Source organism: Erythranthe guttata, chromosome 12 (assembly GCF_056151865.1).
Source record: "Erythranthe guttata isolate IM_541 chromosome 12, IM_541, whole genome shotgun sequence".
NCBI lineage: Eukaryota > Viridiplantae > Streptophyta > Magnoliopsida > Lamiales > Phrymaceae > Erythranthe > Erythranthe guttata.
The window spans coordinates 9,561,898-9,633,986 of NC_142544.1; the positions used below are offsets into that span (position 1 = coordinate 9,561,898).

The 72,089-nt window shown below is 38.8% G+C and overlaps 3 long non-coding RNA genes across 3 annotated transcripts; all 3 read right to left on the reverse strand.

Annotated features, from left to right (window-relative positions):
- Nucleotides 1-19,831: 19,831 nt before the first annotated feature.
- On the reverse strand, nt 19,832-23,387 carry LOC105954297 (uncharacterized). Its single transcript, XR_001172506.2, has 2 exons — nt 22,599-23,387; nt 19,832-20,041 (listed from the first exon to the last, which is right to left on the reverse strand). It is a non-coding gene; the product is annotated as an uncharacterized LOC105954297 (long non-coding RNA).
- Nucleotides 23,388-35,393: 12,006 nt separating this feature from the next.
- Nucleotides 35,394-38,537, reverse strand: LOC148766422 (uncharacterized). The gene is made up of 2 exons (XR_016034872.1): nt 38,230-38,537; nt 35,394-35,671 (listed from the first exon to the last, which is right to left on the reverse strand). It is a non-coding gene; the product is annotated as an uncharacterized LOC148766422 (long non-coding RNA).
- A 12,491-nt stretch (nt 38,538-51,028) lies between these two features.
- LOC148766423 (uncharacterized) lies at nt 51,029-54,684 on the reverse strand. The gene is made up of 2 exons (XR_016034936.1): nt 53,865-54,684; nt 51,029-51,306 (listed from the first exon to the last, which is right to left on the reverse strand). It is a non-coding gene; the product is annotated as an uncharacterized LOC148766423 (long non-coding RNA).
- Between the last annotated feature and the right edge of the window lie 17,405 nt (nt 54,685-72,089).

Genomic DNA, 72,089 nt, shown 5'->3' on the forward strand with positions numbered 1-72,089 from the left:
CTAATTTGATTTTATTTTCCTAATTGCAAATCTTTTCTTACTCTTTGATCATTTTTGTTTCCTGGATACCTAATTTTCGATTTGTACCTATAAGATACCAAATCCACTAATTAATATAGAAATATAAATTAATCTGAAAAAAAATACACGTAAACATAAACGTACGTAGAGTTTTATTGCTACACTCCATTGTATCTATTTAATCTAGTGTTTTTGGTGTTGTTTGTTGATGAGTATTAAAGTCCTAGTATTGTAGTTCGTGGTTTTAAGAACGTTGTTGCGAATGCACTTTTGCGCATGTTTTTTTAGATGTACGTTTGTGCATCTCCATTTGAGCTAGTGTGCTTATGAATGTTTGTTGATTTGTATTTATGTCCTAGGATTGTAGTTTGTATTTTCATGATCCTTTTTGCGATCCACTTTTGCGTGAGTACTTTTGTGCATGCTTTTGTACTTTTACTTATGTGCGTATCTCGTCAAGCGAGTGTTTTTGTGCACGTTTCTTGATGCACATTCATGTTCTCGAACTATAGTACGTATTTTCATGATCGCTTTTGGAATCCCATTTTGACCATGTTCGAGTCCGAATTCGGAATTTTGCCATTAGACAGGAATTGTAGCCAGCTGAAATAGCTTTCCAATGCTACCGGAACTAGTTGATTTGGAGTCCGGATGAGAAAGTTATGCTCGACTTCGTGGACACTACCAAATATTTTCGGGCATTCTCTCTTCTAATTTTATTTTATTTTCCTAATTGCAACTCTTTTCTTACTCTTTGATCAATTTTCCTTACCACACACCTAATCTTTGATTTGTACCTATAAGATACCAAATCCACCAATTAATATTGAAATATAAATTAATCCGAAAAAGAATCCATGTAAACGTAAACGTAGAGTTTTATTTCTACACTCCACTGTATCTTTTTGATCTAATGTTTTTTCTGTTGTTTGTTGATGCGTATAAAAGTCCTAGTATTGTAGTTCGTGTTTTTAAGAACGTTGTTGCGAAGGCTCTTTTGCAGATGTTTTTTTACATGTACGTTTGTGCAAATCCATTTGAGCGAGTCTGCTTATGTTTGTTGCTTTCTATTAATGTCCTAGCATTGTAGTTTGTGTTTTCATGATCCTTTTTGCGAATGCACTTTTGCGTGAGTACTTTTGTGCATGCTTTTGTACTTTTACTTATGTGCGTATCTCTTCTAGCGAGTGTTTTTGTGCACGTTTCTTGATGCACATTCATGTTCTCGAAGTATAGTACGTATTTTCATGATCGCTTCTAGAATCCAATTTTGACCATGTTCGAGTCCGAATTTGGAATTTCGCCATTAGACAGGAATTGTAGCTAGCTGAAATAGCTTTCCAATGCCGCCGGAACCAGTTGATTTGGAGTCCGGATGAGTAAGTTATGCTCGACTTCGTGGACACTACCAAAGATGTTCGGGGATTCTCTCTTCTAATTTGATTTTATTTTCCTAATTGCAACTCTTTTCTTACTCTTTGATCATTTTGGCTTCCCGCACACCTAATTTTCGATTTTTAGCTTTAAGATACCAAATTCACCAATTAATATAGAAATATAAATTAATCCGAAAAAAAATCCACGTAAACGTAGAGTTTTATTTCTACACTCCACTGTATCTTTTTTATCTAGTGTTTTTGCTGTTGTTTGTTGATGCGTATTAAAGTCCTAGTATTGTAGTTCGTGTTTTTAAGAACGTTGTTGCAAATGCAATTTTGCGCATGTTTTTTTACATGTACGTTTGTGCATGTCCATTTGAGCGAGTGTGATTATGCATGTTTGTTGATTTGTATTAATTTCCTAGGATTGTAGTTTGTGTTTTCATGATCCTTTTTGCGAATCCACTTTTGCGTGAGTACTTTTGTGCATGCTTTTGTACTTTTACTTATGTGCGTATCTCGTCTAGCGAGTGTTTTTGTGCACGTTTCTTGATGCACATTCATGTTCTCGAACTATAGTACATATTTTTGTTAGAGTAGGTGACCAACAAGCCAACTTGTGGCTGTGGTCTTTCGTATTTATTATGGTAATAAACGAACCTTTATTCGTATTAATGATAAAACACCTTGGCATTCTATATCTTTGTCCCTTTGTCACAAGCATAGATATAGTCCTTACAGTTATTACAAGTACTAGTAATTGATCGTTTGGATCGTGAGATATTTACTTAAGTATCATAACTGTTAAACGTGTTCCTAGTCGAAGGGTTACGCCACCAATGAGGATATCGGCCTTTCCCATTAGAAGACTTGCACTTAGTTTATGTGTACTTCATCTCATCAGTAAACGGTATTGTGATATCGGCATGCATAAGTGGGTGATCGTAAGTTGACGAGTTCACTGAACTCCCTCACCCTAGAAATCTCTAAGTGGTTCCCAATAATCGAGTAGAGATATCTATGGTATAGTTGTACACCATTAGTCGTTATGACCTAGACATCACCGTGACTTCACTAGAGGACCAGCTGTATCGTGACCTGTCTCTAAGTTCCACCGAGGACCATCCCAAGGGCAGTGTTCGTGCAGTCCGAAATCTAGTGGGAGGTCTGTGCATTGTAGTTCTAATAGTTTGTAAACATTCTAAGTCTCTAGCCAGAGCTGACTAAGTGATGATTAGAGGATTCGATTCTCTAAGTCATGCACGTGACAATTACAATACTTAGAACGATCGCACCGTCATTGAACATATAAAGAGGTCTCGATGAACCAATGCCTCTAGTTCAATCGGGACATATGCATCGAAGGGACCGTACTGTACGTTAACTATATCTGAAGGTTCTTGCAGACTCTTCATTTGTATCTAGGGAATCATGACGCGTAGTTGCTAGACGCCAGTCTTGATTCGTTGGGTGATTAAGGTGAAACGAGCTTCATCTTAATCGTAACTCTAAGGGACGAGTTTTGACCACAAAGGGTTGTGTGCCCACGGCTAGCTTACACCTGAACCATCGAGGGTCACACTGCTCGTGCACATGAGATCTTTGAATAAACGGTCAGAGATAAAATAGTTTATCTTTGCATGATGGGAAGTCAATATGATTGGATCCAACATTCGTAATTTGGAATTATGAATGAGAATAAGAAAAGGAAATGAATAGGCGAACGTATTAGTGAACTTTCTAAATCGGGAAGTTTCCATATTTAGAAAGTGCACTGAACTAGGGTTTCCATTTTTGGAAAGTTGGAAATTAAGAGTTGGCACTCGTAATGACGAGGATATTATAATGATTCCGAAATTGTAATCGTTGCAATTTTCCGATCATTGAATTCAGAGAGACGAGCAAGTAAAGGAACTAACGAGCTTAAGCTGTTGGGCCCGGTCCAACTTAAGCCCGTTAGGGTTTTATGCAAGGGACTATAAATACTTGATTTATAGGCCTTGCACATAACACACAAGACCTAATCAAAACCCTAGCCGCTCACCTCTCTCTCTCAGCCTCTCTCCCGCGGCCATCACCGGCGCCGTCGCAGGAACCTCGCCGGAATCGACCGTTCATTGGCCGATTGTTTTGGTAGTTTCTTTCCTTCTCTTTTTCTTCCGTTTTTCTAACTATTACGTGTCTAGTGCCACGTGTTTAGTAGATCAAAGCATACGAGGTGAAATCCGAGAGGAGGAAGATCGAAGATCGAAGAATCGAGGAGTAGCACACGAGCCGAAGCCGCACGCAACCCCACGCGCTGCCCGAAGACCGCGCGTGAGTTACACGCGCCGCCGTGGCCATCTCGCCGCTGCTCCCGCTGCACCGCTGCTGCCCCGGATTGTACGGATTGGTTTCCGTAGCAATCTCGACTTGCTTAGCGCTCCTACCTCACGCTTCAAGAGGTAAACACACGAATCTCATGTTTCGATTCGTTTACGTTTAAACTAAATATTCATGTTTGCTTTCGTATGATTTTATGTGATTATGTGAAATCATATTTTTATTGCGAGCATGTTGTTTGATTTAAAACACGAGCATGCTAGTTGATTTAATTTCGATTAAGTAATTAAGCATGTATGTTGTTTTTAATTTCGCTGGAAGCGCAAAGGTACGCAATTAATTGATTTAATTTATCGGGCATGTGCTTATGTGCTTTAAAGTCGTTTAAATCGCATAAAATTTTTGTTTTCCGCTGCGTACACGTGCCCGAAACCCAACAGTGGTATCAGAGCTCGTTGCGCAATTAATTGCGTTTGTTTTAATATGCTATGAATTTATGCATGATTCGATTTATTAAAGTAGTGATTGTTGTATTATGTAATTGGGAGTTTTCGTAAGTTTAAAATATTTTTGAAATATTGTTTAGAATTTTTCCAGCTTTAAATTTGTTTAAAATTGGAAAATCGGATCTGAAATTATTTTTTAAACGTCGGTTTTTAATTGTTCGGATCGAACCGGTCGAACCGGCCGGTTCGATGGTTGTGTGCGATCTAGTTGACCGAATCCACGTGGATTCGGGTCGGTCAGACCGGTTCTCGGCCCGACTGACCCGACCCACTGATTTGGAAAATTATTTTCAATTAATCCCAATTAGATAATTGGATCGACAATCATCTATTTTAGTAAATAGGTGTTAGATTAATTAATTAATTTAAATTGTTAAATTAATTTCAATTAATAGAAAACATATATAATATTGATTATAGTTCAACTTAATTAGTAGTACCTCAACATTATTTGAATGATTTATGCTAGTTGAGGTTCTATAATTATTTTGAAAAACCCGATAATTAATTAATGTAATTAATTATGAAATTAGGTCGTATGTTCCTCTTAGGACAATATGCGTTTCCATATACCTTTACAGAACATAGATGTAGGAATCACATAGACCAATCCGAACCTTCTGATGAGATAAAAACTTTTTAATAAAACCCCTTATTCTTAATCTAATTAAGAATCATTTCAAGCTATAAAGAAAAACCCAATCTGTTGAGTTATTTCTTTCCTTCTGCCAACGGTTGGATTATGTGTAGCCCTTTACTGCAGTAAGCCGTGTTAGCGGGGAGTGCTATGGTAGAGTAAGTTGTAATTCAATTGACATAGCGATGAAGGTAGCCATAGAAAAGGGTTATGTGGGATTAACGTGGTCGGCTAGATTAACTAGGGACTGCATTAGTTCGGCATAATCAAGTTCTATGAGCATCTTTGATTGGTAGGTTAGACTTGACACACGACAATTTTGATATTCGCGAGATTAACTTAGGTCATTATCAAGTGTGAGGAAAATTAATTTAGGGTCATATTGTGGATATGATTGATTGTGATCTACCTTTGGGCAAATATAATCGGGCTAGATTAACTACGGGTTATACTTGTCTATTGGACCTAAAGCCCATTAAGAAAAATCAGTTTTCTCGTTTGTCTACTAGAGGGAAGTGGAACTCGATAAAATTAGTGGGAGAACAATTAAATCACATAAGTCCAAACATTTAATTGTAACAATCATTTAACGCGAATCTCTAATAATCCTCTTCTCTATATTTCTCAGATAATCATGTCTAAGAATCCCATAATGTCAATCCTCGACAATAAACTCAATGGCCCTAATTACCTAGATTGGTTGCATAGTCTTAAGCTTGTGCTAACCGTTGAGGGGCGTCTCTATGTTTTGAACGAGAGACTTCCCGCCACTATACATGCCACAGCGACTGATGCTGAAAAGGAAACTTATGAAGTTTGGAAGAAAGATGACACTCATGCTAGGTGCTATATGATAGCCGCCATGGAGCCCGCGCTTGCAAGGAAATATGAGTCTCACATGCATGCTTTCGATATAAAGGCTCATCTCGATAGCATGTATAGTGAGAATATTAGGGCATCGAGGTACGCTGCTACAAAGGAGTTGATCACGGCGAGACTGCGCGAAGGGACTTCGGTCCACGAGCACTGTCTCAAAATGATCACTCTCCTTGAAAAGCTAGTGAATCTTGATGTCACCCTCCCGGCCGAGCTCTCGTTGGATTTGATCCTGTTATCTCTCCCTAGTTCATATGAATCGTTCATAGTGAACTTCAACATGAACAAACTAGATCCTCCCTTGGATGAGTTAATGAACATGTTGGTCAGCTTCGAGTCCACCATTAAGAAAGAGAAGTCTGTTCTCATTGCTGCTACTTCTGGAAAGAAGAGTTCTTTCCAAAAGAAGAGAAATGAAAGATTTCCCTTCCCAAACAGCAAGTTCGAAGTGGGTGAAGGTAGTGGGGGTCCCAAAGCAAAGGCTGGCAAGCAAGTTGATGATGCTTGCCATCACTGTGGAAAGAAAGGACATTGGCGCCGCAACTGCAAGGCTTACCTAAAGCAGAAAGGTTCTGAAAAGGGTACGTATTTCATTGACGTAAATTTATCTATGAACTCTTCTTCTTGGGTATTGGATACGGGCTGTGGCTCACATTTGTGCAATGATTTGCAGCTAATGAGAAGAAGTCGAAGTCTTAGAGCGGGTGAGACCTACCTAAGGATGGGGAATGGAGCAAGAGTTGTTGCTGAAGCCATTGGCACAATTTACTTAAATGTTTTGGATTCTAGTTTTCCTATTGTTTTGAACGATTGTTTATTTGTTCCGTCCCTCATTAGAAACCTTATTTCTATTCCTGTATTAGATATTGAAGGTTTTACTTTTGTTTTTGGAAATTCGATTTGCATTGTACAAAAGAATGAGAATTTGATTTGCAAAGGACGACTATTAAACAACTTGTATGAACTAAATCCAAATGAAATACCTATTAATGTTATATCAGCAAAACGTAAGGAGATAGATCAAAACCCCGCACAACTTTGGCACGCTAGATTAGGTCATGTCTTTTAAAGAAAGATGAACGATTTTGTCAGTGAAGGATTGTTCTCTTTGGAGGACGTGAAATCACTACAAACTTGTGAATCTTGCCTTAAAGGGAAAATGACCAAGTCACCCTACAAAGGGAAAATGGAACGAGCCGAGGGTCTTTTGGATTTGATCCATGCAGATGTATGTGGTCCACTAAGTGTTAGTGCGAAGGGTGGATATAACTACTTCGCTACCTTCGAGAAATGCCACCTTTTTGGAAAGGGAGTTTCTATCCGATAGAAAGAGCAGCATGATAGAACTTGAAGTAGTTCAAGAACCACAAAGTGAAGTTCAAGCGCAAGAACAAGTAATCGAACCAATACAACAATCCAGTAATGCACCTCCTGAACCTACGGTACGTAGATCCGAAAGAGTTCGGAAAATGCCGGATAGGTTATTCCTCCTTGAAAATGATGAAGGTCATGTTGATCTTGGACAAGATCCAAGAACATACAATGAGGCCGTATCGGATGCGGACATGGGACATTGGCTAACTGCCATGAAATCCGAGATGGACTCCATGTACTCCAACAAGGTGTGGACCTTGGTAGATCAACCTAAGGGAATTGTTCCCATAGGCTGCAAGTGGATCTATAAGAAGAAAATTGGAGTTGATGGAAAGGTATCGACCTATAAAGCTAGATTGGTAGCGAAAGGATACACTCAAAGGCAAGGTGTTGACTATGAGGAAACCTTTTCGCCAGTCGCGATGCTGAAGTCCATTAGGATTTTGCTGGCCATAGCTGCGTGGTACGTGTTGGGGATCGTGCATGTATACGCAGCGGAATTTAAAATTTTTATATCGAACTAGTTTCGATTACATGCAAAACTAATCATATAGTCAACGTACCTTAACGCTTCCGCCATACATATGGTAATTTTCGATTTAATAGAAAATACGTAAAACCGAAAATCACGAAACATGCTTATTCATCATTTAATGAAATCGAAACATGTAATCACATATTACTCATAATCGTAAATCATAATTCATACAAACATGCTCGAATAAGTTTACGAAAGTTTCGATTCATTTACCTCTTGTAGCGTGCGATTTCGACGAATCGAAATCTCGGAACGAGTCACGTACAAGCTGCTATATACCACTCCTAGGGGCTGCACCTCACGGCTGGACCGAGCTGATCCAGCAAGCAACGAGCGGCGACGAACGGCAGCAGCAGCGGCGGCGCGTGGCAGCGGCAGCGGCGGCGCGTGAGCGGCGGTGCGGCGCGTGCGGTGGTGCACGGATTCGTCGGGGCAGCAGCTCCTCTCCAATTAGGTTTCACCTCGTATTTTCGACCCACTCGAACTATAGCACTAGATATAAACGAGTTAGATAACAACACGAATAAAACGAAGGAGAAAGAGGAGAAAACCGGCGGCGTTTCCGGCGGTGGTCGGCGGTGGCGCGGCGGAGATGCAACGGCCGAGAGGTGTTGAGCGGCTAGGGTTTTTTTTTGTGCTGAAAAATCTGATCTCAAAACTCCTTTTGAGGTCTATTTATACCTAGGGTCTTCAACCCTAGCGGGCTTAAGTCATTGGGCTTGACCCACTGATGCATTAAGCCCATCCCCTTGTCGGCCTCGTTTCTAATAAACGATCGTCCACAAAATTATAACAAAATTATATTTGTGACGAGCTCAAAGTCCTCGTCGATACGAGTGCCTCTTCGAAATTTCCAATTTCCAAAATTGGAAACTTCCACTTCAGTGGACTTGCTAAATCGGGAAACTTCCCAATTTAGAAAGTTCACTAAATTCCGCATGTCTCTCTTTCTCTACGTTTATTCCAATTCGCAATCCACAATTACGAATCTTGGATTCAATCATATCGACATCCAATCGTTCAAAGATTAACACATTAATCTATGCTTGTTGTTATCAAGGATCTATATTACACGAGAAGTGTGACCCTCAATGGTTCAGGTGTATGCTAGCCGTGGGCTCACAACTCTTTGTGATTCGAACAACACATTGTTCTTATACGAACTCCTCCCAAGAGTCCCGATTAGAGTAAAACTCATTTTACCTAATCCCGATCAAATCGGTGCCCAACGAATCAAGATTGGCGTCTAGCAACTACGCATCATGATTCCCTAGATACAAATGAAGTGCCTGCAAGAACCTTATGATATAGTTAGCGTACAGTACGATCCCTTCGTAGCACATGTCCCGATTGAACTAGAGGCATTGGTTCACCGAGACCTCTTATAAAGTTCAATAACCGTGCGAACGTTCTAGGTATTATAAATCCGTTCGTGTGCGACTTAGGGAAACACATTTCCCTAATCACCCCACTATCAACTCTGGCCAGAGATTCCATGGATTATAAACCGTCAGAACACACAGGACATCCATGACTACTCAAGCGCTCGAATCCCCTACTACAATGCACAGACTTCACACTAGATTTCGGATTGCACGAACGTTGGCCCTTGGAGCGGTCCGCGGTGGGACTCAGGGACAGGTCACGATACAATCGGTCCTCTAGTGAAGTCACGGTGATGTCTGGGTCTTAAGGACTAATGGTGTACAACTATATCTTAGAAACCTATTACTCGATGAATGAGAACCACTTATAGATTTCTAGGGCGAGGGAGTTCAGTGAACTCATCCAGTATGAGCACCCACTCAAGTATGCCGATGTCACAACACCGAGGACTGATGAGACGCAGTACACATACACTAAGTGCTAGTCTCAAAAGGGAAAGGCCGGTATCCTCATTATTGGCGTAACCCATCGACTAGGAACAAGGTTTAACAGTTACATTACATTGCTGAGTTATCTCACGATTCTACTAGATCAACTCACAGTAATAGAGTAACTCGTTAGGACTATATCTATGCTGCTTGCATGGGATAACAGATATAGAATGCCAAATAAGATATTTTATTATTACGAACGAAAAACGATTGTTTTATTACAAAGAAAAGACAAAGACCACAACCACAAGTTGGCTTGCCGGTCACCTACTCTAACAATCTCCCACTTGACCTAAAGCCAACTACTCATAAATCTAAGTCCCATCGACTCTCGATGTTTCTCGTGGACTGATCCTGACAATGGCTTGGTGAAGGGATCTGCAATATTGTCCTCCGAGGTGACTCTGTCTAGCTTGACTTCACCTCTCTCTATGATCTCTCGGATCACATGGTATTTTCTCAACACGTGCTTCGACTTCTGATGAGCTCTTGGTTCCTTAGCTTGTGCTACGGCTCCATTGTTATCGCAGTACAGCCGTACTGGATCGCTAGCGTTCGGAAATACACCCAACTCTTGGATGAATTTCCTAATCCATGACCCTTCCTTTGAAGCATCTGATGCTGCAATATATTCAGCCTCGGTGGTGGAATCAGCCGTTGTGCCTTGCTTGGAACTCTTCCAACACACGGCACCTCCGTTGACTTTGAATATATACCCCGAGTTTGACTTCGAGTCATCCACGTCCGATTGAAAACTAGAATCCGTGAAGCCTTCTATTTTCAACTCGGTATCCCCATAGACCAAAAACAAATCTCGAGTTCTTCGCAAGTACTTGAGAATGTCCTTCACAGCCTTCCAATGGGCTGGGCCGGGGTCGGACTGATATCTGCTTGTGACGCTCACAGCATACGCAATATCAGGTCTTGTACACAGCATGCCATACATTATGCTTCCTATAGCGGATGCATAAGGTGTCCTTTTCATCTCCTCGATTTCCATTTGCGTTTGAGGACGCATGGATTTCGAGAGACGAACCCCATGGGACATTGGCAAGAATCCCTTCTTGGATTCTTCCATGCTAAACCGTTTAAGAACGGTGTCTATGTACATGGATTGGGACAAGCCAAGCAATCTCCTCGATCTATCTCTATAGATCCGTATTCCCAATACGTAGGATGCTTCTCCCAAATCCTTCATCGAGAAACGTGTGGATAACCATACTTTAGTCGACTGCAACATCCCTACATCATTCCCAATGAGTAGTATGTCATCAACATAAAGTACAAGAAAAGTCACTGCACTCCCACTAACCTTCTTGTAGACACAAGGTTCCTCCGGGTTTTTCACAAATTCAAACTCTTTGATAGTTGTGTCGAACCTTTTGTTCCAACTACGGGATGCTTGTTTCAATCCATAAATGGATCGCTGGAGTTTGCAAACCTTTTGCTCATCTCCAGAAGATATGAAGCCTTCCGGCTGCGCCATGTAAATTTCTTCCTCAATGTCCCCATTAAGGAAAGCGGTCTTCACATCCATTTGCCATATCTCGTAGTCATACCACGCAGAGATGGCCAGCAAAATCCTAATGGACTTAAGCATAGCAACTGGAGAGAAGGTTTCCTCATAGTCAACTCCTTGCTTTTGAGTATAACCCTTCGCTACCAATCTAGCCTTGTAGGTCGATACCTTTCCATCTACTCCAATTTTCTTCTTATAGATCCACTTGCAGCCTATGGGAACGATTCCCTCGGGTGGATCTACCAAGGTCCATACCTTGTTGGAGTACATAGAGTCCATTTCGGATTTCATGGCATTAAGCCAATGTCCCTTGTCTGTATCCGATACAGCTTCGTTGAAAGTTCTAGGATCACATCCTTGGTCAACTTCATCAACGAGGAATAACCTATCGGGCGCTCTCCGAACTCTTTCGGATCTACGCAGCGACGGTTCAGGAGGTATGTTAGTGGTTTGTTGAATTGGTTCATTATCTGATTGTTGTGCTTGAACTTCAGATTGTGGTTCTCGAACTTCTTCGAGATCAACTACACTGCCCTTTCTATCCGATAGAAATTCCTTCTCAAGGAACACGGCATTTCTCGAGACGAACACCTTTGCCTCGGAAACATAGTAGAATTCGTATCCCATGGAATCCTCGGGATACCCCACAAAATAGCATAGGTCGGATTTTGTATCCAACTTATCTCCCACTAGCCGCTTCACGTAAGCGGGACAACCCCATATCCTAATATGTTTAAACGTGGGTTTCTTGGAGTGCCAAAGTTCATAAGGTGTGGAGTTAACTGCTTTGGTATTAACCCTATTCAGCAAATACACGGCAGTTAGGAGTGCATGACCCCACAGGTATGCCGGTAGCTCGGTGAACCCCATCATAGATCGAACCATGTCTAACAGTGTTCGATTCCGACGTTCGGAAACTCCATTAAGTTGAGGAGTTCCAGGAGGAGTCCATTGAGACAGAATCCCATTCTCTTTAAGATAGTCTATAAACTCAGTACTTAAGTATTCGCCACCACGATCGGATCGTAGTTTCTTAATACGTCTACCGAGTTGGTTTTCTACTTGCTGTCTAAAATCTTTGAACCTTTCAAAAGTTTCAGACTTATACTTCATTAAGTACACGAAACCATACCTAGAATAATCATCGGTAAAGGTAACGAAGTAGTTAAAACCACCCCTAGCACTAACGCTTAGTGGACCACACACGTCTGAATGGATCAAATCCAAAAGACCCTCGGCCCGTTCCATCTTCCCTTTGAAGGGAGTCTTGGTCATTATTCCTTTAAGGCAGGATACACAAGTTTGAAGTGATTTAACGTCCTCCAAGGAGAACATTCCTTCACTAACAAACTTGTTCATCCTTCCCAAGGAAATGTGACCTAGTCGAGCGTGCCAAAGTTGTGCGGGGTTAAGACTTATATCTTTTCGTTTTGCTGATATAACGTTAATAGGTATTTCACTTGGATTCAGTTCATATAAGTTGTTTATAAGTTGTCCCTTACAAATCATATTTTGTTCCTTTTGTATAATGCAAATCGAATTTCCAAAAACAAAAGTAAAACCTTCATTATCCAAAACAGGAATTGAAATAAGGTTTCGAATAAGTGACGGAACAAATAAACAATTGTTCAAAACAATGGAAAAACTAGAATCCAAAACAGAAAGATAAATTGTCCCAATGGCTTCAGCAGCAACCCTTGCTCCGTTGCCCATTCTTAGGTAGGTCTCACCCACATTAAGCTTCCTACTTCTTGTCATGAGCTGCAAATCATTACAAAGATGTGAGCCACAACCAGTATCCAATACCCAAGCAGAAGATTTAACGGACAAGTTAACTTCAACTAAATACGTACCCTTTTCAGAACGTTTCTGATCGAGGTAAGCCTTGCAGTTGCGTCGCCAATGGCCCTTCTTTCCACAATGATGGCAAGCGTCATCAACTTGCTTGGTGACCTTGTCATTCTTTACTCCGCTCGACTCGCCCTTCTCAAATTTCTTGCTCGGGCCGAAACTTCTTTCTTTCCTTTTCTTCTGCAAAGAACCTTTCTTCACAGAAGGAGCAACTAGGAGAACAGATTTCTCCTTCTTGATCGTGGACTCATAACTGACCAACATGTTCAACAACTCATCCAATGGTGGATTGAGCTTGTTCATATTGAAGTTTACTATGAACGATTCATAAGAACTAGGAAGGGACAGTAGGATCAAATCCACCGAGAGCTCGGCCGGGAGGGTGACATCAAGGCTTACCAGCTTCTCAAGGAGAGTGATCATCTTGAGACCGTGCTCGTGGACCGAAGCCCCTTCACGCAGCCTCATGGTGATCAACTCCTTGGTAGCTGAGTACCTCGATGCCCTAGTATTCTCACTGTACATGCTTTCAAGATGGTGCTTGATATCATAAGCATGCACATGAGACTCATACTTCCTCGCGAGCTCTGGCACCATGGATGCTAGCATGTAGCACCTCGCATGGAGGTCGTCCTTCTTCCATGCCTCGAAAGTGGCAGTCTCGTCAGCAGTAGCAGTCGCAGGAAGAGCAGCGGGGGGACGTTCATTGAGCACATAGAGACGCTCCTCAACTTGGAGCACAAGTTTCAGATTGCGAAGCCAATCCAAATAGTTTGGACCGGTGAGTTTGTTTTGGTCGAGGATTGAGGAAAGGGGATGTTTGGACATTGTTGCTGAGAAAATTTTAAGAAGACAATAATTAGAGTTTAGTTCGTAATAATCGTTACAATTAAAATTTTGGACTTTTATATTTTAATTGTTCTCCCACTAATTTTATCGAATTCCACCACCCTCTAGCAGACAATCGAGAAAACTTATTTTTCTTTAATGGGCTTTAGGTCCAATAGCGCTAATGTAACCCGTAGTTAATCTATCCCGATTACATAAGCCTAAAGGTAGAGTACTATCAATCACATCACTATGTGACCCTAAAGATCGATTTACCTCACACTTGATAATGACCTAAGTTAATCTAGCGAATATCAAAATCTTCGTGTGTCAAGTCTAGCCTACCAATATGAGATGTCATAGATCCAACTATATCAAACTAATGCAATCCCTAGTTAATCTAGCCGACCACATTAATCCAACATAATTTTATCTATGACCGTATCTCCATCTAATGTCAATTAAATTACAGCTTATCCCACAATAGCACTCCCCGCTAACACGGCTTACTGCACTATTATGAGAGGCTACACATAATTTAATTGTTGGTAGAAGGAAAGAAAAATTCAACAATTTGGTTTTCCTTTATAGCTTGATAATTATTCTTAATTAAGAATGAGGGACTTTAATTTTTAAATCTTATTAGCTCATCGGAAGTTTTAGGTTATGATCGTTTGTGATTCCTACAACTATGTTCTCTAGGTATGTGGAAAACGCATATTGATCCTAAGAGAGACATACGATCATCATCGTACTTAATCACAATTATTCATCTCATGAATTAATTAATTAATACGATTAATTGCAAATATAATTAACGGACTTCATTCATTCATAGATCATTCAAATAAGAATGGAGTCCATTAATTATTTGCCATCCAATTTGTGTTCCATTAATTAAACTAATTTAACGATTAAATTAAATAATTAATCCAACACTATTCTTTGAATTCAAATTAAATTAATGGATCAATTATCTAATTGGGTTTAATTGATAAATAATTTCAAAAATTAAAAATCAATTAATTTTAATATTAATTCTCAGAAAATCGAATAATTTTTTTTTTTTTTTTTTTTTTTTTTTTTTTTTTTTTTTGTTTGCGCTGACCGGACCGGTTCGGTCAGCTGGGGAAAAACAACAGAAAACCGAGTTTTTTCAAAAATTAAAAATTTTTATATTTTCTGAAATATTCAAAATATTTAATTAATATTAAACACCCAATTTGATAACACCAAAAATTCAACAATTCAACAAATCGAAGCATGCTTTCGAAAACGATAAACACGTTGACAAATAAACGATTAACCTGTGGCTCTGATACCACTGTTGGGGATCGTGCATGTATACGCAGCGGAATTTAAAATTTTTATATCGAACTAGTTTCGATTACATGCAAAACTAATCATATAGTCAACGTACCTTAACGCTTCCGCCATACATATGGTAATTTTCGATTTAATAGAAAATACGTAAAACCGAAAATCACGAAACATGCTTATTCATCATTTAATGAAATCGAAACATGTAATCACATATTACTCATAATCGTAAATCATAATTCATACAAACATGCTCGAATAAGTTTACGAAAGTTTCGATTCATTTACCTCTTGTAGCGTGCGATTTCGACGAATCGAAATCTCGGAACGAGTCACGTACAAGCTGCTATATACCACTCCTAGGGGCTGCACCTCACGGCTGGACCGAGCTGATCCAGCAAGCAACGAGCGGCGACGAACGGCAGCAGCAGCGGCGGCGCGTGGCAGCGGCAGCGGCGGCGCGTGAGCGGCGGTGCGGCGCGTGCGGTGGTGCACGGATTCGTCGGGGCAGCAGCTCCTCTCCAATTAGGTTTCACCTCGTATTTTCGACCCACTCGAACTATAGCACTAGATATAAACGAGTTAGATAACAACACGAATAAAACGAAGGAGAAAGAGGAGAAAACCGGCGGCGTTTCCGGCGGTGGTCGGCGGTGGCGCGGCGGAGATGCAACGGCCGAGAGGTGTTGAGCGGCTAGGGTTTTTTTTTGTGCTGAAAAATCTGATCTCAAAACTCCTTTTGAGGTCTATTTATACCTAGGGTCTTCAACCCTAGCGGGCTTAAGTCATTGGGCTTGACCCACTGATGCATTAAGCCCATCCCCTTGTCGGCCTCGTTTCTAATAAACGATCGTCCACAAAATTATAACAAAATTATATTTGTGACGAGCTCAAAGTCCTCGTCGATACGAGTGCCTCTTCGAAATTTCCAATTTCCAAAATTGGAAACTTCCACTTCAGTGGACTTGCTAAATCGGGAAACTTCCCAATTTAGAAAGTTCACTAAATTCCGCATGTCTCTCTTTCTCTACGTTTATTCCAATTCGCAATCCACAATTACGAATCTTGGATTCAATCATATCGACATCCAATCGTTCAAAGATAAACACATTAATCTATGCTTGTTGTTATCAAGGATCTATATTACACGAGAAGTGTGACCCTCAATGGTTCAGGTGTATGCTAGCCGTGGGCTCACAACTCTTTGTGATTCGAACAACACATTGTTCTTATACGAACTCCTCCCAAGAGTCCCGATTAGAGTAAAACTCATTTTACCTAATCCCGATCAAATCGGTGCCCAACGAATCAAGATTGGCGTCTAGCAACTACGCATCATGATTCCCTAGATACAAATGAAGTGCCTGCAAGAACCTTATGATATAGTTAGCGTACAGTACGATCCCTTCGTAGCACATGTCCCGATTGAACTAGAGGCATTGGTTCACCGAGACCTCTTATAAAGTTCAATAACCGTGCGAACGTTCTAGGTATTATAAATCCGTTCGTGTGCGACTTAGGGAAACACATTTCCCTAATCACCCCACTATCAACTCTGGCCAGAGATTCCATGGATTATAAACCGTCAGAACACACAGGACATCCATGACTACTCAAGCGCTCGAATCCCCTACTACAATGCACAGACTTCACACTAGATTTCGGATTGCACGAACGTTGGCCCTTGGAGCGGTCCGCGGTGGGACTCAGGGACAGGTCACGATACAATCGGTCCTCTAGTGAAGTCACGGTGATGTCTGGGTCTTAAGGACTAATGGTATACAACTATATCTTAGAAACCTATTACTCGATGAATGAGAACCACTTATAGATTTCTAGGGCGAGGGAGTTCAGTGAACTCATCCAGTATGAGCACCCACTCAAGTATGCCGATGTCACAACACCGAGGACTGATGAGACGCAGTACACATACACTAAGTGCTAGTCTCAAAAGGGACAGTCCGGTATCCTCATTATTGGCGTAACCCATCGACTAGGAACAAGGTTTAACAGTTACATTACATTGCTGAGTTATCTCACGATTCTACTAGATCAACTCACAGTAATAGAGTAACTCGTTAGGACTATATCTATGCTGCTTGCATGGGATAACAGATATAGAATGCCAAATAAGATATTTTATTATTACGAACGAAAAACGATTGTTTTATTACAAAGAAAAGAGAAAGACCACAACCACAAGTTGGCTTGCCGGTCACCTACTCTAACAGTACGACTACGAGATATGGCAAATGGATGTGAAGACCGCCTTCCTTAATGGAGATATTGATGAAGAAATTTACATGGCGCAGCCGAAAGGCTTCATATCTTCTGGAAGTGAGCAAAAGGTTTGCAAGCTCCAGCGATCCATTTATGGATTGAAACAAGCATCCCGTAGTTGGAACATTAGGTTCGACTCAACTATCAAAGAGTTTGATTTTGAGAAGAATCCGGAGGAACCTTGTGTATACAAGAAGGTTAGTGGGAGGGCAGTGATATTTTTAGTGCTTTACGTTGATGACATTCTACTCATTGGGAATGACGTAGGAATGTTGCAGCAAACGAAAGCATGGTTGTCCACACGTTTCTCAATGAAGGCTTTGGGAGAAGCATCTTATGTGTTAGGAATACGCATCTATAGAGATAGAGCAAGAAAGATGCTTGGCTTATCCCAAAGCCTGTACATAGACTGCGTTATGAAACGGTTTAGCATGGAAGAATCCAAGAAGGGATTGTTGCCAATATCTCATGGGGTTCGTCTCTCGAAATCTATGTGTTCGCAAACACCTAGTGAAATCGAGGAGATGAAGAGGACGCCTTATGCTTCTGCCATAGGAAGCATAATGTATGGCATGCTATGTACGAGACTCGATATTGCGTATGCTGTGAGTGTCACAAGCAGATATAAGTCTAACCCCGGCCCGGCTCACTGGAAAGCCGTGAAAGATATCCTCAAGTACTTGCGAAGAACTAAGGATATATTTTTGGTCTATGGGGGTGCCAAGTTGAAATTAGAGGTTTTACTGACTCTAGTTTTCAATCGGATGTGGACGACTCAAAGTCGAACTCTGGATTTATATTCACGCTTAACGGTGGTGCCGTGTGTTGGAAGAGTTCCAAGCAAAGCGCGACGGCCGATTCCACTACCGAAGCGGAATACATTGCAGCGTTCGAAGCTGCAAAAGATGGGAATTGGATAAGGATGTTCATCCAAGAGTTGGGTGTCGTTCCTTGTGCTAGTGATCCAGTACCGTTGTACTGTGATAACACTGGAGCCATGGCGCAAGCTAGGGAGACGAGATCTCATCAGAAGTCGAAGCATATTCTGAGAAAGTATCATGTGATCCGAGAGATCATTGATAGAGGTGAAGTTAAAGTAGAATGAGTCACCTCGGAAGAGAACGTTGCAGACCCCTTTACGAAGCCTTTACCGAGATCGGTCCATGAGAAACATCGAGAGTCGATGGGATTGCGATTCGTGGGTAGTTGGCTTTAGGTCAAGTGGGAGATTGTTAGAGTAGGTGACCAACAAGTCAACTTGTGGCTGCGGTCTTTCGTATTTATTATGGTAATAAACGAAGCATAGATATAGTCCTTACAGTTATTACAAGTACTAGTAATTGATCGTTAGGATCGTGAGATATTTACTTAAGTATCATAACTGTTAAACGTGTTCCTAGTCGAAGGGTTACGCCACCAATGAGGATATCGGCCTTTCCCATTAGAAGACTAGCAGTTAGTGTATGTGTACTGCATCTCATCAGTAAACGGTATTGTGATATCGGCATGCATAAGTGGGTGCTCGTAAGTTGACGAGTTCACTGAACTCCCTCACCCTAGAAATCTCTAAGTGGTTCCCAATAATCGAGTAGAGATATCTATGGTATAGTTGTACACCATTAGTCCTTATGACCTAGACATCACCGTGACTTCACTAGAGGACCAGCTGTATCGTGACCTGTCTCTGAGTTCCACCGAGGACCATCCCAAGGGCCAGTGTTCGTGCAGTCGGAAATCTAGTGGGAGGTCTGTGCATTGTAGTCGGGGATCCGATCGCTAGAATAGTCTTGGATGTCCTGTGTGTTCTGATAGTTTGTAATCATTCTAAGTCTCTGGCCAGAGCTGACTAAGTGATGATTAGAGGATTCGATTCTCTAAGTCATGCACGTGACGATTACAATACTTAGAACGATCGCACCGTCATTGATCATATAAAGAGGTCTCGATGAACCAATGCCTCTAGTTCAATCGGGACATATGCATCGTAGGGACCGTACTGTACGTTAACTATATCTGAAGGTTCTTGCAGACACTTCATTTGTATCTAGGGAATCATGACGCGTAGTTGCTAGACGTCAATCTTGATTCGTTGGGTGATTAAGGTGAAACGAGCTTCATCTTAATCGTAACTCTAAGGGACGAGTTTTGACCACAAAGGGTTGTGGGCCCACGGCTATCTTACACCTGAACCATCGAGGGTCACACTGCTCGTGCACATGAGATCTTTGAATAAACGGTCAGAGATAAAATTGTAGCACCTTCAATGATTTAAAAGAAATTCTAGAAAATACGGACTTTATTAAAAACTTTTGGAACAATTTGAACTTTGAGAAAAACCACTTTAAAATTTTAGAACCATTTCCTTTTACTTCAAATCTAACCCACAATCGGAAAATAAGATTTTTCATAGAGAGTGTACCATAACATGAATGGGATTTTGAAAATAATCTCGATGTGGCGGAATAATCCACATAAAACATTATCGGGGTTTAGAAAACACTCGTAAGACAGCGGAAGGAAATAAACTTTATTTAAGATACCCCCGTTTAATAGACTGGGTTCCCAAATCAGAATACAAAATTAAAAATCGATATCTTGGCTAGATATTTTAGAAATCGTTGACGTGATAAAAATCCGGGTTAAACAGTCAAGGCATCAAGGCTAGCGATTCCTCGAACTCCACTCCGCCGGCCTCCTAAAAAGCTTGGAGAACCTGAAAAGATAATTTGCATAAAAGCATGAGCCCAAACACTGGCTCAGTAAGGACATTAGTCTTAGTCTGACGAACTCACGCCTCTCTCATCGTATCACTCATGACCTATGGGAGTCCTAAAGTATTCGTCTATGTCCTTTCCAACTAATTATGTTATGTCTACAAACACGTCACACATATTCAAGCATATAATTACACATATAAGCACATAACATATTTTTCTTGAAATCGAGAGCATTATAACAAAAGTATGGTTTTGTTTCGAAAACTACTTGAAAATCATTCTGGGAATAATTCATGTAAATTAATTCATAATTTACTTGCGAATCCGATTTAGGAAAAAAAGTCCCTTTCTTTTAAAAACATAATTTCTTTTAAAATCTTTTGAAAATCGTTTTTCTTCCAAAATTATTTTTATGCGTAGATGCGTATGACGGGATCCCTATCAAAACCCTAACGTAAGCATCGACAATAGACGTTTTTATACTGAGCCCGGTCTTTGGTGAGAGCTACCCACCCTGCAGTCTATAGTAACTTGTCATTTTGGGATACCGGCCCGCCGTATCCCGTGTCTATTCATCGGAGCAACGTCACTGTTTCGACTCTTCTATACTAGACCATGCAACCATTTAATGACTCGAGAGTGCACGTAATTTAAAGATCTTAATACACCATTCAAATAAACAGTAATAATTTCAAGTACGTCATTCACATAATTTCAAAGGAGTTAAATCACATCACTCGATAATCAAATCATATAAATTGGGAGCAAATTCCGAAACAATAGTAAGCACATATAGATCAAACATTAGTAATAAAGACACATATACTTTTACAGGTTATACACATAGGCACTTATACGTATTTATATACTCATACATATACGTATATACTCTAATTTATAATCTATGGGTTATAAGTTTCCTCAACCCGAGGGGAGTACGCCCATAACATCATAGGTCTAAACTATCGATATACATATATATACTTATATATATATATACATACTTATACCTCATAAGAGTAAAAACATTATTCAAATAATCATCATGAAATTCAATATTTCACATAATTCCTATTCAAGGGACTATAGAAAATCAAATCTCATTAGAAGTACTGGCACATGGAAGGTTTCAAGAACAACGTATCGTTCTAAATATATACTAGTCTTTTTATCTTACATATATCTACTCTAATAATGGTTCTTAGATGTGACATAATAATCTATGTAACTTAATCTATATCTATTACCATGTTAAGTCATGTCTCAAGAGTTTAAACCATGCCCACAAAGGACCCCTTTAATTCTAAATAACTTGTTTTAGGAAAATCTCACAGTTTTGACACTTTAACTTTGAAATTACATTTCTCTTAAACCGAAATTCCAAAAATTCTGAAACTTTAACATGATACTCCTATATCAGTGGAAAAGACTCCTTTAAAACAGTTTTCCAATAAAACCAATAGCCTAAGAGAAATAAGTAAAATAGTACAGTAGTATGGTCACACTTTCAGAAACAGAACCAACCACTTTAAAAATACTCAATAAATCACCCTTTTGTTAAAACACTGCACACCTTTGTCGAAAACTGGTTTTATAAGTTATAAATATATTCCAAGTGGAATGAAGGAAATCCAAGTAAGAAAACATCGATTTTAGAAGCAAATACTCAGCTGACTCAAAGGCTGTGCAGGTTTAGTAAATAGTTCATATCTTAATCATCTGAAATCCGATTGATGATTAAAATATATCAAATTAAAGAGAACAGGAAGATCTAGTTACCCATGAAATTTCGTGATTTTAAGAAAACAGGGCACCTGTGAACCATGCAGTAAACTCCGAGACTGAAAACCTGAAAATTCATTAGTAATCTATATCTACATCTTTGATCAAAACAGATCTGGCAGTTTAGGCACTATAAGTTCAGAAATTCATATCTCCTAATCCGTAGATCCAAACCTGATGAAATTTGGAACCCATGTTCATATCTAAGTCTAGTTTATAGGGTTAAAACAGTTTATGAAGAAACTTACCTATGTAAGAGATATAATCAATTTAATGCAGTAACATAAGCAGAAATTAAGAACAGATCCACTAACTTTAAAAATACCAAATAATTCATCACTTAATCCAAAAATTACCAAATTTCGTAGAATATTAGTTTCGTAAGTACATAATCATCGTCGAGTGAAATCACTTCAATAAGAGTAGTATAAAAAGCTATTTAACACATAATTCGTGGATGACTCCGAAACTGTGCAGATTCAGAAAACGATTCATAACTCACTCAATACAAATCCGATTTATGAATAATTTATATCCACTCGAAGCTAACTGAAAGATCTAGACTACCATAAAATTTCATAATTTTATCTTAGGGATTACCCTGATGAGACATGCAATACTATCAGAAGCTACGAAACTGAAATTCAAGTAGTGTTCATCAAGAACTTTATCTTCTAAAGCCCAAAATTAAACCACATACATATAATTCATTAAAACCCATATAATTTATATTAATTAGGTTGTTATTTCAGTAAAGACAAACGTCCTTACCCAAGAGCAAGAAATCGAAGATGAAGGAGTAAGAAAACCAAAGGCTCGGTGGATTTTCGGCCTACAAATCTTGGGGTTTGGCTTGGGTGTTTTGGGGCTGAGTTTGGAGGATGTGAAGGGGCTGTTTCTTGAAGAAAGAAGATGGAGTTTCTCTTTTCGAGAGGAGAGGAGAGGAGATGAATTGAAGAGAGAAGAGGAAGGGGCTTTGAGAGGAGCTTCTTGAAGTGCAAGAAGAGAATTCTTCTTGGGGGCTTTTGGTCGATGAAGAGGGAGAGGGAGAGGGCCTTCTTTTGGCTGATGTTTGGTGTGAAGAGAATGTGAAGAGGAGGGGTTTATTTATAGGGGAGATGAGGCCCTTATTTGCAATATAAAAGACATTGGGGTTTTATTAGCAATTTGGGAGAAAAATACCTTGGGGGCTCCTTAGCAATATAGAAGAGAAGAGGGGAGTCTTTAATAATTAATACACTTGGGGAAAAATTCACACACACAAAACATACGGTCACATAACTATTAATTATTAGCATTAACCCATATAATTCACATAAATTCCATATGAGGCCAAATAGAAATTAGTTATCATGTCACAACTTATTAAATCTCATATTATCCTAATAGATTAATTATCAACTAAAGCACATCATTAAAATCCATGGAGTAAAGCACATAATTCATTAAATCACATAATTAGAATCAACTACTCAATTAATAATAATGCCTACTTCTAAAAATACTATAATGTATCTAAATCACATAAACACATAGAGAACGTATAAACTGCTACTCGATTCATGAAATGCACGTATATTCGTATTTACTGTATGTTTAATATAATCATATATAAATGCTTATGAAAATGCGGGATGTTACAATCTTCCCCCCTTAAATAAATTTTGTCCTCAAAATTTGAAAAGTTCCCCATAAAAGACGATGAGACCAAGTTACAAAATAACGTTTCTTGAATAGGGGATTAACAATAATTTGGAAAACGTCTTCCTACCTTTTCAAAAGTTCGCCTTGATTCCAAAATATTTTGTAAATAAATAGGAAACATGTTTCTTGTAAAAATTCCGGTAAGAGTTTTAGCACGACTATGATAGCTTTTAGGGAAAATAGTAACCGAGTGGAGTTGAAAATTCTAATTTTCATAAAAACAAAACTCAATTTTGAAAAAAAAATTTCTCTTACCTTCTTTTGAAATGTTTTGAACCCCTCTGGGCCGTATGATATGAATGCATTGTATGATATGCAACACTGATCTTATCTAGTCTTATATGCACATAAGGTTGGCATGAACAAATAGTATCGTAAACCCATAAACACCTAACATGATATGCATGATATACATGATATACTTTAAGCGAATAAATCCATTCATACTACGAACTAAAACAAGTTCTAAACATGTTAGTTGTAAATTTGCAGATAATCACATAGATTTGCACAAACATAAATCAGAAAATAAATTCACTACCAACATCAAAGTTATACATTTCTAGAAAACTCATTTCCTATAAAACAAAAGTTTGCATGCATTTTTTTTTTTTTTTTTTTTGAAAATATGCAAATAAATTTAGTACACTTTGCATGTATTTCGTGAATGCACCATTAATAATGCACATAAGTTTCACACAAGATACATATCATGGCATCGCATATATCTGTTGGTCAGCCAACTTGTGGCTGTGGTCTTTCCTTTTATCTTGTAATAAAACAATCGTTTTTTCGTTCGTAATAATAAAATATCTTATTTGGCATTCTATATCTGTTATCCCATGCAAGAAGCATAGATATAGTCCTAACGAGTTACTCTATTACTGTGAGTTGATCTAGTAGAATCGTGAGATAACTCAGCAATGTAATGTAACTGTTAAACCTTGTTCCTAGTCGATGGGTTACGCCAATAATGAGGATACCGGCCTTTCCCTTTTGAGACTAGCACTTAGTGTATGTGTACTGCGTCTCATCAGTCCTCGGTGTTGCGACATCGGCATACTTGAGTGGGTGCTCATACTGGATGAGTTCACTGAACTCCCTCGCCCTAGAAATCTATAAGTGGTTCTCATTCATCGAGTAATAGGTTTCTAAGATATAGTTGTACACCATTAGTCCTTAAGACCCAGACATCACCGTGACTTTACTAGAGGACCGATTGTATCGTGACCTGTCCCTGAGTCCCACCGCGGACCACTCCAAGGGCCAACGTTCGTGCAATCCGAAATCTAGTGTGAAGTCTGTGCATTGTAGTAGGGGATTCGAGCGCTTGAGTAGTCATGGATGTCCTGTGTGTTCTGACGGTTTATAATCCATGGAATCTCTGGCCAGAGTTGATAGTGGGGTGATTAGGGAAATGTGTTTCCCTAAGTCGCACACGAACGGATTTATAATACCTAGAACGTTCGCACGGTTATTGAACTTTATAAGAGGTCTCGGTGAACCAATGCCTCTAGTTCAATCGGGACATGTGCTACGAAGGGATCGTACTGTACGCTAACTATATCATAAGGTTCTTGCAGGCACTTCATTTGTATCTAGGGAATCATGATGCGTAGTTGCTAGACGCCAATCTTGATTCGTTGGGCACCGATTTGATCGGGGATTAGGTAAAATGAGTTTTACTCTAATCGGGACTCTTGGGAGGAGTTCGTATAAGAACAATGTGTTGTTCGAATCACAAAGAGTTGTGAGCCCACGGCTAGCATACACCTGAACCATTGAGGGTCACACTTCTCGTGTAATATAGATCCTTGATAACAACAAGCATAGATTAATGTGTTAATCTTTGAACGATTGGATGTCGATATGATTGAATCCAAGATTCTTAATTGTGAATTGCGAATTGGAATAAACGTGGAGAAAGAGAGAAATGCGGAATTTAGTGAACTTTCTAAATTGGGAAGTTTCCCGATTTAGCAAGTCCACTGAAGTGGAAGTTTCCAATTTTGGAAATTGGAAATTTCGAAGAGGCACTCGTATCGACGAGGGCTTTGAGCTCGTCACAAATATAATTTTGTTATAATTTTGTGAACGATCGTTTATTAGAAACGAGGCCGACGAGGGAATGGGTTTAATGCATCAGTGGGTCAAGCCCTATGACTTAAGCCCGCTAGGGTTGAAAACCCTAGGTATAAATAGACCTCAAACAAGAGTTTGAGATCAGATTTTCAGCACCAAACCCTAGCCGCTCAAGCCCTAGCCGCTCCCCTCTTCGGCCGTTGCTCCACCGGCGCGCCACCGCCGACCACCGCCGGAAAACCGCCGGTTTTCTTCTCTCGTTTCCTTCGTTTTATTCTTGTTGTTATCTAACTCGTTTACATCTAGTGCTGTAGTTCGAGTGGGTCGAAAATACGAGGTGAAACCTAATTGGAGAGGAGCTGCTGCCCCGACGAATCCACGCACCGCCGCACGCGCCGATACGCCGCTCACGCGCCGCCGCTGCCGCTGCCACGCGCTGCCGCTGCTGCTGCCGTTCACCGCCGTTCGTCGCTTGCGGGAGTAGCTTGGTCCAGCCGTGAGTTGCAGCCCCGAGGATTGGTAATTTGCAGCTTGTACATGTTTGAGTTTTGGATTTCGATTCGTCGAAATCTCACGCTACAAGAGGTAATTAAATCGGAACTTTCGTAATTCGATTCGAACATGTTTGTATGATTTTTAATTTACGAGCATGAGTAATATGTGATTACGTGTTTCGATTTTATTGAATGATGAATAAGCATGTTTCGTGATTTTCGGTTTTACGTATTTTTCAATTAAATCGATAATTACCATATGTATAGCGGAAGCGTTAAGGTACGTTGACTATGTGATTAGTTTATGCATGTAATCGAAATTAGTTCGATCTAAAAATTTTAAATTCCGCTGCGTATACATGCACGATCCCCAACAGTGGTATCAGAGCCACGGGTTAATCGTTTATTTGTCAACGTGTTTATCGTTTTCGAAAGCATGCTTCGATTTGTTGAATTGTTGAATTATTGGTGTTATCTAATTGGGTGTTTTAATATTAATTAAATATTTTGAATATTTCAGAAAATATAAAAAAAAATTATTTTGAAAAATTCGATTTTTGCTGCTGTTTTTCAGCTGACCGAACCGGTCCGGTCTGACCGGTCCGGTCGGCAAAAAAAAAAAAAAAAAAAAATTTAATTTGATTTTCTGAAATTAATATTAAAAATTAATTGATTTTTAATTTTTGAAATTATTTATCAATTAAACCCAAATTAGATAATTGATCCATTAATTTAATTTGAATTCAAAGAATAGTGTTGGATTAATTATTTAATTTAATCGTTAAATTAGTTTAATTAATGGAACACAAATTAGATAGCAAATAATTAATGGACTTCATTCTTATTTGATTGATTTATGAATGAAGGGAGTCCGTTAATTATATTTGCAATTAATCGTATTAATTAATTAATTCATGAGATGAATAATTGTGATTAAGTACGATGATGATCGTATGTCTCTCTTAGGATCAATATGCGTTTCCACATACCTAGAGAACATAGTTGTAGGAATCACAAACGATCATAACCTAAAACTTCCGATGAGCTAATAAAATTTAATAAATAAAATCCCTCATTCTTAATTAAGAATAATTATCAAGCTATAAAGAAAAACCAAATTGTTGAATTTTTCTTTCCTTCTACCAACTATTAAATTATGTGTAGCCCCTCATAATAGTGCAGTAAGCCGTGTTAGCGGGGAGTGCTATTGTGGGATAAGCTGTAATTTAATTGACATTAGATGGAGATACGGTCATAGATAAAATTATGTTAGATTAATGTGGTCGGCTAGATTAACTAGGGATTGCATTAGTTTGATATAGTTGGATCTATGACATCTCATATTGGTAGGCTAGACTTGACACACGGAGATTTTGATATTCGCTAGATTAACTTAGGTCATTATCAAGTGTGAGGTAAATCGATCTTTAGGGTCACATAGTGATGTGATTGATAGTACTCTACCTTTAGGCTTATGTAATCGGGATAGATTAACTACGGGTTACATTAGCGCTATTGGACCTAAAGCCCATTAAAGAAAAATAAGTTTTCTCGATTGTCTGCTAGAGGGTGGTGGAATTCGATAAAATTAGTGGGAGAACAATTAAAACATAAAAGTCCAAAATTTTAATTGTAACGATTATTACGAACCAAACTCTAATTATTGTCTGCTTAAAATTTTCTCATCAACAATGTCCAAACATCCCTTTGCCTCTATCCTCGACCAAAACAAACTCACCGGTCCAAACTATTTGGATTGGTTTCGCAATCTGAAACTTGTGCTCCTAGTAGAGGAGACGCAACTGCAAGGCTTACCTCGATCAGAAACGTTCTGAAAAGAGTACTTATTTAGTTGAAGTTAACTTGTCCGTTAAATCTTCTGCTTGGGTATTGGATACTGGTTGTGGCTCACATCTTTGTAATGATTTGCAGCTCATGACAAGAAGTAGGAAGCTTAATGTGGGTGAGACCTACCTAAGAATGGGCAACGGAGCAAGGGTTGTTGCTGAAGCCATTGGGACAATTTATCTTTCTGTTTTGGATTCTAGTTTTTCCATTGTTTTGAACAATTGTTTATTTGTTCCGTCACTTATTCGAAACCTTATTTCTATTCCTGTTTTGGATAATGAAGGTTTTACTTTTGTTTTTGGAAATTCGATTTGCATTATACAAAAGGAACAAAATATGATTTGTAAGGGACAACTTATAAACAACTTATATGAACTGAATCCAAGTGAAATACCTATTAACGTTATATCAGCAAAACGAAAAGATATAAGTCTTAACCCCGCACAACTTTGGCACGCTCGACTAGGTCACATTTCCTTGAGAAGGATGAACAAGTTTGTTAGTGAAGGAATGTTCTCCTTGGAGGACGTTAAATCACTTCAAACTTGTGTATCCTGCCTTAAAGGAAAAATGACCAAGACTCCCTTCAAAGGGAAGATGGAACGGGCCGAGGGTCTTTTGGATTTGATCCATTCAGACGTGTGTGGTCCACTAAGCGTTAGTGCTAGGGGTGGTTTTAACTACTTCGTTACCTTTACCGATGATTATTCTAGGTATGGTTTCGTGTACTTAATGAAGTATAAGTCTGAAACTTTTGAAAGGTTCAAAGATTTTAGACACCAAGTAGAAAAGCAACTCGGTAGACGTATTAAGAAACTACGATCCGATCGTGGTGGCGAATACTTAAGTACTGAGTTTATAGACTATCTTAAAGAGAATGGGATTCTGTCTCAATGGACTCCTCCTGGAACTCCTCAACTTAATGGAGTTTCCGAACGTCGGAATCGAACACTGTTAGACATGGTTCGATCTATGATGGGGTTCACCGAGCTACCGGCATACCTGTGGGGTCATGCACTCCTAACTGCCGTGTATTTGCTGAATAGGGTTAATACCAAAGCAGTTAACTCCACACCTTATGAACTTTGGCACTCCAAGAAACCCACGTTTAAACATATTTGGATATGGGGTTGTCCCGCTTACGTGAATCGGCTAGTGGGAGATAAGTTGGATGGAAAATCCAACCTATGCTATTTTGTGGGGTATCCCGAGGATTCCATGGGATACGAATTCTACTATGTTTCCGAGGCAAAGGTGTTCGTCTCGAGAAATGCCGTGTTCCTTGAGAAGGAATTTCTATCGGATAGAAAGGGCAGTGTAGTTGATCTCGAAGAAGTTCGAGAACCACAATCTGAAGTTCAAGCACAACAATCAGATAATGAACCAATTCAACAAACCACTAATATACCTCCTGAACCGTCGCTACGTAGATCCGAAAGAGTTCGGAGAGCGCCCGATAGGTTATTCCTCGTTGATGAAGTTGACCAAGGATGTGATCCTAGAACTTTCAACGAAGCTGTATCGGATACAGACAAGGGACATTGGCTAAATGCCATGAAATCCGAAATGGACTCTATGTACTCCAACAAGGTATGGACCTTGGTAGATCCACCCGAGGGAATCGTTCCCATAGGCTGCAAGTGGATCTATAAGAAGAAAATTGGAGTAGATGGAAAGGTATCGACCTACAAGGCTAGATTGGTAGCGAAGGGTTATACTCAAAAGCAAGGAGTTGACTATGAGGAAACCTTCTCTCCAGTTGCTATGCTTAAGTCCATTAGGATTTTGCTGGCCATTTCTGCGTGGTATGACTACGAGATATGGCAAATGGATGTGAAGACCGCTTTCCTTAATGGGGACATTGAGGAAGAAATTTACATGGCGCAGCCGGAAGGCTTCATATCTTCTGGAGATGAGCAAAAGGTTTGCAAACTCCAGCGATCCATTTATGGATTGAAACAAGCATCCCGTAGTTGGAACAAAAGGTTCGACACAACTATCAAAGAGTTTGAATTTGTGAAAAACCCGGAGGAACCTTGTGTCTACAAGAAGGTTAGTGGGAGTGCAGTGACTTTCCTTGTACTTTATGTTGATGACATACTACTCATTGGGAATGATGTAGGGATGTTGCAGTCAACTAAAGTATGGTTATCCACACGTTTCTCGATGAAGGATTTGGGAGAAGCATCCTACGTATTGGGAATACGGATCTATAGAGATAGATCGAGGAGATTGCTTGGCTTGTCCCAATCCATGTACATAGACACCGTTCTTAAACGGTTTAGCATGGAAGAATCCAGGAAGGGATTCTTGCCAATGTCCCATGGGGTTCGTCTCTCGAAATCCATGCGTCCACAAACGCAAATGGAAATCGAGGAGATGAAAAGGACACCTTATGCATCCGCTATAGGAAGCATAATGTATGGCATGCTATGTACACGACCTGATATTGCGTATGCTGTGAGCGTCACAAGAAGATATCAGTCCGACCCCGGCCCAGCCCATTGGAAGGCTGTGAAGGACATTCTCAAGTACTTGCGAAGAACTCGAGATTTGTTTTTGGTCTATGGGGATACCGAGTTGAAATTAGAAGGCTTCACGGATTCTAGTTTTCAATCGGACGTGGATGACTCAAAGTCAAACTCGGGGTATATATTCAAAGTCAACGGAGGTGCCGTGTGTTGGAAGAGTTCCAAACAAGGCACGACCGCTGATTCCACCACCGAGGCTGAATATATTGCATCATCAGATGCTTCAAAGGAAGGGTCATGGATTAGGAAATTCATCCAAGAGTTGGGTGTATTTCCGAACGCTAGCGATCCAGTATGGCTGTACTGCGATAACAACGGACCCGTAGCGCAAGCTAAGGAACCAAGAGCTCATCAGAAGTCGAAGCACGTGTTGAGAAAAATACCATGTGATCCGAGAGATCATAGAGAGAGGTGAAGTCAAGCTAGACAGAGTCACCTCGGAGGACAATATTGCAGATCCCTTCACCAAGCCATTGTCAGGATCAGTCCACGAGAAACATCGAGAGTCGATGGGACTTAGATTTATGTGTAGTTGGCTTTAGGTCAAGTGGGAGATTGTTGGAGTAGGTGACCAACAAGCCAACTTGTGGCTGTGGTCTTTCCTTTTATCTTGTATTAAAACAATCGTTTTTTCGTTCGTAATAATAAAATATCTTATTTGGCATTCTATATCTGTTATCCCATGCAAGCAGCATAGATATAGTCCTAACGAGTTACTCTATTACTGTGAGTTGATCTAGTAGAATCGTGAGATAACTCAGCAATGTAATGTAACTGTTAAACCTTGTTCCTAGTCGATGGGTTACGCCAATAATGAGGATACCGGCCTTTCCCTTTTGAGACTAGCACTTAGTGTATGTGTACTGCGTCTCATCAGTCCTCGGTGTTGCGACATCGGCATACTTGAGTGGGTGCTCATACTGGATGAGTTCACTGAACTCCCTCGCCCTAGAAATCTATAAGTGGTTCTCATTCATCGAGTAATAGGTTTCTAAGATATAGTTGTACACCATTAGTCCTTAAGACCCAGACATCACCGTGACTTTACTAGAGGACCGATTGTATCGTGACCTGTCCCTGAGTCCCACCGCGGACCACTCCAAGGGACAACGTTCGTGCAATCCGAAATCTAGTGTGAAGTCTGTGCATTGTAGTAGGGGATTCGAGCGCTTGAGTAGTCATGGATGTCCTGTGTGTTCTGACGGTTTATAATCCATGGAATCTCTGGCCAGAGTTGATAGTGGGGTGATTAGGGAAATGTGTTTCCCTAAGTCGCACACGAACGGATTTATAATACCTAGAACGTTCGCACGGTTATTGAACTTTATAAGAGGTCTCGGTGAACCAATGCCTCTAGTTCAATCGGGACATGTGCTACGAAGGGATCGTACTGTACGCTAACTATATCATAAGGTTCTTGCAGGCACTTCATTTGTAATTAGGGAATCATGATGCGTAGTTGCTAGACGCCAATCTTGATTTGTTGGGCACCGATTTGATCGGGGATTAGGTAAAATGAGTTTTACTCTAATCGGGACTCTTGGGAGGAGTTCGTATAAGAACAATGTGTTTTTCGAATCACAAAGAGTTGTGAGCCCACGGCTAGCATACACCTGAACCATTGAGGGTCACACTTCTCGTGTAATATAGATCCTTGATAACAACAAGCATAGATTAATGTGTTAATCTTTGAACGATTGGATGTCGATATGATTGAATCCAAGATTCGTAATTGTGAATTGCAAATTGGAATAAACGTGGAGAAAGAGAGAAATGCGGTATTAAGTGAACTTTCTAAATTTGGAAGTTTCCCGATTTAGCAAGTCCACTGAAGTGGAAGTTTCCAATTTTGGAAATTGGAAATTTCGAAGAGGCACTCGTATCGACGAGGGCTTTGAGCTCGTCACAAATATAATTTTGTTATAATTTTGTGAACGATCGTTTATTAGAAACGAGGCCGACGAGGGAATGGGTTTAATGCATCAGTGGGTCAAGCCCTATGACTTAAGCCCGCTAGGGTTGAAAACCCTAGGTATAAATAGACCTCAAACAAGAGTTTGAGATCAGATTTTCAGCACCAAACCCTAGCCGCTCAAGCCCTAGCCGCTCCCCTCTTCGGCCGTTGCTCCACCGGCGCGCCACCGCCGACCACCGCCGGAAAACCGCCGGTTTTCTTCTCTCGTTTCCTTCGTTTTATTCTTGTTGTTATCTAACTTGTTAACATCTAGTGCTGTAGTTCGAGTGGGTCGAAAATACGAGGTGAAACCTAATTGGAGAGGAGCTGCTGCCCCGATGAATCCACGCACCGCCGCACGCGCCGATACGCTGCTCACGCGCCGCCGCTGCCGCTGCCACGCGCTGCCGCTGCTGCTGCCGTTCACCGCCGTTCGTCGCTTGCTGGATTAGCTTGGTCCAGCCGTGAGTTGCAGCCCCGAGGATTGGTAATTTGCAGCTTGTACGTGTTTGAGTTTTGGATTTCGATTCGTCGAAATCTCACGCTACAAGAGGTAATTAAATCGGAACTTTCGTAATTCGATTCGAACATGTTTGTATGATTTTTAATTTACGAGCATGAGTAATATGTGATTACGTGTTTCGATTTTATTGAATGATGAATAAGCATGTTTCGTGATTTTCGGTTTTACGTATTTTTCAATTAAATCGATAATTACCATATGTATGGCGGAAGCGTTAAGGTACGTTGATTATGTGATTAGTTTATGCATGTAATCGAAATTAGTTCGATCTCAAATTTTTAAATTCCGCTGCGTATACATGCACGATCCCCAACAATATCCACATAGATTCTACCAAAAATGTTAGATGTAAACTATACTCTAAAATGCGCACACATGATTCATATAGTAAGAATTTAACTTTCAAACTTTGAACCAAAAACTCTTTTCTAGAATACGGCTTTCAAAAAGATCAATTGTGTTCTAAATTTCAAACCATGCATATCTTATTGAAACAAAAACTTTTTCAAACCCTTTGCTTGAAAGAAACATCAAAATTCAGAATCTTTCTAAATCCAAATATTATTCAGCACTCATCTGTTTTAAGAAAACCAAACTTTCGAAAATCATCCTTTGAAAATAATTTCTACAATCAACATATCTATAGGGTCAACCGGAGTGATTAACATGCGAGTAAATAAGTTCATCATGATGCACGCAATAAATAACTTAAGCATGGGACATGTGACTCAAATATATCACATAATGCATGAAACCCACTACCAATGAACACATTATCGTAAAATCCAATTTCAATTCACAACTCCGAGATAAAGTCAGGTAATTATATAATCCTACCGTTAACTTCGAATATTTAAATTTCGAAAACCAAAGTATAATAATTTACTAAGAAACTTTAACTATACACATAGTACACCTAGTTCACATTATTTCACATAATCAAAATAGCAATTATCGAGATCTAGGGGCAATTAGCTCAATTAGATTCTATATGGTCTAAGCAAATATTCTCGAATCAAAATTATCAATGAAATGCAGCCATAGGAATCTTCAAAATACTTCAGTCACACATATGCAATTATTAAGAAGATCGAATATCAAAGTGCAATAGTATACACATATGCATACAAGTATACTAGATAGTATGAGATTAATTAAATTGATCCACACACGTAGAAAAATCATAATTCATATATATCAATTTAAATTGCACACAAATACTTAATTTGTAACAAGAGTCGATCATACTTTTTCACATACATGTCACATAATATTAATAGCACACTTAGTCAATTATTTCAGCAAATCGATCATATAATAATCGAACACATAGATTAATCAAGAAATGGACATATGACAAGAACTTAGTGAGAAATCTACATCATATCACGTAATTCTTTACCGTTGAAATTCACGAAGTTGTATAGTGATCTTAAAATAATTTGAATTAAACATCATCGAGGGACAGCATTCTTAATTCTTATATTGTTTAAGTAAACCAGGATTAATGTGATCTAACCTTATATATTTCAATACAAGTAGACTACCACAAAATTAGACTCTACCAATTGGGCGCATAAGTAAGAATGTGGTGCAATATCCACGATTTATCACTTAACATATGAGGTACACATAAATGATTCATCTACACATATGTAAAATCGATTAACACAAAAGGAGAACCTAAATTAAAATTCACCAATCAAACACTTCCGACATTCTTAACAATTTATGATATTCTTTAATATGATGCGTCATATAATAGCAAAATTCAATAATTTTATATGCAAACGAAGATTTCCAGACACACCGAAGGTTTTAACACACAAATCTCAAATAATAATAGCACAACATGTGTTAGGTATTCAAGAAGGTTAAAACACTTAACCACTCATAATCGCCTAAAACCAGTTCTAGATCGGTGACATAAAATATCAAAATATTGAGGTACTTATACCAAAATAATCATCACAAAATCCAGTATCAAAACCGCATAAACTATCTTCTCTTTATCATTACATAGGCGCAATTAGGAAATTACGAATCTTAATAGGATCAAGTCTTAGATACTAACAATGAGTATAGTGACAAGATCACATAGGATTGTAAGTTCTCCAATTCGAATTAGTCAAAACCAAATATGAATCATACCTCATGACTTAGGCCGGGAATTGGAGGAGGAATCACATGTGTCTTGAGCCATAACGAGGAACCCAGTGTATTAAACACTGCTCTGATACCATGTTGTAGCACCCTCAATGATTTAAAAGAAATTCTAGAAAATACGGACTTTATTAAAAACTTTTGGAACAATTTGAACTTTGAGAAAAACCACTTTAAAATTTTAGAACCATTTCCTTTTACTTCAAATCTAACCCACAATCGGAAAATAAGATTTTTCATAGAGAGTGTACCATAACATGAATGGGATTTTGAAAATAATCTCGATGTGGCGGAATAATCCACATAAAACATTATCGGGGTTTAGAAAACACTCGTAAGACAGCGGAAGGAAATAAACTTTATTTAAGATACCCCCGTTTAATAGACTGGGTTCCCAAATCAGAGTACAAAATTAAAAATCGATATCTTGGCTAGATATTTTAGAAATCGTTGACGTGATAAAAATCCGGGTTAAACAGTCAAGGCATCAAGGCTAGCGATTCCTCGAACTCCACGCCGCCGGCCTCCTAAAAAGCTTGGAGAACCTGAAAAGATAATTTGCATAAAAGCATGAGCCCATACACTGGCTCAGTAAGGACATTAGTCTTAGTCTGACGAACTCACGCCTCTCTCATCGTATCACTCATGACCTATGGGAGTCCTAAAGTATTCGTCTATGTCCTTTCCAACTAATTATGTTATCTCTACAAACACGTCACACATATTCAAGCATATAATTACACATATAAGCACATAACATATTTTTCTTGAAATCGAGAGCATTATAACAAAAGTATGGTTTTGTTTCGAAAACTACTTGAAAATCATTCTGGGAATAATTCATGTAAATTAATTCATAATTTACTTGCGAATCCGATTTAGGCAAAAAGTCCCTTTCTTTTAAAAACATAATTTCTTTTAATATCTTTTGAAAATCGTTTTTCTTCCAAAATTATTTTTATGCGTAGATGCGTATGACGGGATCCCTATCAAAATCCTAACGTAAGCATCGACAATAGACGTTTTTATACTGAGCCCGGTCTTTGGTGAGAGCTACCCACCCTGCAGTCTATAGTAACTTGTCATTTTGGGATACCGGCCCGCCGTATCCCGTGTCTATTCATCGGAGCAACGTCACTGTTTCGACTCTTCTATACTAGACCATGCAACCATTTAATGACTCGAGGAGTGCACGTAATTTAAAGATCTTAATACACCATTCAAATAAACAGTAATAATTTCAAGTACGTCATTCACATAATTTCAAAGGAGTTAAATCACATCACTCGATAATCAAATCATATAAATTGGGAGCAAATTCCGAAACAATAGTAAGCACATATAGATCAAACATTAGTAATAAAGACACATATACTTTTACAGGTATATACACATAGGCACTTATACGTATTTATATACTCATACATATACGTATATACTCTAATTTATAATCTATGGGTTATAAGTTTCCTCAACCCGAGGGGAGTACGCCCATAACATCATAGGTCTAAACTATCGATATACATATATATACTTATATATATATATACATACTTATACCTCATAAGAGTAAAAACATTATTCAAATAATCATCATGAAATTCAATATTTCACATAATTCCTATTCAAGGGACTATAGAAAATCAAATCTCATTAGAAGTACTGGCACATGGAAGGTTTCAAGAACAACGTATCGTTCTAAATATATACTAGTCTTTTTATCTTACATATATCTACTCTAATAATGGTTCTTAGATGTGACATAATAATCTATGTAACTTAATCTATATCTATTACCATGTTAAGTCATGTCTCAAGAGTTTAAACCATGCCCACAAAGGACCCCTTTAATTCTAAATAACTTGTTTTAGGAAAATCTCACAGTTTTGACACTTTAACTTTGAAATTACATTTCTCTTAAACCGAAATTCCAAAAATTCTGAAACTTTAACATGATACTCCTATATCAGTGGAAAAGACTCCTTTAAAACAGTTTTCCAAGAAAACCAATAGCCTAAGAGAAATAAGTAAAATAGTATAGTAGTATGGTCACACTTTCAGAAACAGAACCAACCACTTTAAAAATACTCAATAAATCACCCTTTTGTTAAAACACTGCACACCTTTGTCGAAAACTGGTTTTATAAGTTATAAATATATTCCAAGTGGAATGAAGGAAATCCAAGTAAGAAAACATCGATTTTAGAAGCAAATACTCAGCTGACTCAAAGGCTGTGCAGGTTTAGTAAATAGTTCATATCTTAATCATCTGAAATCCGATTGATGATTAAAATATATCAAATTAAAGAGAACAGGAAGATCTAGTTACCCATGAAATTTCGTGATTTTAAGAAAACAGGGCACCTGTGAACCATGCAGTAAACTCCGAGACTGAAAACCTGAAAATTCATTAGTAATCTATATCTACATCTTTGATCAAAACAGATCTGGCAGTTTAGGCACTATAAGTTCAGAAATTCATATCTCCTAATCCGTAGATCCAAACCTGATGAAATTTGGAACCCATGTTCATATCTAAGTCTAGTTTATAGGGTTAAAACAGTTTATGAAGAAACTCACCTATGTAAGAGATATAATCAATTTAATGCAGTAACATAAGCAGAAATTAAGAACAGATCCACTAACTTTAAAAATACCAAATAATTCATCACTTAATCCAAAAATTACCAAATTTCGTAGAATATTAGTTTCGTAAGTACATAATCATCGTCGAGTGAAATCACTTCAATAAGAGTAGTATAAAAAGCTATTTAACACATAATTCGTGGATGACTCCGAAACTGTGCAGATTCAGAAAACGATTCATAACTCACTCAATACAAATCCGATTTATGAATAATTTATATCCACTCGAAGCTAACTGAAAGATCTAGACTACCATAAAATTTCATAATTTTATCTTAGGGATTACCCTGATGAGACATGCAATACTATCAGAAGCTACGAAACTGAAATTCAAGTAGTGTTCATCAAGAACTTTATCTTCTAAAGCCCAAAATTAAACCACATACATATAATTCATTAAAACCCATATAATTTATATTAATTAGGTTGTTATTTCAGTAAAGACAAACGTCCTTACCCAAGAGCAAGAAATCGAAGATGAAGGAGTAAGAAAACCAAAGGCTCGGTGGATTTTCGGCCTACAAATCTTGGGGTTTGGCTTGGGTGTTTTGGGGCTGAGTTTGGAGGATGTGAAGGGGCTGTTTCTTGAAGAAAGAAGATGGAGTTTCTCTTTTCGAGAGGAGAGGAGAGGAGATGAATTGAAGAGAGAAGAGGAAGGGGCTTTGAGAGGAGCTTCTTGAAGTGCAAGAAGAGAATTCTTCTTGGGGGCTTTTGGTCGATGAAGAGGGAGAGGGAGAGGGCCTTCTTTTGGCTGATGTTTGGTGTGAAGAGAATGTGAAGAGGAGGGGTTTATTTATAGGGGAGATGAGGCCCTTATTTGCAATATAAAAGACATTGGGGTTTTATTAGCAATTTGGGAGAAAAATACCTTGGGGGCTCCTTAGCAATATAGAAGAGAAGAGGGGAGTCTTTAATAATTAATACACTTGGGGAAAAATTCACACACACAAAACATACGGTCACATAACTATTAATTATTAGCATTAACCCATATAATTCACATAAATTCCATATGAGGCCAAATAGAAATTAGTTATCATGTCACAACTTATTAAATCTCATATTATCCTAATAGATTAATTATCAACTAAAGCACATCATTAAAATCCATGGAGTAAAGCACATAATTCATTAAATCACATAATTAGAATCAACTACTCAATTAATAATAATGCCTACTTCTAAAAATACTATAATGTATCTAAATCACATAAACACATAGAGAACGTATAAACTGCTACTCGATTCATGAAATGCACGTATATTCGTATTTACTGTATGTTTAATATAATCATATATAAATGCTTATGAAAATGCGGGATGTTACAATCTTCCCCCCTTAAATAAATTTTGTCCTCAAAATTTGAAAAGTTCCCCATAAAAGACGATGAGACCAAGTTACAAAATAACGTTTCTTGAATAGGGGATTAACAATAATTTGGAAAACGTCTTCCTACCTTTTCAAAAGTTCGCCTTGATTCCAAAATATTTTGTAAATAAATAGGAAACATGTTTCTTGTAAAAATTCCGGTAAGAGTTTTAGCACGACTATGATAGCTTTTAGGGAAAATAGTAACCGAGTGGAGTTGAAAATTCTAATTTTCATAAAAACAAAACTCAATTTTGAAAAAAAAATTTCTCTTACCTTCTTTTGAAATGTTTTGAACCCCTCTGGGCCGTATGATATGAATGCATTGTATGATATGCAACACTGATCTTATCTAGTCTTATATGCACATAAGGTTGGCATGAACAAATAGTATCGTAAACCCATAAACACCTAACATGATATGCATGATATACATGATATACTTTAAGCGAATAAATCCATTCATACTACGAACTAAAACAAGTTCTAAACATGTTAGTTGTAAATTTGCAGATAATCACATAGATTTGCACAAACATAAATCAGAAAATAAATTCACTACCAACATCAAAGTTATACATTTCTAGAAAACTCATTTCCTATAAAACAAAAGTTTGCATGCATTTTTTTTTTTTTTTTTTTTGAAAATATGCAAATAAATTTAGTACACTTTGCATGTATTTCGTGAATGCACCATTAATAATGCACATAAGTTTCACACAAGATACATATCATGGCATCGCATATATCTGTTGGTCAGCCAACTTGTGGCTGTGGTCTTTCCTTTTATCTTGTAATAAAACAATCGTTTTTTCGTTCGTAATAATAAAATATCTTATTTGGCATTCTATATCTGTTATCCCATGCAAGAAGCATAGATATAGTCCTAACGAGTTACTCTATTACTGTGAGTTGATCTAGTAGAATCGTGAGATAACTCAGCAATGTAATGTAACTGTTAAACCTTGTTCCTAGTCGATGGGTTACGCCAATAATGAGGATACCGGCCTTTCCCTTTTGAGACTAGCACTTAGTGTATGTGTACTGCGTCTCATCAGTCCTCGGTGTTGCGACATCGGCATACTTGAGTGGGTGCTCATACTGGATGAGTTCACTGAACTCCCTCGCCCTAGAAATCTATAAGTGGTTCTCATTCATCGAGTAATAGGTTTCTAAGATATAGTTGTACACCATTAGTCCTTAAGACCCAGACATCACCGTGACTTTACTAGAGGACCGATTGTATCGTGACCTGTCCCTGAGTCCCACCGCGGACCACTCCAAGGGCCAACGTTCGTGCAATCCGAAATCTAGTGTGAAGTCTGTGCATTGTAGTAGGGGATTCGAGCGCTTGAGTAGTCATGGATGTCCTGTGTGTTCTGACGGTTTATAATCCATGGAATCTCTGGCCAGAGTTGATAGTGGGGTGATTAGGGAAATGTGTTTCCCTAAGTCGCACACGAACGGATTTATAATACCTAGAACGTTCGCACGGTTATTGAACTTTATAAGAGGTCTCGGTGAACCAATGCCTCTAGTTCAATCGGGACATGTGCTACGAAGGGATCGTACTGTACGCTAACTATATCATAAGGTTCTTGCAGGCACTTCATTTGTATCTAGGGAATCATGATGCGTAGTTGCTAGACGCCAATCTTGATTCGTTGGGCACCGATTTGATCGCGGATTAGGTAAAATTAGTTTTACTCTAATCGGGACTCTTGGGAGGAGTTCGTATAAGAACAATGTGTTGTTCGAATCACAAAGAGTTGTGAGCCCACGGCTAGCATACACCTGAACCATTGAGGGTCACACTTCTCGTGTAATATAGATCCTTGATAACAACAAGCATAGATTAATGTGTTAATCTTTGAACGATTGGATGTCGATATGATTGAATCCAAGATTCTTAATTGTGAATTGCGAATTGGAATAAACGTGGAGAAAGAGAGAAATGCGGAATTTAGTGAACTTTCTAAATTGGGAAGTTTCCCGATTTAGCAAGTCCACTGAAGTGGAAGTTTCCAATTTTGGAAATTGGAAATTTCGAAGAGGCACTCGTATCGACGAGGGCTTTGAGCTCGTCACAAATATAATTTTGTTATAATTTTGTGAACGATCGTTTATTAGAAACGAGGCCGACGAGGGAATGGGTTTAATGCATCAGTGGGTCAAGCCCTATGACTTAAGCCCGCTAGGGTTGAAAACCCTAGGTATAAATAGACCTCAAACAAGAGTTTGAGATCAGATTTTCAGCACCAAACCCTAGCCGCTCAAGCCCTAGCCGCTCCCCTCTTCGGCCGTTGCTCCACCGGCGCGCCACCGCCGACCACCGCCGGAAAACCGCCGGTTTTCTTCTCTCGTTTCCTTCGTTTTATTCTTGTTGTTATCTAACTCGGTTACATCTAGTGCTGTAGTTCGAGTGGGTCGAAAATACGAGGTGAAACCTAATTGGAGAGGAGCTGCTGCCCCGACGAATCCACGCACCGCCGCACGCGCCGATACGCCGCTCACGCGCCGCCGCTGCCGCTGCCACGCGCTGCCGCTGCTGCTGCCGTTCACCGCCGTTCGTCGCTTGCGGGAGTAGCTTGGTCCAGCCGTGAGTTGCAGCCCCGAGGATTGGTAATTTGCAGCTTGTACGTGTTTGAGTTTTGGATTTCGATTCGTCGAAATCTCACGCTACAAGAGGTAATTAAATCGGAACTTTCGTAATTCGATTCGAACATGTTTGTATGATTTTTAATTTACGAGCATGAGTAATATGTGATTACGTGTTTCGATTTTATTGAATGATGAATAAGCATGTTTCGTGATTTTCGGTTTTACGTATTTTTCAATTAAATCGATAATTACCATATGTATGGCGGAAGCGTTAAGGTACGTTGACTATGTGATTAGTTTATGCATGTAATCGAAATTAGTTCGATCTAAAAATTTTAAATTCCGCTGCGTATACATGCACGATCCCCAACAGTGGTATCAGAGCCACGGGTTAATCGTTTATTTGTCAACGTGTTTATCGTTTTCGAAAGCATGCTTCGATTTGTTGAATTGTTGAATTATTGGTGTTATCTAATTGGGTGTTTTAATATTAATTAAATATTTTGAATATTTCAGAAAATATAAAAAAAAAATTATTTTGAAAAATTCGATTTTTGCTGCTGTTTTTCAGCTGACCGAACCGTTCCGGTCTGACCGGTCCGGTCAGCACAAAAAAAAAAAAAAAAAAAATATTTAATTTGATTTTCTGAAATTAATATTAAAAATTAATTGATTTTTAATTTTTGAAATTATTTATCAATTAAACCCAAATTAGATAATTGATCCATTAATTTAATTTGAATTCAAAGAATAGTGTTGGATTAATTATTTAATTTAATCGTTAAATTAGTTTAATTAATGGAACACAAATTAGATAGCAAATAATTAATGGACTTCATTCTTATTTGATTGATTTATGAATGAAGGGAGTCCGTTAATTATATTGGCAATTAATCGTATTAATTAATTAATTCATGAGATGAATAATTGTGATTAAGTACGATGATGATCGTATGTCTCTCTTAGGATCAATATGCGTTTCCACATACCTAGAGAACATAGTTGTAGGAATCACAAACGATCATAACCTAAAACTTCCGATGAGCTAATAAAATTTAATAAATAAAATCCCTCATTCTTAATTAAGAATAATTATCAAGCTATAAAGAAAAACCAAATTGTTGAATTTTTCTTTCCTTCTACCAACTATTAAATTATGTGTAGCCCCTCATAATAGTGCAGTAAGCCGTGTTAGCGGGGAGTGCTATTGTGGGATAAGCTGTAATTTAATTGACATTAGATGGAGATACGGTCATAGATAAAATTATGTTAGATTAATGTGGTCGGCTAGATTAACTAGGGATTGCATTAGTTTGATATAGTTGGATCTATGACATCTCATATTGGTAGGCTAGACTTGACACACGGAGATTTTGATATTCGCTAGATTAACTTAGGTCATTATCAAGTGTGAGGTAAATCGATCTTTAGGGTCACATAGTGATGTGATTGATAGTACTCTACCTTTAGGCTTATGTAATCGGGATAGATTAACTACGGGTTACATTAGCGCTATTGGACCTAAAGCCCATTAAAGAAAAATAAGTTTTCTCGATTGTTTGCTAGAGGGTGGTGGAATTCGATAAAATTAGTGGGAGAACAATTAAAACATAAAAGTCCAAAATTTTAATTGTAACGATTATTACGAACCAAACTCTAATTATTGTCTGCTTAAAATTTTCTCATCAACAATGTCCAAACATCCCTTTGCCTCTATCCTCGACCAAAACAAACTCACCGGTCCAAACTATTTGGATTGGTTTCGCAATCTGAAACTTGTGCTCCTAGTAGAGGAGACGCAACTGCAAGGCTTACCTCGATCAGAAACGTTCTGAAAAGAGTACTTATTTAGTTGAAGTTAACTTGTCCGTTAAATCTTCTGCTTGGGTATTGGATACTGGTTGTGGCTCACATCTTTGTAATGATTTGCAGCTCATGACAAGAAGTAGGAAGCTTAATGTGGGTGAGACCTACCTAAGAATGGGCAACGGAGCAAGGGTTGCTGCTGAAGCCATTGGGACAATTTATCTTTCTGTTTTGGATTCTAGTTTTTCCATTGTTTTGAACAATTGTTTATTTGTTCCGTCACTTATTCGAAACCTTATTTCTATTCCTGTTTTGGATAATGAAGGTTTTACTTTTGTTTTTGGAAATTCGATTTGCATTATACAAAAGGAACAAAATATGATTTGTAAGGGACAACTTATAAACAACTTATATGAACTGAATCCAAGTGAAATACCTATTAACGTTATATCAGCAAAACGAAAAGATATAAGTCTTAACCCCGCACAACTTTGGCACGCTCGACTAGGTCACATTTCCTTGAGAAGGATGAACAAGTTTGTTAGTGAAGGAATGTTCTCCTTGGAGGACGTTAAATCACTTCAAACTTGTGTATCCTGCCTTAAAGGAAAAATGACCAAGACTCCCTTCAAAGGGAAGATGGAACGGGCCGAGGGTCTTTTGGATTTGATCCATTCAGACGTGTGTGGTCCACTAAGCGTTAGTGCTAGGGGTGGTTTTAACTACTTCGTTACCTTTACCGATGATTATTCTAGGTATGGTTTCGTGTACTTAATGAAGTATAAGTCTGAAACTTTTGAAAGGTTCAAAGATTTTAGACACCAAGTAGAAAACCAACTCGGTAGACGTATTAAGAAACTACGATCCGATCGTGGTGGCGAATACTTAAGTACTGAGTTTATAGACTATCTTAAAGAGAATGGGATTCTGTCTCAATGGACTCCTCCTGGAACTCCTCAACTTAATGGAGTTTCCGAACGTCGGAATCGAACACTGTTAGACATGGTTCGATCTATGATGGGGTTCACCGAGCTACCGGCATACCTGTGGGGTCATGCACTCCTAACTGCCGTGTATTTGCTGAATAGGGTTAATACCAAAGCAGTTAACTCCACACCTTATGAACTTTGGCACTCCAAGAAACCCACGTTTAAACATATTAGGATATGGGGTTGTCCCGCTTACGTGAAGCGGCTAGTGGGAGATAAGTTGGATGGAAAATCCAACCTATGCTATTTTGTGGGGTATCCCGAGGATTCCATGGGATACGAATTCTACTATGTTTCCGAGGCAAAGGTGTTCGTCTCGAGAAATGCCGTGTTCCTTGAGAAGGAATTTCTATCGGATAGAAAGGGCAGTGTAGTTGATCTCGAAGAAGATCGAGAACCACAATCTGAAGTTCAAGCACAACAATCAGATAATGAACCAATTCAACAAACCACTAATATACCTCCTGAACCGTCGCTACGTAGATCCGAAAGAGTTCGGAGAGCGCCCGATAGGTTATTCCTCGTTGATGAAGTTGACCAAGGATGTGATCCTAGAACTTTCAACGAAGCTGTATCGGATACAGACAAGGGACATTGGCTAAATGCCATGAAATCCGAAATGGACTCTATGTACTCCAACAAGGTATGGACCTTGGTAGATCCACCCGAGGGAATCGTTCCCATAGGCTGCAAGTGGATCTATAAGAAGAAAATTGGAGTAGATGGAAAGGTATCGACCTACAAGGCTAGATTGGTAGCGAAGGGTTATACTCAAAAGCAAGGAGTTGACTATGAGGAAACCTTCTCTCCAGTTGCTATGCTTAAGTCCATTAGGATTTTGCTGGCCATTTCTGCGTGGTATGACTACGAGATATGGCAAATGGATGTGAAGACCGCTTTCCTTAATGGGGACATTGAGGAAGAAATTTACATGGCGCAGCCGGAAGGCTTCATATCTTCTGGAGATGAGCAAAAGGTTTGCAAACTCCAGCGATCCATTTATGGATTGAAACAAGCATCCCGTAGTTGGAACAAAAGGTTCGACACAACTATCAAAGAGTTTGAATTTGTGAAAAACCCGGAGGAACCTTGTGTCTACAAGAAGGTTAGTGGGAGTGCAGTGACTTTCCTTGTACTTTATGTTGATGACATACTACTCATTGGGAATGATGTAGGGATGTTGCAGTCAACTAAAGTATGGTTATCCACACGTTTCTCGATGAAGGATTTGGGAGAAGCATCCTACGTATTGGGAATACGGATCTATAGAGATAGATCGAGGAGATTGCTTGGCTTGTCCCAATCCATGTACATAGACACCGTTCTTAAACGGTTTAGCATGGAAGAATCCAGGAAGGGATTCTTGCCAATGTCCCATGGGGTTCGTCTCTCGAAATCCATGCGTCCACAAACGCAAATGGAAATCGAGGAGATGAAAAGGACACCTTATGCATCCGCTATAGGAAGCATAATGTATGGCATGCTATGTACACGACTTGATATTGCGTATGCTGTGAGCGTCACAAGAAGATATCAGTCCGACCCCGGCCCAGCCCATTGGAAGGCTGTGAAGGACATTCTCAAGTACTTGCGAAGAACTCGAGATTTGTTTTTGGTCTATGGGGATACCGAGTTGAAATTAGAAGGCTTCACGGATTCTAGTTTTCAATCGGACGTGGATGACTCAAAGTCAAACTCGGGGTATATATTCAAAGTCAACGGAGGTGCCGTGTGTTGGAAGAGTTCCAAACAAGGCACGACCGCTGATTCCACCACCGAGGCTGAATATATTGCATCATCAGATGCTTCAAAGGAATGGTCATGGATTAGGAAATTCATCCAAGAGTTGGGTGTATTTCCGAACGCTAGCGATCCAGTATGGTTGTACTGCGATAACAACGGACCCGTAGCGCAAGCTAAGGAACCAAGAGCTCATCAGAAGTCGAAGTACGTGTTGAGAAAAATACCATGTGATCCGAGAGATCATAGAGAGAGGTGAAGTCAAGCTAGACAGAGTCACCTCGGAGGACAATATTGCAGATCCCTTCACCAAGCCATTGTCAGGATCAGTCCACGAGAAACATCGAGAGTCGATGGGACTTAGATTTATGTGTAGTTGGCTTTAGGTCAAGTGGGAGATTGTTGGAGTAGGTGACCAACAAGCCAACTTGTGGCTGTGGTCTTTCCTTTTATCTTGTATTAAAACAATCGTTTTTTCGTTCGTAATAATAAAATATCTTATTTGGCATTCTATATCTGTTATCCCATGCAAGCAGCATAGATATAGTCCTAACGAGTTACTCTATTACTGTGAGTTGATCTAGTAGAATCGTGAGATAACTCAGCAATGTAATGTAACTGTTAAACCTTGTTCCTAGTCGATGGGTTACGCCAATAATGAGGATACCGGCCTTTCCCTTTTGAGACTAGCACTTAGTGTATGTGTACTGCGTCTCATCAGTCCTCGGTGTTGCGACATCGGCATACTTGAGTGGGTGCTCATACTGGATGAGTTCACTGAACTCCCTCGCCCTAGAAATCTATAAGTGGTTCTCATTCATCGAGTAATAGGTTTCTAAGATATAGTTGTACACCATTAGTCCTTAAGACCCAGACATCACCGTGACTTTACTAGAGGACCGATTGTATCGTGACCTGTCCCTGAGTCCCACCGCGGACCACTCCAAGGGACAACGTTCGTGCAATCCGAAATCTAGTGTGAAGTCTGTGCATTGTAGTAGGGGATTCGAGCGCTTGAGTAGTCATGGATGTCCTGTGTGTTCTGACGGTTTATAATCCATGGAATCTCTGGCCAGAGTTGATAGTGGGGTGATTAGGGAAATGTGTTTCCCTAAGTCGCACACGAACGGATTTATAATACCTAGAACGTTCGCACGGTTATTGAACTTTATAAGAGGTCTCGGTGAACCAATGCCTCTAGTTCAATCGGGACATGTGCTACGAAGGGATCGTACTGTACGCTAACTATATCATAAGGTTCTTGCAGGCACTTCATTTGTAATTAGGGAATCATGATGCGTAGTTGCTAGACGCCAATCTTGATTCGTTGGGCACCGATTTGATCGGGGATTAGGTAAAATGAGTTTTACTCTAATCGGGACTCTTGGGAGGAGTTCGTATAAGAACAATGTGTTTTTCGAATCACAAAGAGTTGTGAGCCCACGGCTAGCATACACCTGAACCATTGAGGGTCACACTTCTCGTGTAATATAGATCCTTGATAACAACAAGCATAGATTAATGTGTTAATCTTTGAACGATTGGATGTCGATATGATTGAATCCAAGATTCGTAATTGTGAATTGCAAATTGGAATAAACGTGGAGAAAGAGAGAAATGCGGTATTTAGTGAACTTTCTAAATTGGGAAGTTTCCCGATTTAGCAAGTCCACTGAAGTGGAAGTTTCCAATTTTGGAAATTGGAAATTTCGAAGAGGCACTCGTATCGACGAGGGCTTTGAGCTCGTCACAAATATAATTTTGTTATAATTTTGTGAACGATCGTTTATTAGAAACGAGGCCGACGAGGGAATGGGTTTAATGCATCAGTGGGTCAAGCCCTATGACTTAAGCCCGCTAGGGTTGAAAACCCTAGGTATAAATAGACCTCAAACAAGAGTTTGAGATCAGATTTTCAGCACCAAACCCTAGCCGCTCAAGCCCTAGCCGCTCCCCTCTTCGGCCGTTGCTCCACCGGCGCGCCACCGCCGACCACCGCCGGAAAACCGCCGGTTTTCTTCTCTCGTTTCCTTCGTTTTATTCTTGTTGTTATCTAACTCGTTTACATCTAGTGCTGTAGTTCGAGTGGGTCGAAAATACGAGGTGAAACCTAATTGGAGAGGAGCTGCTGCCCCGATGAATCCACGCACCGCCGCACGCGCCGATACGCTGCTCACGCGCCGCCGCTGCCGCTGCCACGCGCTGCCGCTGCTGCTGCCGTTCACCGCCGTTCGTCGCTTGCTGGATTAGCTTGGTCCAGCCGTGAGTTGCAGCCCCGAGGATTGGTAATTTGCAGCTTGTACGTGTTTGAGTTTTGGATTTCGATTCGTCGAAATCTCACGCTACAAGAGGTAATTAAATCGGAACTTTCGTAATTCGATTCGAACATGTTTGTATGATTTTTAATTTACGAGCATGAGTAATATGTGATTACGTGTTTCGATTTTATTGAATGATGAATAAGCATGTTTCGTGATTTTCGGTTTTACGTATTTTTCAATTAAATCGATAATTACCATATGTATGGCGGAAGCGTTAAGGTACGTTGATTATGTGATTAGTTTATGCATGTAATCGAAATTAGTTCGATCTCAAATTTTTAAATTCCGCTGCGTATACATGCACGATCCCCAACAATATCCACATAGATTCTACCAAAAATGTTAGATGTAAACTATACTCTAAAATGCGCACACATGATTCATATAGTAAGAATTTAACTTTCAAACTTTGAACCAAAAACTCTTTTCTAGAATACGGCTTTCAAAAAGATCAATTGTGTTCTAAATTTCAAACCATGCATATCTTATTGAAACAAAAACTTTTTCAAACCCTTTGCTTGAAAGAAACATCAAAATTCAGAATCTTTCTAAATCCAAATATTATTCAGCACTCATCTGTTTTAAGAAAACCAAACTTTCGAAAATCATCCTTTGAAAATAATTTCTACAATCAACATATCTATAGGGTCAACCGGAGTGATTAACATGCGAGTAAATAAGTTCATCATGATGCACGCAATAAATAACTTAAGCATGGGACATGTGACTCAAATATATCACATAATGCATGAAACCCACTACCAATGAACACATTATCGTAAAATCCAATTTCAATTCACAACTCCGAGATAAAGTCAGGTAATTATATAATCCTACCGTTAACTTCGAATATTTAAATTTCGAAAACCAAAGTATAATAATTTACTAAGAAACTTTAACTATACACATAGTACATCTAGTTCACATTATTTCACATAATCAAAATAGCAATTATCGAGATCTAGGGGCAATTAGCTCAATTAGATTCTATATGGTCTAAGCAAATATTCTCGAATCAAAATTATCAATGAAATGCAGCCATAGGAATCTTCAAAATACTTCAGTCACACATATGCAATTATTAAGAAGATCGAATATCAAAGTGCAATAGTATACACATATGCATACAAGTATACTAGATAGTATGAGATTAATTAAATTGATCCACACACGTAGAAAAATCATAATTCATATATATCAATTTAAATTGCACACAAATACTTAATTTGTAACAAGAGTCGATCATACTTTTTCACATACATGTCACATAATATTAATAGCACACTTAGTCAATTATTTCAGCAAATCGATCATATAATAATCGAACACATAGATTAATCAAGAAATGGACATATGACAAGAACTTAGTGAGAAATCTACATCATATCACGTAATTCTTTACCGTTGAAATTCACGAAGTTGTATAGTGATCTTAAAATAATTTGAATTAAACATCATCGAGGGACAGCATTCTTAATTCTTATATTGTTTAAGTAAACCAGGATTAATGTGATCTAACCTTATATATTTCAATACAAGTAGACTACCACAAAATTAGACTCTACCAATTGGGCGCATAAGTAAGAATGTGGTGCAATATCCACGATTTATCACTTAACATATGAGGTACACATAAATGATTCATCTACACATATGTAAAATCGATTAACACAAAAGGAGAACCTAAATTAAAATTCACCAATCAAACACTTCCGACATTCTTAACAATTTATGATATTCTTTAATATGATGCGTCATATAATAGCAAAATTCAATAATTTTATATGCAAACGAAGATTTCCAGACACACCGAAGGTTTTAACACACAAATCTCAAATAATAATAGCACAACATGTGTTAGGTATTCAAGAAGGTTAAAACACTTAACCACTCATAATCGCCTAAAACCAGTTCTAGATCGGTGACATAAAATATCAAAATATTGAGGTACTTATACCAAAATAATCATCACAAAATCCAGTATCAAAACCGCATAAACTATCTTCTCTTTATCATTACATAGGCGCAATTAGGAAATTACGAATCTTAATAGGATCAAGTCTTAGATACTAACAATGAGTATAGTGACAAGATCACATAGGATTGTAAGTTCTCCAATTCGAATTAGTCAAAACCAAATATGAATCATACCTCATGACTTAGGCCGGGAATCGGAGGAGGAATCACATGTGTCTTGAGCCATAACGAGGAACCCAGTGTATTAAACACTGCTCTGATACCATGTTGTAGCACCCTCAATGATTTAAAAGAAATTCTAGAAAATACGGACTTTATTAAAAACTTTTGGAACAATTTGAACTTTGAGAAAAACCACTTTAAAATTTTAGAACCATTTCCTTTTACTTCAAATCTAACCCACAATCGGAAAATAAGATTTTTCATAAAGAGTGTACCATAACATGAATGGGATTTTGAAAATAATCTCGATGTGGCGGAATAATCCACATAAAACATTATCGGGGTTTAGAAAACACTCGTAAGACAGCGGAAGGAAATAAACTTTATTTAAGATACCCCCGTTTAATAGACTGGGTTCCCAAATCAGAGTACAAAATTAAAAATCGATATCTTGGCTAGATATTTTAGAAATCGTTGACGTGATAAAAATCCGGGTTAAACAGTCAAGGCATCAAGGCTAGCGATTCCTCGAACTCCACGCCGCCGGCCTCCTAAAAAGCTTGGAGAACCTGAAAAGATAATTTGCATAAAAGCATGAGCCCATACACTGGCTCAGTAAGGACATTAGTCTTAGTCTGACGAACTCACGCCTCTCTCATCGTATCACTCATGACCTATGGGAGTCCTAAAGTATTCGTCTATGTCCTTTCCAACTAATTATGTTATCTCTACAAACACGTCACACATATTCAAGCATATAATTACACATATAAGCACATAACATATTTTTCTTGAAATCGAGAGCATTATAACAAAAGTATGGTTTTGTTTCGAAAACTACTTGAAAATCATTCTGGGAATAATTCATGTAAATTAATTCATAATTTACTTGCGAATCCGATTTAGGCAAAAAGTCCCTTTCTTTTAAAAACATAATTTCTTTTAATATCTTTTGAAAATCGTTTTTCTTCCAAAATTATTTTTATGCGTAGATGCGTATGACGGGATCCCTATCAAAATCCTAACGTAAGCATCGACAATAGACGTTTTTATACTGAGCCCGGTCTTTGGTGAGAGCTACCCACCCTGCAGTCTATAGTAACTTGTCATTTTGGGATACCGGCCCGCCGTATCCCGTGTCTATTCATCGGAGCAACGTCACTGTTTCGACTCTTCTATACTAGACCATGCAACCATTTAATGACTCGAGGAGTGCACGTAATTTAAAGATCTTAATACACCATTCAAATAAACAGTAATAATTTCAAGTACGTCATTCACATAATTTCAAAGGAGTTAAATCACATCACTCGATAATCAAATCATATAAATTGGGAGCAAATTCCGAAACAATAGTAAGCACATATAGATCAAACATTAGTAATAAAGACACATATACTTTTACAGGTATATACACATAGGCACTTATACGTATTTATATACTCATACATATACGTATATACTCTAATTTATAATCTATGGGTTATAAGTTTCCTCAACCCGAGGGGAGTACGCCCATAACATCATAGGTCTAAACTATCGATATACATATATATACTTATATATATATATACATACTTATACCTCATAAGAGTAAAAACATTATTCAAATAATCATCATGAAATTCAATATTTCACATAATTCCTATTCAAGGGACTATAGAAAATCAAATCTCATTAGAAGTACTGGCACATGGAAGGTTTCAAGAACAACGTATCGTTCTAAATATATACTAGTCTTTTTATCTTACATATATCTACTCTAATAATGGTTCTTAGATGTGACATAATAATCTATGTAACTTAATCTATATCTATTACCATGTTAAGTCATGTCTCAAGAGTTTAAACCATGCCCACAAAGGACCCCTTTAATTCTAAATAACTTGTTTTAGGAAAATCTCACAGTTTTGACACTTTAACTTTGAAATTACATTTCTCTTAAACCGAAATTCCAAAAATTCTGAAACTTTAACATGATACTCCTATATCAGTGGAAAAGACTCCTTTAAAACAGTTTTCCAAGAAAACCAATAGCCTAAGAGAAATAAGTAAAATAGTATAGTAGTATGGTCACACTTTCAGAAACAGAACCAACCACTTTAAAAATACTCAATAAATCACCCTTTTGTTAAAACACTGCACACCTTTGTCGAAAACTGGTTTTATAAGTTATAAATATATTCCAAGTGGAATGAAGGAAATCCAAGTAAGAAAACATCGATTTTAGAAGCAAATACTCAGCTGACTCAAAGGCTGTGCAGGTTTAGTAAATAGTTCATATCTTAATCATCTGAAATCCGATTGATGATTAAAATATATCAAATTAAAGAGAACAGGAAGATCTAGTTACCCATGAAATTTCGTGATTTTAAGAAAACAGGGCACCTGTGAACCATGCAGTAAACTCCGAGACTGAAAACCTGAAAATTCATTAGTAATCTATATCTACATCTTTGATCAAAACAGATCTGGCAGTTTAGGCACTATAAGTTCAGAAATTCATATCTCCTAATCCGTAGATCCAAACCTGATGAAATTTGGAACCCATGTTCATATCTAAGTCTAGTTTATAGGGTTAAAACAGTTTATGAAGAAACTCACCTATGTAAGAGATATAATCAATTTAATGCAGTAACATAAGCAGAAATTAAGAACAGATCCACTAACTTTAAAAATACCAAATAATTCATCACTTAATCCAAAAATTACCAAATTTCGTAGAATATTAGTTTCGTAAGTACATAATCATCGTCGAGTGAAATCACTTCAATAAGAGTAGTATAAAAAGCTATTTAACACATAATTCGTGGATGACTCTGAAACTGTGCAGATTCAGAAAACGATTCATAACTCACTCAATACAAATCCGATTTATGAATAATTTATATCCACTCGAAGCTAACTGAAAGATCTAGACTACCATAAAATTTCATAATTTTATCTTAGGGATTACCCTGATGAGACATGCAATACTATCAGAAGCTACGAAACTGAAATTCAAGTAGTGTTCATCAAGAACTTTATCTTCTAAAGCCCAAAATTAAACCACATACATATAATTCATTAAAACCCATATAATTTATATTAATTAGGTTGTTATTTCAGTAAAGACAAACGTCCTTACCCAAGAGCAAGAAATCGAAGATGAAGGAGTAAGAAAACCAAAGGCTCGGTGGATTTTCGGCCTACAAATCTTGGGGTTTGGCTTGGGTGTTTTGGGGCTGAGTTTGGAGGATGTGAAGGGGCTGTTTCTTGAAGAAAGAAGATGGAGTTTCTCTTTTCGAGAGGAGAGGAGAGGAGATGAATTGAAGAGAGAAGAGGAAGGGGCTTTGAGAGGAGCTTCTTGAAGTGCAAGAAGAGAATTCTTCTTGGGGGCTTTTGGTCGATGAAGAGGGAGAGGGAGAGGGCCTTCTTTTGGCTGATGTTTGGTGTGAAGAGAATGTGAAGAGGAGGGGTTTATTTATAGGGGAGATGAGGCCCTTATTTGCAATATAAAAGACATTGGGGTTTTATTAGCAATTTGGGAGAAAAATACCTTGGGGGCTCCTTAGCAATATAGAAGAGAAGAGGGGAGTCTTTAATAATTAATACACTTGGGGAAAAATTCACACACACAAAACATACGGTCACATAACTATTAATTATTAGCATTAACCCATATAATTCACATAAATTCCATATGAGGCCAAATAGAAATTAGTTATCATGTCACAACTTATTAAATCTCATATTATCCTAATAGATTAATTATCAACTAAAGCACATCATTAAAATCCATGGAGTAAAGCACATAATTCATTAAATCACATAATTAGAATCAACTACTCAATTAATAATAATGCCTACTTCTAAAAATACTATAATGTATCTAAATCACATAAACACATAGAAAACGTATAAACTGCTACTCGATTCATGAAATGCACGTATATTCGTATTTACTATATGTTTAATATAATCATATATAAATGCTTATGAAAATGCGGGATGTTACAAAAATAGTTTATCTTTGCATGATTGGAAGTCAATATGATTGGATCCAACATTCGTAATTTGGAATTATGAATGAGAATAAGAAAAGGAAACGAATAGGCGAACGTATTAGTGAACTTTCTAAATCGGGAAGTTTCCAAAATTAGAAAGTGCACTGAACTAGGGTTTCCACTTTTGGAAAGTTGGAAATTAAGAGTTGGCACTCGTAATGACGAGGATATTATAATGATTCCGAAATTGTAATCGTTGCAATTTTCCGATCATTGAATTGAGAGAGACGAGCAAGTAAAGGAACTAACGAGCTTAAGCTGTTGGGTCCGGTCCAATTTATGCCCGTTAGGGTTTTATGCAAGGGACTATAAATACTTGATTTATAGGCCTTGCACATAACACACAAGACCTAATCAAAACCCTAGCCGCTCACCTCTCTCTCTCAGCCTCTCTCCCGCGGCCATCACCGGCGCCGTCGCAGGAACCTCGCCGGAATCGGCCGTTCATTGGCCGATTGTTTTGGTAGTTTCTTTCCTTCTCTTTTTCTTCCGTTTTTCTAACTATTACGTGTCTAGTGCCACGTGTTTAGTAGATCAAAGCATACGAGGTGAAATCCGAGAGGAGGAAGATCGAAGATCGAAGAATCGAGGAGTAGCACACGAGCCGAAGCCGCACGCAACCCCACGCGCTGCCCGAAGACCGCGCGTGAGTTACACGCGCCGCCGTGGCCATCTCGCCGCTGCTCCCGCTGCACCGCTGCTGCCCCGGATTGTACGGATTGGTTTCCGTAGCAATCTCGACTTGCTTAGCGCTCCTACCTCACGCTTCAAGAGGTAAACACACGAATCTCATGTTTCGATTCGTTTACATTTAAACTAAATATTCATGTTTGCTTTCGTATGATTTTATGTGATTATGTGAAATCATATTTTTATTGCGAGCATGTTATTTGATTTAAAACACGAGCATGCTAGTTGATTTAATTTCGATTAAGTAATTAAGCATGTATGTTGTTTTTAATTTCGCTGGAAGCGCAAAGGTACGCAATTAATTGATTTAATTTATCGGGCATGTGCTTATGTGCTTTAAAGTCATTTAAATCGCATAAAATTTTTGTTTTCCGCTGCGTACACGTGCCCGAAACCCAACAGTGCTATCAGAGCTCGTTGCGCAATTAATTGCGTTTGTTTTAATATGCTATGAATTTATGCATGATTCGATTTATTAAAGTAGTGATTATTGTATTATGTAATTGGGAGTTTTTGTAAGTTTAAAATATTTTTGAAATATTGTTTAGAATTTTTCCATCTTTAAATTTGTTTAAAATTGGAAAATCGGATCTGAAATTATTTTTTAAACGTCGGTTTTTAATTGTTCGGATCGAACCGGTCGAACCGGCCGGTTCGATGGTTGTGTGCGATCTAGTTGACCGAATGCACGTGGATTCGGGTCGGTCAGACCGGTTCTCGGCCCGACTGACCCGGCCCACTGATTTGGGTCAGCTGGACCGGGCAGAACCGGACCGCTTCGGTCCGAACCGGTTCACTGAAAATAAAAAAAAAATTTTTTTTTCAGATTTCTAAAATTAAACTTAAAACAAATTGATTTTAATTTTTGGAAAATTATTTTCAATTAATCCCAATTAGATAATTGGATCGACAATCATCTATTTTAGTAAATAAGTGTTAGATTAATTAATTAATTTAAATTGTTAAATTGATTTCAATTAATAGAACACATATATAATATTGATTATAGTTCAACTTAATCAGTAGTACCTCAACATTATTTGAATGATTTATGCTAGTTGAGGTTCTATAATTATTTTGAAAAACCCGATAATTAATTAATGTAATTAATTATGAAATTAGGTCGTATGTTCCTCTTAGGACAATATGCGTTTCCATATACCTTTAGAGAACATAGATGTAGGAATCACATAGACCAATCCGAACCTTCTGATGAGATAAAAACTTTTTAATAAAACCCCTCATTCTTAATATAATTAAGAATCATTTCAAGCTATAAAGAAAAACCCAATCTGTTGAGTTATTTATTTCCTTCTGCCAACGGTTGGATTATGTGTAGCCATTTACTGTAGTGTAGTAAGCCGTGTTGGCGGGGAGTGCTATGGTAGAGTAAGTTGTAATTCAATTGACATAGCGATGAAGGTAGCTATAGAAAAGGGTTATGTTGGATTAACGTGGTCGGCTAGATTAACTAGGGACTGCATTAGTTTGGCATAATCAAGTTCTATGACCATCTTTGATTGGTAGGTTAGACTTGACACACGACGATTTTGATATTCACGAGATTAACTTAGGTCATTATCAAGTGTGAGGAAAATTAATTTAGGGTCATATTGTGGATATGATTGATTGTGATCTACCTTTGGGCAAATATGATCGGGCTAGATTAACTACGGGTTATATTTGTCTATTGGACCTAAAGCCCATTAAGAAAAATCAGTTTTCTCGTTTGTCTACTAGAGGGAAGTGGAACTCGATAAAATTAGTGGGAGAACAATTAAATCACATAAGTCCAAAAATTTAATTGTAACAATCATTTAACGCGAATCTCTAATAATCCTCTTCTCTATATGTCTCAGATAATCATGTCTAAGAATCCCATAATGTCAATCCTCGACAATAAACTCAATGGCCCGAATTACCTAGATTGGTTGCGTAGTCTTAAGCTTGTGCTAACCATTGAGGGGCGTCTCTATGTTTTGAACGAGAGACTTCCCGCCACTATACCTGCCACAGCGACTGATGCTGAAAAGGAAACTTATGAAGTTTGGAAGAAACATGACACCCATGCTAGGTGCTATATGATGGCCGCAATAGAGCCCGCGCTTGCGAGGAAATATGAGTCTCACATGCATGCTTTCGATATAAAGGCTCATCTCGATAGCATGTATAGTGAGAATATTAGGGCATCGAGGTACGCTGCTACAAAGGAGTTGATCACGGCGAGACTGCGCGAAGGGACTTCGGTCCACGAGCACTGTCTCAAAATGGTCACTCTCCTTAAAAAGCTAGTGAATCTTGATGTCACCCTCCCGGCCGAGCTCTCGTTGGATTTGATCCTGTTATCTCTCCCTAGTTCCTATGAATCGTTCATAGTGAACTTCAACATGAACAAACTAGATCCTCCCTTGGATGAGTTAATGAACATGTTGGTCAGCTTCGAGTCCACCATTAAGAAAGAGAAGTGTGTTCTCATTGCTGCTACTTCTGGAAAGAAGAGTTCTTTCCAAAAGAAGAGAAAGGAAAGAGTTCCCTTCCCAAACAACAAGTTCGAAGTGGGTGAAGGTAGTGGGGGTCCCAAAGCAAAGGTTGGCAAGCAAGTTGATGATGCTTGACATCACTGTGGAAAGAAAGGACATTGGCGCCGCAACTGCAAGGCTTACCTAAAGCAGGAAGGTTCTGAAACGGGTACGTATTTCATTGACGTAAATTTATCTGTCAACTCTTCTTCTTGGGTATTGGATACGGGCTGTGGCTCACATTTGTGCAATGATTTGCAGCTAATGAGAAGAAGTCGAAGGCTTAGAGCGGGTGAGACCTACCTAAGGATAGGGAATGGAGCAAGAGTTGTTGCTGAAGCCATTGGCACAATTTACTTAAATGTTTTGGATTCTAGTTTTCCTATTGTTTTGAACGATTGTTTATTTGTTCCGTCACTCATTAGAAACCTTATTTCTATATTCCTGTATTAGATATTCAAGGTTTTACTTTTGCTTTTGGAAATTCGATTTGCATTATACAAAAGAATGAGAATTTGATTTGCAAAGGACGACTATTAAACAACTTGTATGAACTGAATCCAAATGAAATACCTAGTAATGTTATATCAGCAAAACGTAAGGAGATAGATCAAAACCCCGCACAACTTTGGATACGCTAGATTAGGTCATGTGTTTTTAAGAAGGATGAACGATTTTGTCAGTGAAGGATTGTTCTCTTTGGAGGACGTGAAATCACTACAAACTTGTGAATCTTGCCTTAAAGGGAAAATGACCAAGTCACCCTACAAAGGGAAAATGGAACGAGCCGAGGGTCTTTTGGATTTGATCCATACAGACGTATGTGGTCCACTAAGTGTTAGTGCGAAGGGTGGATATAACTAACACACGAAGTGGAAAAAGAACTCGGACGAAGTATCAAGAAGCTGCGATCCGATCGTGGTGGAGAATACTTGAGCATCGAGTTCATTGACTATCTAAAAGAGAATGGGATACAATCCCAATGGACTCCACCGGGAACTCCTCAACTTAATGGAGTCTCCGAACGTCGGAATCGAACTTTATTAGATATGGTTCGATCAATGATGGGGTTCACGAACTTACCGGCATACTTATGGGGTAATGCACTTCGTACTGCAGCGTATTTGCTGAATAGAGTTAACACCAAAGCACTTAAATCCACACCTTATGAACTTTGGCATTCCCGGAAACCCAACTACAAACATATTAGGATATGGGGTTGTCCCGCTTATGTGAAGCGATTAGTGGGAGATAAGTTGGATGGTAAATCCGACTTGTGCTATTTTGTGGGGTATCCCGAAGACTCGATGGGATACGAGTTCTACTATGTCAAAGAAGCAAAGACGTTTGTTTCGAGAAATGCCACCTTTTTGGAAAGGGAGTTTCTATCCGATAGAAAGGGCAGCATGATAGAACTTGAAGTAGTTCAAGAACCACAAAGTGAAGTTCAAGCGCAAGAACAAGTAATCCAACCAATACAACAATCCACTAATGAACCTCCTGAACCTTCGGTACGTAGATCTGAAAGAGTTCGGAAAATGCCGGATAGGTTATTCCTCCTCGAAAATGATGAAGGTCATGTTGATCTTGGACAAGATCCAATAACATACAATGAGGCCGTATCGGATGCGGACATGGGACATTGGCTAACTGCCATGAAATCCGAAATGGACTCCATGTACTCCAACAAGGTGTGGACCTTGGTAGATCCACCTAAGGGAATTGTTCCCATGAGGAAACCTTTTCGCCAGTCGCGATGCTGAAGTCCATTAGGATTTTGCTGGCCATAGCTGCGTGGTACGACTACGAGATATGGCAAATGGATGTGAAGACCGCCTTCCTTAATGGAGATATTGAGGAAGAAATTTACATGGCGCAGCCGGAAGGCTTCATATCTTCTGGAAGTGAGCAAAAGGTTTGCAAGCTCCAGCGATCCATTTATGGATTGAAACAAGCATCCCGTAGTTGGAACATTAGGTTCGACTCAACTATCAAAGAGTTTGATTTTGAGAAGAATCCGGAGGAACCTTGTGTATACAAGAAGGTTAGTGGGAGGGCAGTGATATTTTTAGTGCTTTACGTTGATGACATTCTACTCATAGGGAATGACGTAGGAATGTTGCAGCAAACGAAAGCATGGTTGTCCACACGTTTCTCAATGAAGGATTTGGGAGAAGCATCTTAAGTGTTAGGAATACGCATCTATAGAGATAGAGCAAGAAAGATGCTTGGCTTCTCCCAAAGCCTGTACATAGACACCGTTATGAAACGGTTTAGCATGGAAGAATCCAAGAAGGGATTCTTGCCAATGTCCCATGGGGTTCCTCTCTCGGAATCTATGTGTTCGCAAACACCTAGTGAAATCGAGGAGATGAAAAGGATGCCTTATGCTTCTACCATAGGAAGCATAATGTATGGCATGCTATGTACGAGACCCGATATTGCGTATGCTGTGAGTGTCACAAGCAGATATCAGTCTAACCCCGGCCCGGCTCACTGGAAAGCCGTGAAAGATATCCTCAAGTACTTGGGAAGAACTAAGGATATATTTTTGGTCTATGGGGGTGCCGAGTTGAAATTAGAGGGTTTTACTGACTCTAGTTTTCAATCGGATGTGGACGACTCAAAGTCGAACTCTGGATTTATATTCACGCTTAACGGTGGTGCCGTGTGTTGGAAGAGTTCCAAGCAAAGCACGACGGCCGATTCCACTACCGAAGCGGAATACATTGCAGCGTTCGAAGATGCAAAAGATGGGACTTGGATAAGGATGTTCATCCAAGAGTTGGGTGTCGTTCCTTGTGCTAGTGATCCAGTACCGTTGTACTGTGATAACACCGGAGCCATGGCGCAAGCTAGGGAGCCGGGATCTCATCATAAGTCGAAGCATATTCTGAGAAAGTATCATGTGATCCGAGAGATCATTGATTGAGGTGAAGTTAAAGTAGAATGAGTCACCTCGGAAGAGAACGTTGCAGACCCCTTTACGAAGCCTTTACCGAGATCGGTGCATGAGAAACATCGAGAGTCGATGGGATTGCGATTCATGGGTAGTTGGCTTTAGGTCAAGTGGGAGATTGTTAGAGTAGGTGACCAACAAGCCAACTTGTGGTTGTGGTCTTTCGTATTTATTATGGTAATAAACGAAGCATAGATATAGTCCTTACAGTTATTACAAGTACTAGTAATTGATCGTTAGGATCGTGAGATATTTACTTAAGTATCATAACTGTTAAACGTGTTCCTAGTCGAAGGGTTACGCCACCAATGAGGATATCGGCCTTTCCCATTAGAAGACTAGCACTTAGTGTATGTGTACTGCATCTCATCAGTAAACGGTATTGTGATATCGGCATGCATAAGTGGGTGCTCGTAAGTTGACGAGTTCACTGAACTCCCTCACCCTAGAAATCTCTAAGTGGTTCCCAATAATCGAGTAGAGATATCTATGGTATAGTTGTACACCATTAGTCCTTATGACCTAGACATCAGCGTGACTTCACTAGAGGACCAGCTGTATCGTGACCTGTCTCTGAGTTCCACCGAGGACCATCCTAAGGGCCAGTGTTCGTGCAGTCCGAAATCTAGTGGGAGGTCTGTGCATTGTAGTTGGGGATTCGATCGCTAGAATAGTCTTGGATGTCCTGTGTGTTCTGATAGTTTGTAATCATTCTAAGTCTCTGGCCAGAGCTGACTAAGTGATGATTAGAGGATTCGATTCTCTAAGTCATGCACGTGACGATTACAATACTTAGAACGATCGCACCGTCATTGAACATATAAAGAGGTCTCTATGAACCAATGCCTCTAGTTCAATCGGGACATATGCAGATACAGTGGAGTGTAGAATTAAAACTCTACGTTTACGTTTACATGGATTTTTTTTCGGATTAATTTATATTTCTATGTTAATTGGTGGATTTGGTATCATATAGGTACAAATCGAAAATTAGGTGTCTAGGAAGTAAAAATGATCAAAGAGTAAGAAAAGAGTAGCAATTAGGAAAATAAAATCAAATTAGAAGAGAGAATCCCCGAACATCTTTGGCAGTGTCCACGAAGTAGAGCATAACTTTCTCATCCAAACTCCAAATCAATTGGTTCCAGAAGCATTGGAGAGCTATTTCAGATGGCTACAATTCCTGTATAATGGCAAAATTCCAAATTCAGACTCGAACATGGTCAAAATTGGATTTCAAAAGCGATCAAGAAAATACGTACTCGAGTTCGAGAACATGAATGTCAATCAAGAAACGTGCACAAAAACACTCGCTAGACGAGATACGCACATAAGTAAAAGTACAAAAGCATGCACAAAAGTACTCACGCAAAAGTTCATTCGCAAAAAGAATCATGAAAACACAAACTACAATCCTAGGACATTAATACAAATCAACAAACATGCATAAGCACACTTGCTCAAATGGACATGCACAAACGTACATTTAAAAAAACATGCGCAAAAGTGCATTCGCAACAACGTTCTTAAAAACAAAAACTACAATACTAGGACATTAATATGCATCAACAAACAACAGCAAACACACTAGATAAAAAAGATACAGTGGAGTGTAGAAATAAAACTATACGTTTACGTTTACGTTAACATGGATTTTTTTTCGGATTAATTTATATTTCTATATTAATTGGTGGATATTGTATCTTACAGGTACAAATAGAAAATTAGGTGTCCAGGAAGCAAAGAAGATCAAAGAGTAAGAAAAGAGTTGCAATTAGGAAAATAAAGTCAAATTAGAAGAGAGAATCTCCGAACATCTTTGGTAGTGTCGACGAAGTCGAGCATAACTTTCTCATCCGAACTCCAAATCAACTGGTCCGGCGGCATAGGAAAGCTATTTCAGCTAGCTACAATTCCTGTCTAATGGTAAAATTCCAAATTCGGACTCGAACATGGTCAAAATTGGATTCCAAAAGCGATCATGAAAATACGAACTATAGTTCTAGGATATGAATGCGCATCAAGAAACGTGCACAAAAACACTCGCTAGAAGAGATACGCATATAAGTAAAAGTATAAAGAGGTCTCTATGAACCAATGCCTCTAGTTCAATCGGGACATATGCAGATACAGTGGAGTGTAAAATTAAAACTCTACGTTTACGTTTACATGGATTTTTTTTCGGATTAATTTATATTTCTTTATTAATTGGTGGATTTGGTATCTTATAGGTAAAAATCGAAAATTAGGTGTGCAGGAAGCAAAAATGATCAAAGAGTAAGAAAAGAGTTGCAATTAGGAAAATAAAATCAAATTAGAAGAGAGAATCCCCGAACATCTTTGGTAGTTTCGACGAAGTCGAGCATAAATTTCTCATCCGAACCCCAAATCAACTGGTTCCGGCGGCATTGGAAAGCTGTTTCAGCTGGCTACAAGTTCTGTCTAATGGCAAAATTCCAAATTCGGACTCGAACATGGTCAAAATTGGATTCCAAAAGCGATCATGAAAATTGTTGGGTTTCAGGCACGTGTACGCAGCGGAAAACAAAAATTTTATGCGATTTAAACGACTTTAAAGCACATAAGCACATGCCCGATAAATTAAATCAATGAATTGCGTACCTTTGCGCTTCCAGCGAAATTAAAAACAACATACATGCTTAATTACTTAATCGAAATTAAATCAACTAGCATGCTCGTGTTTTAAATCAAATAACATGCTCGCAATAAAAATATGATTTCTCATAATCACATAAAATCATACGAAAGCAAACATGAATATTTAGTTTAAACGCAAACGAATCGAAACATGAGATTCGTGTGTTTACCTCTTGAAGCGTGAGGTAGGAGCGCTAAGCAAGTCGAGATTGCTACGGAAACCAATCCGTACAATCCGGGGCAGCAGCGGCGAGACAGCCACGGCGGCGCGTGTAACTCACGCGCGGTCTTCGGGCGGCGCTTGGGGTTGCGTGCGGCTTCGACTCGTGTGCTACTCCTCGATTCTTCGATCTTCGATCTTCCTCCTCTCGGATTTCACCGCGTATACTTTGATCTACTAAAAACGTGGCACTAGACACGTAATAGTTAGAAAAACGGAAGAAAAAGAGAAGGAAAGAAATTACCAAAACAATCGGCCAATGAACGGCCGATTCCGGTGAGGTTCCGGCGACGGCGCCGGTGATGGCCGCAGGAGAGAGGCCGAGAGAGAGAGGTGAGCGGCTAGGGTTTTGATTAGGTCTTGTGTGTTATGTGCAAGGCCTATAAATCAAGTATTTATAGTCCCTTGCATAAAACCCTAACGGGATTAAGTTGGACCGGGCCCAACAGCTTAAGCTCGTTAGTTCCTTTACTTGCTCGTCTCTCTCAATTCAATGATCGGAAAATTGCAACGATTACAATTTCGGAATCATTATAATATCCTCGTCATTACGAGTGCCAACTCGTAATTTCCAACTTTCCAAAAGTGGAAACCCTAGTTCAGTGCACTTTCTAAATTTGGAAACTTCCCGATTTAGAAAGTTCACTAATACGTTCGCCTATTCGTTTCCTTTTCTTATTCTCATTCATAATTCCAAATTACGAATGTTGGATCCAATCATATTGACTTCCAATCATGCAAAGATAAACTATTTTATCTCTGACCGTTTATTCAAAGATCTCATGTGCACGAGCAGTGTGACCCTCGATGGTTCAGGTGTAAGCTAGTCGTGGGCCCACAACCCTTTGTGGTCAAAACTCGTCCCTTAGAGTTACGATTAAGATGAAGCTCGTTTCACCTTAATCACCTAACGAATCAAGATTGGAGTCTAGCAACTACGCGTCATGATTCCCTAGATACAAATGAAGTGTCTGCAAGAACCTTCAGATATAGTTAACGTACAGTACGGTCCCTTCGATGCATATGTCCCGATTGAACTAGAGGCATTGGTTCATCGAGACCTCTTTATATGTTCAATGACGGTGCGATCGTTCTAAGTATTGTAATCGTCACGTGCATGACTTAGAGAATCGAATCCTCTAATCATCACTTAGTCAGCTCTGGCTAGAGACTTAGAATGATAACAAACTATCAGAACACACAGGACATCCAAGACTATTCTAGCGATCGGATCCCCGACTACAATGCACAGACCTCCCACTAGATTTCCGACTGTACGAACACTGGCCCTTGGGATGGTCCTCGGTGGAACTCAGAGACAGGTCACGATACAGCTGGTCCTCTAGTGAAGTCACGGTGATGTCTAGGTCCCATAGATATCTCTACTCGATTATTGGGAACCACTTAGAGATTTCTAGGGTGAGGGAGTTCAGTGAACTCGTCAACTTACGAGCACCCACTTATGCATGCCGATATCACAATACCGTTTACTGATGAGATGCAGTACACATACACTAAGTGCTAGTCTTCTAATGGGAAAGGCCGATATCCTCATTGGTGGCGTAACCCTTCGACTAGGAACACGTTTAACAGTTATGATACTTAAGTAAATATCTCACGATCCTAACGATCAATTACTAGTACTTGTAATAACTGTAAGGACTATATCTATGCTTGTGACAAAGGGACAAAGATATAGAATGCCAAGGTGTTTTATCATTAATACGAATAAAGGTTCGTTTATTACCATAATAAATACGAAAGACCACAGCCACAAGTTGTCTTGTTGGTCACCCACTCTAACAATATCCCACTTGATCTAAAGCCAACTACCCATGAATCGCAATCCCATCGACTCTCGATGTTTCTCATGGACCGATCTCGGTAAAGGCTTCGTAAAGGGGTCTGCAACGTTCTCTTCCGAGGTGACTCATTCTACTTTAACTTCACCTCTATCAATGATCTCTCGGATCACATGATACTTTCTCAGAATATGCTTCGACTTTTGATGAGATCTCGGCTCCCTAGCTTGCGCCAAGGCTCCGGTGTTATCACAGTACAACGGTTTTGGATCACTAGCACAAGGAATGACACCCAACTCTGGGATGAACATCCTTATCCAAGTCCCATCTTTTGCAGCTTCGAACGCTGCAATGTATTCCGCTTCAATAGTGGAATCGTCCGTCGTGCTTTGCTTGGAACTCTTCTAACACACGGCACCACCGTTAAGCGTGAATATAAATCCAGAGTTCGACTTTGAGTCGTCCACATCCGATTGAAAACTAGAGTCAGTAAAACCCTCTAATTTCAACTCGGCACCCCCATAGACCAAAAATATATCCTTAGTTCTACGCAAGTACTTGAGGATATCTTTCACGGCTTTCCAGTGAGTCGGGCCGGGGTTAGACTAATATCTGCTTGTGACACTCACAACATACGCAATATCGGGTCTCGTACATAGCATGCCATACATTATGCTTCCTATGGCAGAAGCATAAGGCGTCCTTTTCATCTCCTCGATTTCACTAGGTGTTTGCGAACACATAGATTTCGAGAGACGAACCCCATGGGACATTGGCAAGAATCCCTTCTTGGATTCTTCCATGCTAAACCGTTTCATAACGGTGTCTATGTACAGGCTTTGGGATAAGCCAAGCATATTTCTTGCTCTATCTCTATAGATGCGTATTCCTAACACATCAGATGCTTCTCCCAAATCCTTCATTGAGAAACGTGTGGACAACCATGCTTTCGTTTGCTGCAACATTCCTACGTCATTCCCAATGAGTAGAATGTCATCAACGTAAAGCACTAAAAATATCACTGCCCTCCCACTAACCTTCTTGTATACACAAGGTTCCTCCGGATTCTTCTCAAAATCAAACTCTTTGATAGTTGAGTCGAACCTAATGTTCCAACTACGGGATGCTTGTTTCAATCCATAAATGGATCGCTGGAGCTTGCAAACCTTTTGCTCACTTCCAGAAGATATGAAGCCTTCCGGCTGCGCCATGTAAATTTCTTCCTCAATATCTCCATTAAGGAAGGCGGTCTTCACATCCATTTGCCATATCTCGTAGTCGTACCACGCAGCTATGGCTAGCAAAATCCTAATGGACTTCAACATCGCGACTGGCGAAAAGGTTTCCTCATAGTCAACACCTTGCCTTTGAGTGTATCATTTCGCTACCAATCTAGCTTTATAGGTCGATACCTTTCCATCAACTCCAATTTTCTTCTTATAGAACCACTTGCAGCCTATGGGAACAATTCCCTTAGGTGGATCTACCAAGGTCCACACCTTGTTGGAGTACATGGAGTCCATTTCGGATTTCATGGCAGTTAGCCAATGTCCCATGTCCGCATCCGATACGGCCTCATTGTATGTTCTTGGATCTTGTCCAAGATCAATATGACCTTCATCATTTTCGAGGAGGAATAACCTATCCGGCATTTTCCGAACTCTTTCGGATCTACGTACCGTAGGTTCAGGAGGTGAATTAGTGGATTGTTGTATTGGTTCGATTACTTGTTCTTGCGCTTGAACTTCACTTTGTGGTTCTTGAACTACTTCAAGTTCTATCATGCTGCCCTTTCTATCGGATAGAAACTCCCTTTCCAAAAAGGTGGCATTTCTCGAAACAAATGTCTTTGCTTCTTTGACATAGTAGAACTCGTATCCCATCGAGTCTTCGGGATACCCCACAAAATAGCACAAGTCGGATTTACTATCCAACTTATCTCCCACTAATCGCTTCACATAAGCGGGACAACCCCATATCCTAATATGTTTGTAGTTGGGTTTCTGGGAATGCCAAATTTCATAAGGTGTGGATTTAACTGCTTTGGTGTTAACTCTATTCAGCAAATACGCGGCAGTACGAAGTGCATGACCCTATAAGTATGCCGGTAAGTTCGTGAACCCCATCATGGATTGAACCATATCTAATAAAGTTCGATTCCGACGTTCGGAGACTCAATTAAGTTGAGGATTTCCCGGTGGAGTCCATTGGGATTGTATCCCATTCTCTTTTAGATAGTCAATGAACTCGATGCTCAAGTATTCTCCACCACGATCGGATCGCAGCTTCTTGATACTTCGTCCGAGTTGCTTTTCCACTTCGTGTCTAAAATATTTGAACCTTTCAAATGTTTCAGACTTGTACTTCATCAAGTACACATACCCATACCTAGAATAATCGTCGGTAAAGGTAGCGAAGTAGTTATATCCACCCTTCGCACTAACACTTAGTGGACCACATACGTCTGTATGGATCAAATCCAAAAGACCCTCGGCTCGTTCCATTTTCCCTTTGTAGGGTGACTTGGTCATTTTCCCTTTAAGGCAAGATTCACAAGTTTGTAGTGATTTCACGTCCTCCAAAGAGAACAATCCTTCACCGACAAAATCGTTCATCCTTCTTAAAAAGACATGACCTAATCTAGCGTGGCAAAGTTGTGCGGGGTTTTGATCTATCTCCTTACGTTTTGCTGATATAACATTAATAGGTATTTCATTTGGATTTAGTTCATACAAGTTGTTTAATAGTCGTCCTTTGCAAATCAAATTCTCATTCTTTTGTATAATGCAAATCGAATTTCCAAAAACAAAAGTAAAACCTTCAATATCTAATACATGAATAGAAATAAGGTTTCTAATGAGGGACGGAACAAGTAAACAATCGTTCAAAACAATAGGAAAACTAGAATCCAAAACATTTAAGTAAATTGTGCCAATGGCTTCAGCAGCAACTCTTGCTCCATTCCCCATCCTTAGGTAGGTCTCACCCGCTCTAAGCCTTCGACTTCTTGTCATTAGGTGCAAATCATTGCACAAATGTGAGCCACAGCCCGTATCCAATACCCAAGAAGAAGAGTTGACAAATAAATTTACGTCAATGAAATACGTACCCTTTTCAGAACCTTTCTGCTTTAGGTAAGCCTTGCAGTTGCGGCGCCAATGTCCTTTCTTTCCACAGTGATGGCAAGCATCATCAACTTGCTTGCCAACCTTTGCTTTGGGACCCCAACTACCTTCACCCACTTCGAACTTGCTGTTTGGGAAGGGAACTCTTTCCTTTCTCTTCTTTTGGAAAGAACTCTTCTTTCCAGAAGTAGCAGCAATGAGAACAGACTTCTCTTTCTTAATGGTGGACTCGAAGCTGACCAACATGTTCATTAACTCATCCAAGGGAGGATCTAGTTTGTTCATGTTGAAGTTCACTATGAACGATTCATAGGAACTAGGGAGAGATAACAAGATCAAATCCAACGAGAGCTCGGCCGGGAGGGTGACATCAAGATTCACTAGCTTTTCAAGGAGAGTGATCATTTTGAGACAGTGCTCGTGGACCAAAGTCCCTTCGCGCAGTCTCGCCGTGATCAACTCCTTTGTAGTAGCGTACCTCGATGCCCTAATATTCTCACTATACATGCTATCGAGATGAGCCTTTATATCGAAAGCATGCATGTGAGACTCATATTTCCTCGCAAGCGCGGGCTCCATGGCGGCTATCATATAGCACCTAGCATGTGTCATCTTTCTTCCAAACTTCATAAGTTTCCTTTTCAGCATCAGTCACTGTGGCAGGTATAGTGGCGGGAAGTCTCTTGTTCAAAACATAGAGACGCCCCTCAACAGTTAGCACAAGCTTAAGACTACGCAACCAATCTAGGTAATTAGGGCCATTGAGTTTATTGTCGAGGATTGACATTATGGGATTCTTAGACATGATTATCTGAGACATATAGAGAAGAGGATTATTAGAGATTCGCGTTAAATGATTGTTACAATTAAATGTTTGGACTTATGTGATTTAATTGCTCTCCCACTAATTTTATCGAGTTCCACTTCCCTCCAGTAGACAAACGAGAAAACTGATTTTTCTTAATGGGCTTTAGGTCCAATAGACAAATATAACCCGTAGTTAATCTAGCCCGATTATATTTGCCCAAAGGTAGATCACAATCAATCATATCCACAATATGACCCTAAATTAATTTTCCTCACACTTGATAATGACCTAAGTTAATCTCGCGAATATCAAAATCGTCGTGTGTCAAGTCTAACCTACCAATCAAAGATGCTCATAGAACTTGATTATGCCAAACTAATGCAGTCCCTAGTTAATCTAGCCGACCACGTTAATCCAACATAACCCTTTTCTATGGCTACCTTCATCGCTATGTCAATTGAATTACATCTTACTCTACCATAGCACTCCCCGCTAACACGGCTTACTGCACTACAATAAAGGGCTACACATAATCCAACTGTTGGCAGAAGGAAAGAAATAACTCAACAGATTGGGTTTTTCTTTATAGCTTGAAATAATTCTTAATTAGATTAAGAATGAGGGGTTTTATTAAAAAGTTTTTATCTCATCAGAAGGTTCGGATTGGTCTATGTGAGTCCTACATCTATGTTCTCTAAAGGTATATGGAAACGCATATTGTCCTAAGAGAAACATACGACCTAATTTCATAATTAATTACATTAATTAATTATCGGGTTTTTAAAAATAATTATAGAACCTCCACTAGCATAAATCATTAAAATAATGTTGAGGTACTACTAATTAAGTTGAACTATAATCAATATTATATATGTGTTCTATTAATTGAAATCAATTTAACAATTTAAATTAATTAATTAATCTAACACCTATTTACTAAAATAGATGATTGTCGATCCAATTATCTAATTGGGATTAATTGAAAATAATTTTCCAAAAATTAAAATCAATTTGTTTTAAGTTTAATTTTAGAAATCTGAAAAAAAAAATTTATTTTTATTTTTATTTTCAGTTAATGTCCTAGTACTGTAGTTTGTGTTTTTAAGAACGTTGTTGTGTGTTAAGTGTATATTTATACACTTAATTGTACCTTTGAATTGGAGCTTTTGGTGTGTTGTAATGATAATTGGTGCTTAAAATGGTTATTATTTGTATTTTAGGTACAATGTGAAGAATTGGAAACTTTTGGGGTCAAAACTGCAAATTCGGAGAAAAAGTGGGCCAAAAGTGAGAAAATCAAAACTCTGAAGAATTAAAGACCGGACGGCCGTCCGGATTTCAAAGCTTATTCTCGCACGGCCGTCCAGGTTCACGAAAGGGCGCAGAAAAGGGATTTTAATTGCACAAGGAAACTGCATTCTTCCCCAAGTTCTTCACCCTATATAAGACCAACCCAATCACACAATTAGGGATCATCTTGGAACGAAATTTTACACCAAAAAACGCGAAGAACGAAGATCAACGAAGACTCAAGCATAGTTTTTCTTATTTCTTTTATTTTTATTTTGTTTATCATAAGAATTACGAGTAGCTAAGTTTTTATTCTAGGATTTTATTGGAACCCTATGTGGTAATTCGAACCTATTTTTCTACTTTTATGCAAGTTTAATTCTTCGATTATTTCTTCTATCTTGATCTTATTTAGCGCATGAACGTAGCTAATTTATGTTGCTAGTTGTTGTTGTTAGAATTGATTGACAGATCGTTTTAATAATTAGAACAGGGATAGAAGAGCCTTCGAGTAGTTTTTCACCGAATGCGTGTGTTGATTGCATGTATTATCGTAGACATACAGATAATACCTTAGGTAGCCGTTTTCGAGACTTGTTATTTAATGCTTTATTTATACTAGGTTTGCATAGACATATAGTGAATCTTTTATGAATAATAGGTTTATAACGCAGCGACAGCTGGTTATGAATAATTTCGTGTCTTGGGTTAATAATCGGGAATCGTAACTTGCATGATAGGAGATTAATTGGGTGAAGAATTGTCGCATAGGGGGAAGATAAAATCCTAGATCCGTTTTATATTGATATTTTCTCTTGTTTAATTGCTTTCTTAATTATTTTAATTTAATTAGTTAATTAATTTGACAACCTTGCGTAGGCTGGATAAAAATCACAATTGTTAGGATTTGGTACTTAGGATTAAATAATTTGCGTATTCCCTGTGGGATCGACATCCGACTCTCACGAGTCTACTTTACTACTTGTTTGCGATACGTACACTTGCGTGTTGGTATTTAGCACCCAACATTGTGAATTCACTTTTGCGCATGTTTTTTTAAATGTACGTTTTTGCATGTCCATTTGAGAGAGTGTGCTTATGCATGTTTGTTGATTTGTATTAATTTCCTAGGATTGTAGTTTGTGTTTTCATGATTCTTTTTGCGAATGCACTTTTGCGTGAGTACTTTTGTGCATACTTTTGTACTTTTACTTATGTGCGTATCTCGTCTAGCG